Raw genomic sequence first — 64,784 nt, 5'->3', positions numbered from 1 at the left:
AATCACATTTTAACAAACAGTTCGGATATTGAAAAACAGATTGTGTTTTCAGTAAAGATGTACGAAATTACAGAATTATAAATATTCTTCACATTTTTCAAAAAAGTCTTGAGTTGCAAAAAATGTTTGTGTTTTAATAAAAAAAATATTTTTTTTTTTACAATCTTCAATAATTGTTCAAACAAGGTTTCAAACCCGACGCTGCAGTGGTTCCTTAAACACTAGCGTTGAGTATTTGGCATCGATGCCTATGTGTGTAAGTGGTTAAATGGATGGGTTTACGAGCGGGTGGTTTGCAATTCGATACCTTTGAGGGGTACAAACAGATAGGCTCATTTTAGATGTGAGATATTATCTCACATCCAGATGTGACATAGTCAAACCCTTAAAAATAAGACGAAACACGGAAAGGGCTACAAACAGATAGGGTCATGTTAGATGTGAGATAATACCTCACATCTAAATGTGACATAGTCATGCCCTTATTTATTTGATACTCTATCATACAGTGTAGAAAAAGAATAAATATAGAACAATTAAGGCACCTTATCCTGCGCGGCCTCTTATATAGAGAAGAAAGCGCTGCCATGCATGTATATTGTACCAACACAACAACAAGGCCTAGCCAAGTGCAAAGTACAAAGGAGCAATGGCGAGCACCGCAACAACCGTAGCAATGGCTCTCGTCGTGCTCGCCGCCGTGTCCTCCGACGTCCTTCACGTCGCCGACGCCGACGCCGGCTTGATCGCCAGCACGTGCAAGAAGACCAAGAACCCCGCAACCTGCGTCGCTATGCTGAGCGCCGATCGAAGGAGCGCCATCGCCATCACCGTGCACGGCCTCGCCAACACTGCACTGCTGATCGCAATCGACACTGTCTACAACAACACCGCTGCAATCATCGATCTGTACCAGAACCTAGAGGGCACACCGGAGGGGGGCGCGCTGGCTGTTTGCAACGATGCCTACCTCGAAGCCGACAACGATCTCGAGCTCCAAGCCCGCCTTGCCCTCGACTATCTGAACTATGCCGGCGCGTCGAGGGTCATTTTACTTGCCAAGGGCGCTGGTGATGCATGTGAGAACGCGTTCAAGGCGATAAACAAGAAGTCCCCCCTGACCGACATGGATCGCCAGATGACGGAGCGCTGTGGCGTCACCGCCGACCTCATGGATCTGCTTGCCTCCAAGTGAAGGGAATCAGTCTCGGCTCGTTTCTATGTGCCTTTTGCTGTTAATAAATAATCGGTTGTGTCTGGACATGTTATGGTGATAATGCAATTTAAGAGTTACTTATATAATTATAATACTCCAATGACATTATATGCGGACGACACTATACCTATACTTTTTATGGATCATGATCCAGATAAAGCAAGAAATTTTAAACTGCTTTTATGTGCATTTGAGGAGCTCTCTAGTCTCATCTTTTATGTGCCTCCAAGTGATCTGAATCATTCCCGGCTCGTTTCTCTATGCCCATTGTATCAATAATTATTTCGTTGTGTCGGGACATATTATGGTAACAATGCGGTTTAAGAGTTACATATAGGCTGTTAGGGCAACTCCAACGCGCCGACGCAACAAACACGGATTCTAACCTTTTTTATCTGTTTGGATCGGCCGAACGGACGGGCATGTCCGCCTTTTGGTTTGGTTCGGCCGGTGCTCCCAACGTGGTCGACACGTTTATCGACGTGGTCATAATCTTTATTACTGGTCTGAGCGAAATTTCAGGTAAGAATAAGATGGGTTAATCTACGCCGTAATAACTTGGTCTGGTCTCGCATTTTCTAATTAACGTCAAATTTCTAGAAGTCTCTTATTAGTTTTCAGATAAGAATTGGATGGGTTAATCTACATCATAATAACTTGGTCCCATCAGATGAGCGGCTTGTATTTTCTCAATAACGTGGAAATTTTTAGATTCTCTAATAAATTGCATAGAGATAGAAATAGATATAGATATAGATACAGATATAGATACAGATATAGATACAGATATAGATATAGACAGATTAATTTTCTACGGAATGGATCTCCCTCTCGGAATAATTATGGAACTCATTGAATGTATACAATGAGAGTAGATTTATTTGTTGATTCGCTAAATATTTTGTACGTCTATCACCATGCGGGGTATATGACAACTAGTACTCATAAGTACCTTCATTTATTTGTTTGATTTGTTATTACACTCATTTAGTTAAACGATAAATATACCTTAACTAAGAAATATCTCCCACGGCGTCCACACCTATAGGAAGAGTTGCCATGATGCACCAACACAACATCGTCAAAGCTAGGTTCAAAGTGCAAACAGCAATGGCGAGTCTCACAACACCCGCGGTTATGGTTCTCATCGTGCTCATCGTTGTGTCCTCTATCGTCCTCCCCACAGCCTGATATGTCAATTTTACATAATGAATCTTTATTGATACTAGTACAAATGCCCGTGCGTTGCACCGGGCAAAAAATATCTCAAGGCTTTCCTACTAAAAGAATACTCTGCACCCTTGTACTAAAAAAACACTACACAATAGTGATTGATTCAATCTCTGAAACCTAGCTATCTAAATCTACCTAATTGATCTTGTTTCTTGATTCAATAGTAAGTAGTTGTAGCTTAATTTTCATTCGGTTTCAATGGATTAATTCAAGCATTATTTTCTGCTTAAAATGAAGCTATATGATAGAGGTTTTGTTATTTCTCTTATAAAATAAAAATGAAGCATTACTGTATGTCCTAAGAAACTATTTACTTGCAGCTATAAATTCAAAAATGGGTGCGTTGAAAAAAGAAAACCCCACTAATTCGCGAGGCACATTCGTTAGCACTTCCCAGACTCAACTAAAAGCATCCCCTCTTGTTCAACAGCCCCAGCTCAACAGAGCACTTGCAAATTATAATGAACGGAACCGTGACTTCATGGTCACAAGGCAGCAGCTTCACCACTGCGCCAAGGCTCCCCTTCAAGACTTTACTTTCCCTTTCATACAAAAATGCACTACTGGTTAAACCCCCCTGCTTATCAATCTGCACTTCTGCAGACAGTGTCAGCGATGATATGTTAATCCTATTATGTTGTTGAAACGCAGTCAGTGTGTCATGTTATTGGTACACCTCCTTGTTATGTTACTAAACCATTGTTTGCAATGCAGAACATCCTGAGCTGTACAAAGGTCAAGATTCACAAGCTAATGAAACTGGAGGCAAACCAACAAATAGTAACAATCCAGGTGGTCCACCTGTAGCGCATAGAGAAGCTGCTACCGATGAATTGTTGCTTGAGCGTTTCCGCAAGCGAGAAAAATTCCGTGTCATGCGAAGATAATAATAGCTGGCCGGGTAGGCTGCTGGCTTGGTGCTGTTGCCCTTTAAGCAGAAAACATGTAAGTGGCAACACACGATAGTCCTCCATGTATGTGTTGGGTTATTCAGTGAAAACCCATCACGCTCCCTTGGTTGGTTACTTTGCTTTTGCAGCTCCTGTGACAGAGGAACTATGAAGCTGATTTGAGTGGGTCTGTTACCTTGCATCAATCTGGAGACTTCATACAGTTCGAGGACTTCACGGTGGATGTCAAATTGAAGGAGTCACTCTTATTTTAGGGACTAGCAAAAGGGCCCGTGCGTTGCTACGGGAGAAAAAAACAATACACTCCTAATTTATAAAAAATGGTCTATAATTTGAGACTTCGTAGTTACGGCACAAACATATATGGTTTTACCCTACAAAAGTTCAGTTCAAGATTCCACATGTCTTCTATTTTAACACGGCTTGCATGTAGATTTAATACATATAAAGAAACGGGCAAGTGACCTTCAATTTCATCTTCAATCCTGATTTTGTTGACGTCTTCATCCCCAATCCGGATTAGTATCGGTATGAAAGAAAGACGAATAACGAATTATTTATTAAAATTGCATCCTAAGTAAAAATATATATTAAATGTTTAACATCTAAAATAACATGATATTTAAATTCTACATATTTTTTAATCAAATTCTATATATAACATGTTAAATTTGTAGTTACGGTTTAATATGTACCGCGGTTTACGTTAGAAACATAAGTTTTTTTTTATAAAATAGCAAGACGGATTAAGAATACATATTTCTTTTATTAGTAGAGCCCGTGCGTTGTAACGGAAGCAAACCGTACAAACACGTCATAACCTAATAATCATGATTTAAGACCTTTATTTAAAGTTACTGCATAAATAGAATTTAAAAATTGTTAAATAAGTAAAATAACATCATATTTAGATTGTACGCATCACTATAGATTCAAATTACATTATAAATAGAAATTTAAATATTAAATAGGTAAGAAACATTATATTTTGATTCAACACATTTTTTGAATGAAAGTTCATATGTAATAATTTAAAATTAGAGTTACAGTTTAAAAGATATAATTTTTAAAAGTATTTGTTAATTATAATTAAACCGCGGATTAATTAACAACATGGACTGGCCTCGTTATGAAAAAATGGATTGTACGCTATTGATTAAAACTACATCATAAATATAATTTTGAAATTGTTAAATAGATAAAATAACATTATATTTAGATTGTGCGCATCACTATTGATTAAAATTACATTATAAACACAATTTTAAAAAATTAAATAGATAAACTAACATTATATTCAGATTCTACATATTTTTCTAATAAAATTTCATATATAATAATGTAAAATTGGAGTTATCGTTTAAAAGATATGATTTTTTAAAGTATTTTGCATTTATATTTAAACTACAGATCAATTAATTAAAAACTGTAGGGGTGTTTTCGAAAACATACGGAAAACGATTGTTTCTTTTACTCAAGTATGTACTGCGGGTTTATTTTGTGAAAACTGAAGGAGCTTTCTACAAAAATTCCAAAAACGTTTCGTTTTCTCAGTTAATTATGTACTGCGCGTTGATTTCACGAACTCACAGGGGGTTATCTGTAAACAATACAAAAAACGATTGGTTATTCACTTAAATCAGGATTGCGGGTTGATTTCGGAAAAGGTCAGGGGGTTTTCTGCAAAACAACCACGACGGTTGACAGAAGCACACGGTGCTTTATTATTAGGGAGAGATTTGTGGCTCTCGCAAATTGTTCAACTGCATGTTCATCTCCCTGGAAGAAACTCTGCCCTTGGGCAGCAGCTCCCCGCTCCGCGTCGGGGCGTGGGCCGGCCTTGAGGGAGGGTCATCCCCTTCGCACGTCCGCCCGAGCTCCCCGCTCCTCGTCGCCTCCCTCCTCAAAGCCGACGAGCTCATCGTCGTCCTCGGCCCGCCGGATCCCTCTCCTCTCTCGCCTATCCTTCTCGGGGGGGGGGGGGGGGGCGCTTGCCGGGGGCTTAGGGTGAGGGCGGTGGCGTTTGTGGCGCGGGCGACGGTGGCTCCCCTCTTCTTCTCTTTGTGGCTCGATCTGGATACGAAGGGGGCAGGGAGGTCTGTGGGGTGGGGAAGACGGAGGTAATGGGACATGGTTTGTTTTGTAAAAACCGAAACGTTTTTTCCACTTAATGAAGGACCGCAGGTTGATTATGAAAAAATAGAGGGATGTTTTTGCAAAACTGCCACGACGGATGACCAGAAACCCTATTTGCTTTATTATTAGGGAGAGATTTGTTTTATTATTGTCCACTATTCCATGTTGTTATATAATTCTTATGCCTTTTCTCTCTGAATATGCAAGATACATCATGAAGAGGGAAGTAGAGACCGGAAGGTGGAATGCTGGACCGAGAAACTGAAAAAAAGGCGAAAAAATCAAGTTGCTTCAAATGACCTGAAATTTCATGAAGAATTTTTCTGAAATATATAAGAATTATCGGGCCAAAAATACACATTAGTGGAAAATAGGGCTTCGATGCCGGTTCTAGAGGGCCAAAACTTTTAGTCCCGGTTGTGTTACAAACCGGGACTAACAGTGCTCCACATGGCTGCTGTGGTGCGCGAGGGTAGGAGGACCCTTAGTCCCGGTTGCTAACACCAACCGAGACTAAAAGACAGCCACACGTGAGCAACTACTAGATGCTGGTTTTTTTTGAAAGGAGGGGGTTTAGGGTTTCATATTGTGTTTCACCCTTTTCTTTTTGTGTTTATCCTTCAATTCTTTTACATTTAGGGTTTCATTTTATTTTACATTGTTCGTTCAACTTGACGCTAGGTACTACATATAACAATGAAGGGACCATTAATTACACACCATTGTCATGAACATATATAGAGAGAAGTGACATCTTTTTCTCTACGAATGAACTCTGAAAAGGTTGAAACTTGACATGGTATCATAATTTCACCCACATAGCATGTGCTAAAAAGTTGAGAGGGGTACGTCAAAAACTGGATGCACTTTGTGTACAAACTGGACAATCTCTTTCGAAGTATCAAGTTTTCACATGAAAGCTCGTCTATTACAAAAGGATTTCAATTTTTTGAACATATTTTAACTCCAGACTTTTTATGCGTTCAATATGCACCATTCATATCCACATCATCATTTTTCAACTCTTTTCGGACTTCATTTGCTATTTTTCATGCATTTAATGATTTTTTTGAGCTAAATGACCCTGAAATTGAAAGACACTATAAATGAACTCTGAAAAGGCTAAAACTTGGCATGGTATCATAATTTCACCCACATAGCATATGCTAAAAAGTTGAGAGGGTTATGAAATAAACTAGATGCAGTTCGTGTACAAACTGGACAATCTCTTTCGAAGTATCAGAGTTTCGCATGAAAACTCATCTATTACAAAGGAATTTCATTTTTTTGAAAAGTAATTGCAGTGATATTGTAGATCAAACCTTGGATAATCTTATTACTTATTATGCCGTAACCATGGACAATATTCACCGTTTAACAGGATGCTTGGGCCAGCCTTCACTTTGAAGTGACCAAACTAATACAAGCTCATCATCACATTAAAACAAAAGTACAGTAGTGATCAAATGTTATCACTGAAAAAATAAATACATAAAGTTCATACATATAGTTCTCACAGAACAACATATACAACTCTCTTGAGCATCTAATTAAAACATACATTGAAACTAAGATACAACTATGTAAAACATTTAAATGCAACAACAAATGCGATCAAAATCACAACTAAGGTAATAATTGATCCAACATCATAATGATACCAAGCCTCATTATGAATGACATATTTTCTAATCTAAGAGAAAACTAAGAGAAAACTACCTTTACTTGCCCTTTTGGAACTTGTTCTTATAGGCGTATGCCTTTTGCTCTATGCAATGCATGTGCTACCTTTCAAAGATGTATGACTGATATATTCTCTGACTTTCATGAAAAGATTGTTGAGGTTTTCATTGATGACTTCTGTGTTTATGGGACTTCTTTTGATGATTGCTTGAGCAACCTTGATCGAGTGTTGCAGGGATGTGAAGAAACTAATCTTGTCTTGAATAGGGAGAAGTGCCACTTTATGGTGAACAAAGGTATAGTTCTTGGACATATAATCTCCGAACGAGCATTTTTGGATTACATGAATACTTTCTAAACTCTGAAATTTGAAGATGTACTCTAATTAGTGTCTTCAAAGGAGCCTCTAATTATTATCTACTCTAATGTCAATAGAATATTTGAAGATCAAGTGGTTTAATCATTTAATTAGGTTAACTAATGGTCGGATGTTTCTGCTTATTGTAGAATTTGTTATATTTTTTCCTATTAGCCTGTCATTTCCTTTCAATATATAATACATAAATTAGTCATTCAACTTGTTGTAATTTAGATAATTTGGTCATTGGTTCATGTCTGTTGATTATCATGGTGTACTCCATGATTTCCAAGTTATTTAGTTCTGGGATATCACATTGGTGATAGAATCAACACATTCATGTTTTCCATGGAAACAATGAGGAGTCAATTTTGCTAAAAGAGTGTTAGCCACCCCCCCCCCCCCCCAAAAAAAACCATCCAAGAGCTTATGTTACTTCTAAACAATTTTTCCTTAGACTTCTCCTAGAAATTGCATTGCCATATCATCTTTCCTTGAGATAAACCAGGGTATCACCATATACACGACAACGTATAGTTTTGACCTTCGAGAAGTTACCTCATCTTCTTCATATCCTCCAAATCATTCTTCCCTCCGATTTACTTTGTACGGGGAAAATATATTTTGTCTCAGCACAATTATCCAAGTTAGGTTTTGTCCCCGTCAGCTTTGAAACAATAACGACTTGACCCTTAGTTTTCAAATCGGATAAACGTGGTCCCGCAATCATACACAAAGTGGTTAATATTGCATAATATTCACTGCATATATATATATATATATATATATATCTATATATATAGATTTGATATTCCATTTTTTAGAAAAGGAGGTTCAAACCCCGACCTGTGCATCAATCGATGCATGCAACCAACTTTATTAATTATTTCACAAAGGCCTCATAAAAATATATATCAAACCATCCGAAGCCACCATTCACACCTACAGACTCGATAATGTGGAATGCTCTCACTCTCCATATCTAAAACCGGTGTTGTCGCCAATCCATCCACATAAGGTATCGAGACCAACAACCGGTGCAGCAGACCTAAAGCACACACCACATGCACACATTAGAGGCCGCCATCATCATCGGTCCACTGACCCATCTTCAGGAGAGAATTCCGTATCATCTTTGCTAGTCCGAACATCCGTCGAAGCCACCACGGTGCCAAATAGCGCCACCGCCCTGCGCTCATCCGTCCAGGCGCGAAGATTCTAGAAATACTGTCGTGCGTAGAACGTGCCAACCAGACATGACTCAGCGTAGCACCTGTCGGTCAGGCATGACTTGACAGCTCCACCAAATCTCTGGGCAAGGCAAACCCGCTCCAAATCCTGCGTGTGTCAGCGCTACTCCACAAACGATGCTCTCAAGAGAGAAACGGCACCGTAGTACCGCCATCGTCCGATCTGGAAGGCCAGATCTTAGGGTTTTTCCTGAAGCAGTGCCCACCACGAGCAACCGTCAAGGACCCACACAGTGCCCACCACCACTCAACCCTCAAGGCGACGCCTTCAGGAAGGTCACGGCGTCAAGGACGCCACCGTTCTCCATCGAAGTTAGGGTTTTCACCCGAGAGGCGGTGAGGTAGAAAGTGGAGGAGCAGACGTAGACCGACGTCTCCAAAAAGAACAACGACACCCTTGAGCGTCGTCATCGGTGCGGCCGGCCAGGGCCGACCAAGGGGTTTCCCCCAATATGAATCTCCTACACCAGCTTCATCCGCGGCCACGCCGACACCGCCAGAAACCCGCAGGAGAGAAGCACATTGATCAGGGGCCAGAGGACAGTGACCGGATCAGCCGCCGCCGACCACCAGAACAGCCACGCAGGCCCTGGTCCGTCGAAGACGGCTCCACTAGCCGTGACCCCTGCAGCGATCCACGACGGCCGCCACCACCCCCCGCGCCGCCCACAAATCCTAATCTGCCAGATTGGGACGCCACCGTGCTAGATCTACAAGGCACGCCGTCGCAACGCTCCCTGGTCACCACGCAGCCTCCACAGTCGCGCCACCCAACCGCGCCCTCGGCTTGGCTGCGCACGGCGCCGTCAGCGCCCCACGCCAGCACTGCATCCTGTCCAGGCCGCCACACCCCGCGTTGCGCGCCCCGGTCAAGGAGGAAGAAGGCCCCTCCACCGGCCAACCAGGATGGGCTTTGCCCTTGGCGGTGCTTGCCGGCGGCGGGAGGAGAGTCGAGGACGGAGGGAGGTAGGGAGGCGCCTCGGATCCACCCGATTCGCCCGTGGCGGCGACGCGGTATGTTGGAAATTTGTTGATGAAAAGTCACAGAAAACTGCACAGCACCTGTTCCTATTTCTCCCAAGATTGTAGCCACTCGCTTGTACCTTCACCTTAGTCAATTTACCAGAGTTCAGATTTGATATTCCATGGCTGGCCGTTTATAACTACTTCCTCTGTCATAAAATAAATGACTCAACTTTATACTAATTTTAATATAAAGTTTTTTTTTGCATTAAAAGTTTAATACAAAGTTAATACAAAGTTGAGTCATTTATTTTGGGATGACAAAAATACTATATTTGCTACAATTAATAGAAGTATATTCAATATTTATTTATTTATTGTGAGAGCACATTTATTAATCTATCTACCGGATTTTGTTACAAACAAAAATCCATTCCAACATAAAGAAAAATATTAACGTGGAAATTCAAAACTTGGTGGAATTATCGAGTGCATTTATTTTCTGCTACAGTACATTGTACATTTATTTGTTGTAGTAATTAATGGAAGTATATTCAATATTATATTTATTGTAGTAATTAATGGAAGTATATTCAATATTTATTTATTAATCTATCTAACGGATATTGTTACTCAATATTATATTTGGTATATATGCTATAATTAATGGAAGTATATTCAATACAAGTATTATATTTATTCTGGTAATTAATGGAAGCATATTCAATATTATATTTATTGTAGTAATTAATGGAAGTATATTCAATTTTATTTTGTTAATCTATCTACCGGATTTTGTTACTCAATATTATATTTGGTATATATGCTATAATTAATGGAAGTATATTCAATATTTATATATTGTAGTACATCAAAAATCCATTCCAACATAAAGAAAAATATTAGCATGGAAATTCAAAAATCGGCGGAAGTATCGAGTGCATATATTTGTTGCTACATTACAGATTTAATAACTGGATCAATGTTTGATGCTTTGATTTGCTATTAGTACTGCATTTGATGCATCGAAAGAAATAAATATACCATGATTAAGGCGCATCATATGGAGTATATCTTTTCTTCTCTTGTGCGTACCTACCTTACATATAGAAGGAAGAGTTGTGTGGAATGCACCAAGAGAACAACGCCTAGCTAGGAGCAAACTGCAAACTCTACAATGGCAAGAGCAGGAACATCCGTAGCTATTCTTCTTATTGTGCTCGCAGGGGTGTCCTCCGGCCTCCCTGCCGCCTACGCCAACACCAACATGGCCGCCCGGATGTGCGTCAAGACCAGGAACCCCACGCTGTGCATGGTGGTTCTGAAGGTGAACCCAAAGAGCGCCTACGCTTCCACGGAGCAAGAAGTCGGCAGCGTCGCGCTGCAGATCGCGAGCGACACCGCTGAGTACAACGTCGGGGTCATCGTCAACCTGAACAAGGGCAACCTAGGCACACCCGAGGGAGGCGCGCTGGCGCAGTGCCTCTGGGCCTATCAGGATGCCGACAACAACCTCAAGCACAACGCCCGCATCGGTTTCGACCGCGGGGACTACGTCGGTACGATGGCTCTCGTGTCGGCCGCCGAGGTCGTCGGGGATTTGTGCGAGAATGCGTTCAAGACGATGGGCAAGATTTCCCCTTTGTCAATGATAGATCGCCAGATGGTTGAGCGATGTGGCGTCGCTTACGAACTCATTACCCTGCTTAACCACGAGTGATAGAGCCTACAAAAATATTGGCTCGTATATGTGCAGGCTCCCCTCAATAATTATTTAGTTGTTCGTGTAGCAACATATTTTGGCACTGATGCAATTCTGAATTGTTGAGCTTAACAACAAACAAAAAACCAATCTTAGTACCAAGTAGAGTAGAAAACTTGGGCGTACCCTATTTTCTGTTAGAAATGATCTTTGAGAAATGGATGCAACACCGGGGGGAGGCAACAGAAAAGCTGCTCTGGGTCAACGACCTTTTTCTGTGATTTTACGGCTATGAGCGTCGACGGCAAGCTTTTTTGTTGCATCCGTTGGTGACTGCGCACTGGGAGACCAACTGGAGTCTGTGATGCAATCTCGACGACCACGGGCGGGACCCGCCGGAGCTCGTCGACCATGGCCCCGACGACGGCGAGTCACGGGAGGGGGAGGAGGCGATGCTTTGCGCGTGAGAGCTTGGGGAGACATACGAGAGGAAGACGACCTCAGATGGATTAATCGAAAGGATGCACGTGTTAACACATGATGTACCACTACGTGTTGTAACTACACTCCATGTATATAGCATCCACTACTCCCATGCCCTGGCATGCGTGCCACCTAGATAGGGCCATGTAACAAACTCATGTGTATATAAGAGAGAGGTGAGGAAGGATCAATACATAAGAGATAATTCTCCTTCCTACTTGGTATCAGACACCAACCCAATGACCGATCCCGCCGCCGCCGCTTCCCAGGGCACCAGCTCTACCCCCTCGCCGGCGCTCTCCTCCAGTTCGGCCAACAGCGACGGCCTCACTGCCGCCGCCGCCTCCCCCTTCATCTTCGGCACCGCCCCTTCGTCTCACAGCGGCGCCTCACCACCCTCCCACTTTGCGCCCCTCTTCTCCTCTCCCCCCGCCTCCATGCCGTCCTCCTTACCACCGGCTCCGCGTCATCCCATCTTCCTCGACAGCATTCAAAACCACATCAAGTTCCTCCTAAACCCCGACGACCATAACTACCACAAATGGAAGTCGTTCTTTCGGCCCAAATTTGGGCTAGCGCGCCGGCGTGTATCAGTCCCCAAGAATATTTGTGGCCATTTGGTTGCCTTCTATGGCCATCCACCCACTTGTTGCAGTCACTCAAATCGCATCACGGTAGTTGGATCCAAGTAGTCCCTCTTTTTTTAACATGTAGTACTAGATAATTTTCCGTGCATTGCAATGAGATATAAATATTCTAGTACCTTAACCCGTGATTTACCTATATTCATGTTAATATGATTGTATAAGCGGGGCAAAAGCCTTTTTTGGTAAATACATGTTTAATCATATTGTTCGATGATTTATCTGCCTAAATAAAATTTAGGATTTTGTTTGGTAAGAATTAATTGTCTTACACAAAAAATAGTAAGTCAACAAAAGATGGGACAGTTAAGACATTGAAAAAACAAGGGATAAAAGGGAAAATATTAAACGGAGAGAGCGAGGGAAAAAGTAACTAAGTTTGGACGAAGCCCTCTGCCTAACATTTTTTATAAAGGGCGTTTTTATTATCTTAAAATGTAGCATCAAGCGGATACGAAGGATTATGAGTAACAACGGACTCTGCATAACTTCGATGGATACAGCCAAACACGTAAAGTCTCACAAAAAGAAAAGAAAAAACCGATAAATGGGTGATAGTAGACTCATATAGATCGTCATTATGCCTATGTCGAAAGGGATGGTGGACCGATCCAGAGATTATGCTGTCACCCATATTGGGTAAAAAACCTCCATAACCACCTACTCCAAACGCGTACACACCGGCTTGAACAGCGATTGGTACTTCGCTCGTTGTAGCCTAGACCACGTATTGAACTGTGTAAAATTCCTCAGCTTCAGGGACGATTTTAGGGGAGGGGGGGGGCTAGATCCCCCTAACAAATTGATTTTTCTATTATAATAATTGTTGTTGTAGCTAAATTTTTTTTTTTACTTTATATGAACTTTACCCTCTCCATGAACAAACTTGCTCCCCTATGCTTGCATGTTGGCTTCGTCCCTTCTCAGCTTCGAGCAATCAAGCCCACCTCCGTCGACACAACCGTCTGTGGGCTGCTCCTCGGAGGACTCACTGACCACGAGACGGAACCGGCCGGACATGCCGTGCGGCGCAGCCTCCCAGCTCGCTTGGCCACCCAACTCGGGCGCCCGCGCGCGCGTGCCTCATAGAGCAACCCGAGGTAGACGACGACGAGTTCTTCTTCTTCCACGCGACGGCTATTGGGCCAGCACGGGGCGTACGTAGCTGACGGGCTAGCATGCATGCATCCACATCCATCGTGGAGGGCTTGGCTAAATGAATTAGTACCGCATCTCGTAGGGAGACGACGCAGGAGCAATGGATAACCCCCCGGCAAAGGTGGGTCAGCAATCTCATATCAAACCTCATGTTGGTTGATTGTAAGCGATCTTCATGCCAAGCATCGTTGTGGATTCTATTCTCTTCCGTGGCGGTTCAGCTTGAACATATCTGTCAAGCTCACGCCTCTTGGCATGCGTACACTCCGACATGGAGTGATTAGCTTTTTTTTTTCTTTTCTTTTGATTTATCAGTTCGTCCACATTAGTCGATATGCATAGAATTCTACAAATTCCTCTTCATGTGGAGTCCGTTGAAGATTTTATGGACAAATAGCTCCCATGCCATATATTTCCCCACTATTCGTTGGAAAACGACGGCATTCGATGAAATAGCTCAGAGACGACCATTGGACGGCCCAAATAGCCACGGCTCGATACGACCCTTTTAAGCCCTCAAACGGAAGGAAACTGTTAATAAATTTGGATAACGTGAGCTGGGCTATTTGAACGCGGGATCCATCGGTCACCCATTGCTACGCGAGACCCATCAGTCGCCCGTTGGTGCGTGCCACCTCAGATTGGGACCCACCACTTATCGACGTCAACCTTATCGATTTTATAAGAGGCGGACTGCCCCCGCTCCCGTGCTCGTGCCCTGCCCCCGACATAACCGTTGCCTCCCTTCCCATGTTCTTCCGCGCACCTTATTCTTCATCTTTTCCGGCAACGGTCCGCAACAGCGGCGGTGAGGGATGTCCAGCTCCGCTTCTGGCTCCCAGAAGTCCTGGTCGCGTTATGGAGAAGTCCCCATGACTAGATGCCCGGACTGCCCTCGCCTAGATCTATTGAAGCGCTTGACATGTGTGCGCTCGACGAGGGGCAATATCGGTCGGGAATTTGTCAAATGCGAGAGCGCCCGACATCGTGGGAACGATGGGAAGGTAGGGTTTGTCCTGATTTGTCTCGATTTGGCATGATTTTGATTTTGCAGTATGGATTTGGGAATTAGAGTTTCCGTTCCCTTTTTAGGATTCGTAGGAATGTGGCCATTTGAGTGGATGGATAAGTACATTCGCGATCGAGGGTTTCAAGTTGAAGTGTTGCCCCCAATTCAGGAGCTTCCAGTTCAGGCGGCTCCCATCTCGTCTGCTGTGGAGGAGGAGATGTCAAACGGGCACAGAGCCGATCGTCCGTTGGACGATTTTTTGGCGAAGAGGGAGTTGCAGAAATTGAACAAGCAGTTGAGCCAGATTGTGGAATTGAAAAAACAGTAAAACATGATGGCCGGAGCATTTTATCTTTATGTGTTTTTATTTGGTGTCATTGCTTATTTGGGGTTTATTTCTCATACGGATTAGGAATTTCGATTTAGGAGTTGTTTGTAAGATGAACTATGTTATGAATTTGAATAAATTAGCTGTGAATGTTTCCAGTCGAAATCAAAAGCATATAAATTCAGGTGGAAATTAGCTCTGAATTGAGTTAACACCTTGAACAGATTCAATTAGCCGCTTCCGAAAAAGAAAAACCGACAAATTCATGGGCCCGTTGTTGGGTCAAGCCGTGATTACTCAATTAAATTAAGTGAAGGAAAAGAAAGAATTTCGTGTTGGAGAAAAGGTGGGAAAGGTTGGCTAAGTGGATGGGACGCGTTCGATCATAGCAAAAGTTGCTTGACACGTTATTGTTGGCTAAATCATTATTAGACATGTTGGAATGTTGGCAAAATGTTTTATGATGTGTTCGACCGAAAAAATGGGTTGAATGAAATATTGAGGGCTAAATATTATGATGTATCGTGTTGGCTAAATAAAATATAGATGTGTTGGCTTAAAAAATAACATGTTAAGTTAAAAAAAATGTCTACTTGGCTCAAACATAGATGTGTCGTTTTAGGGCATGTACAATAGTGCTATCTTAGGAGTGCCAAATATGATAAATCATGAAGTGGAGGAGAGAGAACTCGAAAAAAAGGTTTTGCCTTCTCTTATTTAAGAGAAGACAAGAGGTAATCTCTTAGCACAATATGTCTCACCATGTTTTGAAGAATAGCTAATTATAGAAGATAAGACTAAGAGATGACCCATTATAGACTTTTTTGTCATCTTTAAATTACATGCAAGTTTTAAAATAAGCTATCTTATCAACCATTGTACATGCTCTTATTTGCTATGGGGGCGCCGGCATCGACTAACCACCGTCGCCCAACATACCTATCCTATCAGTATCTACGTGCTGTATCCCCCCCCCCCTCTCCTGCTGCCACCGGAGCGACAATGTTAGAGAAGGAGAGCCCACAACCATGCTAGCGGCGGACGAGGAAGACTTTTCCGCCCACTTTCGCCTTTGTGTTGGAGAGAGGACCCGTCGCCTACAAACCGAATCTGAGGCCGTATTTTTATTTAGATGTCGCAATGGCTTCAGTGTTGAGATGCTCACACTGAATTTGGCAAAAAAATAAAGATGCTCTCATTCTTAACATGAAATTTTTTTGGGGGATCAACATTTTGTAGGAATGTGTTTGGAAAAGACTAGCATTATTTTAGAAAATATTAAAGGGAAAATCTAATTGGTAGCGTGTGCATGATTGTGTTGCCGTGCAGTGGGAGGACAATGTGCGATTTCCTTTTGATGTTTGAAATTTAAAATGTTTTATCTATAAAATCGTTAATTCAATCGATGATCCGTTTTCATCATTGGTTTTCTCGCGACGAGTTCTTTGAAGCTAGATCTCATGTCGATATGTTTCGTCAACTTTTTTTTTGTTCATACTTGCCACATTGTTTGACCCACTTGCCATATTATTAACCACTTACTTGCCTCAAAAAAATAAATTGATTGTCACTTTTTAATGTTGTTTCGTACAAAAGCCTTGTAACAGATTTCATTATACATGATATAAAAGCATGTCATTTGAGTAGAATTTAACTGACAGATACAACAAAATATTACCACAACTACGTTTCAGAACAATCAAATGTCCTTTTATTATGGCACAACATAACAATTGAGGATAGAATTCAACAGACAAATACAACAAACATCGTGACAACTATTTTTTTTACAATGACTGACAAGTTGTATGAGACAATATGATAACGAGGTAGGATTAAAATGACAAGCACAAAAAATATATGTGACAACTATGATTTTATAAGCACTTACAAGCTTTATGAGACCACATGACAACTTAGTAGAATAAAAATGACAAGCACATCAAAACATTTTGGGGACTGCATTTATAAGCATCGACAATCTTTGCACGAAATGACATAAAAAAATATGGCAATTAAGTTATTTTTATTGGGCAATTAAGTGGTTAATAATATAGCAAGTGAGTGGAACAATGTGGCAATTACGGAAGGAAAAAAAGTTTATCGAAACATGTCGACATGAGATCTAGTTTCGAAGATCTTGTCGCGACAAAGCCAACGGTGAAAATAGATCATTGATTGAATTAACAGTTTTAAAGACAATACTTTTTGAATTTCAAGCATTGGATAGAACTTTACATGATGCATATACATGCGAGCCGCCGTATGGGAGCACAGGCATGCGGCGCCGCTGCATCGTTGAACCCAAGATTAAATATATTTTGAACACTATGCGTATACATATAAAGAAAGATCTGTCTAGGGCACATCTAACTCTAGATGTGCTCCACTTATTACACATCTAAGAGCAACTCCAACGCAGTGACCCAAACAAAAACTGATTGTTCGTTTCCATGGCCTGTCCGCCTAGCGGACATGGGGCGGATACGGCGGGCACCCAACGCGCAAACACAAAAGCGGACAGAGCGGACAACAACTAGACTAGGCGCTCCGCCTTCTCCGTGCCGTCCGGCACCTCCTCGCGCCGCCCTCCTCCTCCCTCACGCCGTCATCCCTTCCACTCACTGAGGTCCGGGATCCGAGCGTCGAAAGATCCGCCCTGCCGCGCCTCCGCTAAAGTTGTCTTCTTGCCAGCGTCACTTGCTCTGCACCAGCCAGCGGTTTGTCCGTTATCGTCTCTGACGTGGAGCCGGGAAGAAGGAGGATGTGGGGGCGCCCGGCCAAAGCGACAAGGAGGGCCTGGAGTGAGCACGGCGGCGGCGGCCTGCGCAGGGGGGCTCGCCGATGAGCGCGGCGACGAAGATCCCCCTGGCGAGCACGGCGGTGGCATGCGCAGGGGGGCTCGCCGATGAGCGCGACGACGGAGATCCCCTGGCGAGCACGGCGGCGGCCTGCGCAGGGGGCTCGCCGATGAGCGCGGCGGCCGCCTGCGCATGTGGCCTCGCTCCTCCTCGCGGCCGTTGTGAAGGTAGACGCCAGCTTGAGTGCAGTCACTGATAAGTGGGACCAGGGGCGGACACGAGCAGACGACGGCAGTCGACGAGAGCGCCCGGTTCTGTCCACTTCATACACATTTGTTCTCATATTTGCTCCAAATTTAGGTCAAGACGGACAAACGGACATCAGGCGAACACGCGCGTCCGTTTGGGTCATCCCGTTGGTCAACTTTTGTGTCCGGATGACCCAAACGGTCAAAATAGATCGCTGCCTTGGGGTTGCTCTAAATGACCCACTCAAACTAGAAAAAGAAGGTGGGAAGACAAAAAGAAAATGCTTGCACGAATCTTAACGTAAAATTAATGACATAAAACTTAGATGTGTAATAATTATAGCACATCTAGATGTGATTTAGAAAACTGTAGAAAATAAAATGCAGTGGGACCAAAATCCATACGCTTGGAAAATTAGTGGTGGGAAATGTGGCACCGCAAAATTTAAATGTGTAATAATTATAGCACATCTAGAGGTGCTTTAGCAAAACTGTAGAAAATAGAATGCAGTGGGACCAAAATCCATACGTTTGAAAAACCAGTGGTGGGAAAATATGGTTTGCGCCTCTGGCATGTGGCATCGCATGCCGGGCCTCCACTTGGCCGCTCCCACCGTCTTCCTCTCCTCTCTGCTCTCCTACACCATTCCCCACACGGCCGGCCGCACCTCTCTCTCTCTCTGACCAATCAATCCGGGCTTGGGAGCTGCCGATCTCGACGACGACGACGACGACGACAACATGCCGGACATGACGGACGACATCGCGGAGGGGATATCGTTCCAGGCGTTTGAGGACGACTGCCGCCTGCTCGGCAGCCTCCTCCACGACGTCCTCCTCCAGGAGCTCGGCCCCGGATTCGTCCACCTTTTCGAACGCATCCACATCCTCGCGCAGGCAAGTTCGATCGCATGCACGCACGCTGCTACGCCGGCCAAATCGATCAAATGCATATGCTGAGACTGAAATTTGGGTTGGATGGCCGATCGGCCGGACTGCATGATTCAGAGCGCGGTGACGATGCGCGGCGCGGGGATGGTGGACACGGCGGCGGTCGTGGAGCGGCAGCTGGAGGCGGAGCTGTCGGCCATGTCGCTCGAGGACTCGCTCTGCCTCGCCCGCGCCTTCTCCCACCACCTCAACCTCATGAGCATCGCCGAGAGGCACCACAGGTGCGTACGCATGCGCGTCCAATACATGCACCAGCACGTCAGCACACATGGCTCCTCTTAATTTAAATCTGATACTAGATAAGAGTCGATTTGCCAAAATAGTACCCGTACTAATTATTCTCTCCTTACAGAAATATAAGAGCGTTTTAGTGATCTAAACGCTGTTATATTTTTTTACAGAGAGAGTAAAACTTAATTGCCAAAATAGTCCTTTCAGGAAGAAACGGACAGAAGAGAGATGTGTTCTACGGTATGATAATTATGGAACATGTAAGATATTGTGAAAGTGTTAAACCCTTTGATCGGGCCGCATTGGTATTTATACAAGAGATGCCTTGGCTTACAAGATGAGATCGACCGTGATACGATCGGTTACAGAGAGTTTCGACAGAGGGAGAAAGAGAGAGAGACAACAGAAGTAGAGATAGAGAAGATTACAAGTTCGAAGTACTTTTCTATATCTATACAACATACTCTAACACTTCCCCTCAATCTAAACCTCTAAGAAACTTTGCCAAGGTTGAGATTATACTTAAACTCATCCAACCTTCTCATAGTGAGAGGATTTGTGAAGCCATAAGTAAGTTGATATTCTGTAGGTATAATCGAATATCAAGGAGCTTTCGGGCTACTCTTTCCCTTACAAAATGGAAATCAACCTCAATGTGCTTTGTGCATGCATGGATAACCAGATTAGCCGAGAGATAGGTTGCACCAATATTATCACATCATAACCTCGCAGCTTGTGGGCTCTTAATTCCAAGCTCATGAAATAGTGTTTGTATCCACATGACTTCAGCTGTCGCATTTGCCAAAGCTTTATATTCAGCGTGAGTGCTTGACCGTGAAACTGTAGCCTGTTTTCTTACACTCCATGACACAAGATTTGTTTCCAGAAACACATCAAAACCACCTGTAGACCGTCTGTCATCAGCGCACCCTGCCGAGTATGCATCTGAATATGCAGTGACAAGTAAAGAGGAGGACTTGGTAATTTGAAGTCCAAGCCCATCTGTAAACTTGAGATATATACCTCAAAATTCTTTTAACTGCAGTCCAATGAGTAGTAGTAGGTGCATGTAGATATTGACATACCTTGTTCACCGAATAAGAAATGTCAGGACGGGGTCAAATATTGTAAGGCACCTACAACACTTCTGTAATTTGTTGCATCTGCCGGTCCAAGAGGTTCTCCACACTCAACTGTAAGCTTCTCTGAAGTTGAAATTGGTGTACCTACTGGCTTGCAACTTTCCAACCCACTCTTCTTAGAATCTCAGTAGTATATTTATTTTGTGTGAGAAGTATGCCATCTTTAATTTTCTTGACCTCTGTGCCAAGAAAATAGTGAAGATCACCCAAGTCTTTGAGAGCAAACTCCAACTTTAAATTCTTAAGCAGGCAAGTAGTGGCATCTGAACTTGAACTAGCAACAATTATATCATCAACTTAGGCAAGGACAAACATAGTGATATTTCCTTTACTGTGAAAGAATAAAGAGGTATCTGCCTTGGATGGGGTAAACCCAAGCTATTGTAATTGTATGCTTAATCTGGAATACCAAGCTCTTGGTGCCTGTTTCAAACCATACAATGCTTTATCCAACTTGCAAACATAGTGTGGTGTCTGTGATCCTCATATCCAGGTGGCTGCTGCATGAACACTACTTCCTCAAGAACACCATGAAGAAACGCGTTCTGAACATCTAGCTGTCATAGACTCCATCCTCTCGAGATAGCAATAGACAATACAAGTCGAACTGTGGCTGATTTAACAACATGACTAAAAGCGTCTTCATAATCAATTCCAAATCTCTGTTTAAAACCTTTAGCAACCAATCTAGCCGTGTATCTATCTATACTTCCATCAGCCTTCTTCTTTATCTTATAGACCCACTTACAGTCAATAACATTGTTGCCATGTGTAGGTGGTACTAAATGGCAGGTCTTGTTTTTCATGAGGGCATTATATTCACTGTCCATAGATTCCCTCCAATCTTTGTTAGCAAGAGCATCATGCAAATTACTTGGTTCACAAGTAGTGGCAAAGAAAGCACGCCTAGTTCTATCATACCTTATTGTGCCATCGGTGCATTTATTTTCCTTGACAACACCTGACTAAGACCTGGTATGCCTGCACGGAAGAACTTGAACTGGACCTATAAGAACATCTTGCTGAAGAACTTTTGTAGATATGAGGACAGAAGGACCCGATGTAGAAGGTTCTTCTGAAACTGTTGTAGAAGATTTTGCCTGACTATAAGCAGACTTTTGCACAGAACCATCCAGCAATCCAATCGACGGAATCCGTCTCGCATTCGCCGTGTCACCTTCACGCACATGCATCACAACGACTATCCCTGAACTGGTGGAATCTGCCGCCAAGCCACGTGTGGCTAAATGCGGGGAGGGAAGATCCTCCTGGGATCTCGTGCATGTGGAAGCATCAGGGTTGATGCGCTGATCTTCTTTGGATCTCATGTCGTCAGCCGAATCAGCCTGGGACCACGCGCCACCTTTGTCTGATTCTGCACACATAAAATGACGACCTGAAGCTGCACATGTATCAACAAAGTTACTGGTTTTGATGGAATTTCCCACATGATCAAGTTTGCTTAATTCGCCCCCGTGATCAGGAAGAAGGACATAGTCCGGGAGAAGTGCTATTTCAGCACGAAGAAGGGCTCCTGCATTGGGACGAAGCTTTGCAAACGGAAAGAGAGTTTCATCAAAAACAACATCTCGAGAAATATAGATGCGTCTGGTTGCAATTTCTAGACATTTGTATCCCTTGTGAAGATTACTGTATCCAAGGAAAACACATTGAGTGGAGCGAAACTCAAGCTTGTGAGAATTGTATGGACGTAAGTTGGGATAACAAGCACACCCATTTTTTTAGGGATGCATAATCTGGTTTTTGACGATAGAGACGCTCTAAGGGAGTAGAATTGCCAATAACTTTACTCGGAAGACGATTGATAAGGTATGTGGCAGTAATAAAAGCTTCATCCCAATATTTGAGAGGCATGGAGGCATGAGCTAAAAGGGAAAGGACAACTTCTACAATGTGGCGATGTTTGCGCTGGGCAGAGCCATTCTGTTGATGCGCATGGGGACAAGAGACATGATGTTCAATGCTAATGCTGCGGAAAAAGGAATGTAGTTTCTCATATTCCCCTCCCCAGTCACTTTAGAACGAGAGAAATTTTCTATTAAAATGTCTCTCAACAAGCTTTTGAAATTCTTGAAACGCAGAGAACACTTCAGATTTATACTTAAGGAAATAAATCCAGGTGAACATGTTGTAATAATCAATGAAGCTAACATAGTATTTCTTTCTTCCAAAGTAATCTCGGGCATGACCCCATACAGCACTAAAAATAAGCTCTAAAGGAGCATGAGACACACTACTTGACTTGGGATAAGGTAGTTGGTGACTCTTGGCACATTGGCAAGCTTCAAAAACAGACTCACTAAGAGAACTATGTGACAATGGAAGATTGCCTTTGCCTTTATTCACTACTTGTTTGATAATAATCGATGAAGGATGTCCTAAGCGTTGATGCCACCGTGCCAAAGATGGCTTGATGGCGGAGTAGACCCGATGATTATTGCGACTAAGTGCTCCGGATGTGATTGGTAGAGCCCTCCGATGCATCTAACGAGGGTGACTTTCAAAGAAAAAATTGTTATCAGTGGCTAAATGAGACAGATGGAAGATTCTTGTCGGCTTGAGAACATGAAGGACATCTTTGAGAATAATATCACGTTTAGTAGTAGGGGAATTAATGGAAGATTGACCAATGTGAGAAATAATCATACCTCCACCGCTTGCGGTATGAACTTGATCATTCCTGAGGTACTTCTCTCGGAGAGCAAGTTGCTCAAGTTCACTGGTTACGTGATCGGTGGCACCGGAATCAACGTACCAAACACCATCGCCTCCTTGATCACGCATGGCAGCAGCAACATGGCGTGGATCAGGAACGTAGTCCTCATCATAGCGATGCCAGCAGTCCATCACTTCATGGACGCCTTTCTTGCACACTTGGTAGTGAGGCCGGCCACTAGAAGAAGAAGCACGATGGCTATTGTTGTTGTTGAAGCCGCCACCACCGCTGGTGTTGCCGGATGAACCACCGTAGCCGCCGCCAGCAGAGCGACCACCACCGCCTTGAGAGTCGCCACAACTGCGACCACTGCCGCTTGTTGCCCACGCCCACGACCACGACCATGATAGGCAGAGTTGGTAAATGATTGATGGAGAATATTGTTGTGGAGGAGTGGTGAGGCGGACATCAAAACTCAGAAGCTGACTGTAGAGCTCCTGAACCGTGACGGGCTCCACCCGAGCCACGAGCGTCGACACGACCGGATTATATTCCAGATCGAGGCCGTCGAGGATTTTGGATGTGATCTCGATGTTAGAGAGGACGGCGCCGGTACAAGCAACTTCATCTGTGAGAGTTTTAATTTTTCCAAGATACCCAACCATAGTCATGGTACCCTTTTGCAGATTTGTGAGCTCAATACGAGTATTGATCACCTGAGGTTAACTTTGAGCAGCAAGCATGGTGTGGATGGTGTGCCACACCTCGGCCGACGTCTGGAGCATGACGACCTCGACAAGGATATCGCGGAAAACAGACCCCATGAGATACCCTTGGAGTTGTTGTTGCTGTGCATATCAGAGGGATCGGACGAAATTGGTGACTTGCTCTTCTTTCCCGTCCTTGGTGATAGTGAGAGTCGCCGGTGGTGTCGGGCTCGTCACATCGAGGTGGTGCTCCATCTGTGCACCCTTGATCTGGGGTAGCACGATGGCCTTCCACAGGAGGAAGTTGCCCCTCGTGAGCTTCTCTTGAGGCGGCGGTCCGAGAGAGGTGGTGGTGGCTGTGGAGGAGGAGGCAAAGGTGGATGATGTGGTGGTGGAGAGCAAGCCCATGGTGCTGGGAGTCATGGCGGCGCCAGACATCTTCTCGGCCACGGAAGGTAGCTAGATGCGATCTCTTTCAATCTATCGAGGAAGAGGCTCTGTTACCATGTAAAATATTGTGGAAGCGTTAAACCCTTTGCTCAGGCCGTACTGGTATTTGTACAAGAGATGCCTTGGCTTACAAGATGACATCGACAGAGGGAGAGAGAGAGAGAGACGGCAGAAGTAGACATATAAAAGATTACAAGTTTGAACTACTTTCCTATCTCTATACAACATATTCTAACAGAACATACTACTCTCTGTTTTCTTGAAATCAAAAAGGCAAACCGAGCGCCCATTTTTTCTATTTTCTTTTTCGGTTGTCAAGACTCAATGCAAATGCTTGTGCTTATAAATTATAATCGGACAGTAGCATTTGCTGCGCATTGGATGGGCTTCAGATGCATGTCCCAAACTCATGCTATAGTTTGGAATTCGGCGGAACTATATGTACGCTGATTTCTTTTCTGATAATCTGGAATAACATCTAGATCTGCTACCTAGTTTGCACCCCAAGCATCTACAGTGAAATTAGGATCCTGTTTTTGTGCTGAACTGATCGATCTGTTGCATACAAAAAATAATTTTACCATATGTACATAGGGTCCGCAAATCACGCAGTGAAGTGCATCTGTCGAAATCATGTCACGATATATTCGACAAGTTGATTCAAGGTGGTGTTCCTCCAGAAGAACTTTATAATACTGTCTGCAAACAGGTTATTTTTTCTTAATAATGAAGAGCACAATTTTTCTGGTATGGTGATCCGACCAAGCTTAGCTGATGCTTGATATTTTCTTTACCCACTGTGCAGGGGGTTGAGATCGTTCTGACCGCACATCCGACTCAAATAAACCGGCGAACCTTGCAATACAAGCACCTTAGAATAGCCGTGAGTTAGTCTGTGATTTCTGCCTTCGATCTCACTGTTTCTTGTGTTCTAACTTCTAATGACTGATGGGACTGTGCTGCAGCATCTTTTGGAGTTCAACGGACGGCATGATCTTAACTATGAGGATAGGGAGATGCTAATAGAAGACCTGGTATGCTTGAGAGGTTTTGATACATTTTTTTCCTCATTGAATACTCTGTTTTGCTGATCTGAGGTTTTGATACATTTTTTTTCGTTGAATACTCTGTTTTCCTGATTTGTTCTCAGTTCCTTCTGACTCTCATTACGATGCAGGTAAGGGAAATCACAGCATTATGGCAGACAGATGAGCTGAGACGCCATAAACCTACACCAGTTGATGAAGCTAGGGCTGGTAAAAAATCAAGGCTTCTGGCCTCTTGCAGGTTTGTCCACGATACTGTAAACGATTTCAAAATAATTTCTTGACTCTGGCAGGCCTTCATATTGTGGAACAATCTCTCTGGAAATCGATACCACGTTATCTTCGCCGTGTCAGCAATGCTCTAAAGAAGGTTGCGACAACAATTACTGTGATATTGATGTATTTAACTTCTGTTTCACTCCCCGGAGCAATTTTAAATTTTCCCTTTTAACACGATGCATATAGCATACTGGAAAGCCTCTTCCACTAACCTGCACACCAATCAAATTTGGTTCATGGATGGGCGGCGACCGAGACGGGAATCCTAATGTCACATCAAAGGTAAGCTTACGGGCTTGATGATGCTTAGTATTACACTAGTCTTTCTTGTGTGTACATGATCGATGTTTTTCGTTTTTTCTTCCTTATTATAGAGGGATTATATTTGATTGAAACAATTGTCATTTCTATGCGCAGGTGACTCGGGATGTTTCCTTGATGGCCCGGTGGATGGCAATTGATCTGTACATCCGACAACTAGACAGTCTCAGCTTTGAGTTATCCATCAAGAAATGTAGCGATAAGCTTGCAACCTTAGCCAATGAAATCTTGCTCAAAGGTTAATTGGTTTCATGATTATCCACCCAAGTTCTCCAATCTTAGTTAATGAGTAAAGCCTAAAAACTAGAAGTTGCGTTGGTATGGCCAAATTATGGCACTGCCGGAAATGCCTAGTTAGTTTGAAGACCACATCTCCTTGGTGTAATAACAATATGTATATGGCTTTAACCAATATCACCTGTAGTGCACATATTTCAGATAATATTGTTGATTTATGTTGATAATTCTACTGGATTATCAGACTCAGAGTCGACATCTGAAGAGAAGAAGGCCAGCCCTTGGACCAAAACAGGACCAGAAAAGAACTTAAAACTGCAGCCCGGCTTGGGGCTGCCTGCTCAACTTCCTTCTGGTGCTGATCTTCCATCATTGGCAGGTAGAATCTCTGTTGCCATCCTAACTTTATGTGCTGCTGCATCATATACAATCATTTCACTTAAGTTTCACAATTTTTGATCCATAATAACAACTGCATTTGTTGCCTACATGGTGGCTTCAGGCTAACTGATGTATTACTTTGTATGGTCTCTGTGAATAATTAATAAAATGGTTGTATGCATCGTCTAGATGCAGAGGCCGGGGGTATATCCTCCTTTTCTAAAAAATAATAAAAAAATAATAACAACTGCATTTCTTGTTCCAAAAATCATGTAGAATTTGCAGTGGCAGTTGTTAGGTCATGTCTTGGTCTATTCTTCACCCTATTCTAATCTAAGACTTGTATCTGATGCAGAATGCAATGATAGCGAATCTCAATTCAGAATGGTAAAACTTCCATGGAACCCAAAACATCAGGTTTGAACTATTACACTTTTACGATGTCTTATATCATAGCTCATGGGACATCCACTACTAGAATCGCCACTATTGTCGAGTACCAAAGAAACTCGGCAGAGCTCATATTAAACTCGGCGACATTTTTCTCTAAGTGCCAATCTCGACGCAACGCACTCGGCTCGATGGCCCCCAAAAATCATTAATACTGCCGATTTGTTTCTATCGCGAACTTGCTGAACGTAAGCAAAAATGTTTGCCGAGTTCTTGCTAGAGCAAACTCGACGGGATGGGTCGTTAACGGAAGTGTCACATGGCCCAACTATTTGCTGAGTTTTGGCACAGAAAAGTCGGCAAAGTTTGGCCAATAGAAGTAATCCACGTGCCTGGGCTGGAATTGTAATTTAAAAATATGAAAAACTAAAAATGTTTACCGAGTTAACGTTAGATGAAACTCAGCAAAAAAAGTCTGCCGTCATGGCTCCGTCGCGTGCCGCAACGCCTGGTCCACATGTCAGACTTTGTCGAGTTCCTTTCGTTGGAAACTCGATGAACTTGATGTTTTGTCGAGTCTTTTTATTCGCCGAGTCGTTTTTCATCAGAACTTGGCAAAGCCAGAGCTCTGCCGAGTTACTTAACATTGTTGGTTTCAATTTTGGATCACGCTCGATAGACATAAGTTTGTCGAGTTTCCGATAGAATAAACTTGGTGAAGTATTGGAACTCGGGACAAAACACCACTCTAGTAGTGAGCATTGTGGTGTAATCTGTATAAACATGTACATTGGCTACTGGTACTATGAAATGTGATGAAAACATCGGTTTTGCTAGAACTCATCTAGCTGAGTTTTAGTTATGTCTCATTGACCTTTTATAGTCATTGAATGATATACTTTAGGATGCGAGTGTATTGATTTGGCTGTATCTGTTTTTGTTTTCCATGTAAATGAAGCCAAATTATATCTCATCTAGATGAGTTCTAGACACTCCCAATTAAAACCATAAACACCGTGGACTATACTCGCATGGTCTCGCCTCGATTCAATAATATCAAGATGTATGAAACCAGCACACGCAGGGGATCCAAATACCTCTCGGTTAATAATGGTATCATTTTCTTGCCTCTTTTCAGGGGATCCAAATTCCAACAGAAAGAAGTGAGGACAGTCACAGTCCAGTGCAGTCTCCTGGTCGTCGTCCAGGATCATCACATATGAGTCGAACTCCAAGTGGTAGTCAACTAAGGAAAATGTTGTTCACAGAATCTAAGATAGGCCGGTCAAGCTTCCGCAAGCTTCTAGAGCCAAGCCTATCAGATAAACCAGGAATTACGCCATACAGGATTGTCCTTGGTAATGTAAAAGAAAAGGTTAGAGGCAAAATTATTTTGTTGAACTTCTTCCAAGCATAAGTTAATTTCGCATTATTTGAGTATCAAATTGGTGTTGTAATGCTAGATTTCCAGTAGTATTAAATTCAGCCCAATCCCAAAAAAAATATCAATCGGTGGAGATAGGTAGAACATAATTTAGTAGGTTAAAAATTGCTACTAGGTAGAGAGATACTTCCTATGTCATCTCATCTCTAACATGGATTCAATCTGACTCATAGCTTGTTACAAACACACCTTTCTGCATGGTTTATGTTGATAGCACTTTGAAACTTGCCTGATTGAAAATCTGACACGAGAGATGCCCGCCAGCTCCTGATCTTTTTTTTCGATAAAGGACATTTCATTGACTTGATATATCAAGGTGATACAACCACATCAAAAGAATGTCCGGTCTATGCATAGCAAGATGCACACAACCAACAAGTCCAACAGACCCACAAATAAACATCATTTTACAGTAAAAATAAATCAATCCAGCATAGGGTGCGTCATTTCCTATCCGGAGATTACACCGTCATCCATGAAGGGAGAAAACCTCTCTGGTCGTATGCTCCATCCGTGTAGACGCCATCATAAAAAGTTCTCTGTTCTCCAGATTCTGTAGGATAGATCAGGTATGGAGCCATTGCTTACATGCATGAATAACCTGCACAACAGATGAAATACATTTATTGTTAAAAACCACATCATTCCTGCTAAGCCATAATGCCCAACATAAGGTAGCTGCCCCCATACAAATATGTGCAAAAAATTGTTTAGCAATACCCGCAACCAGTTGCCGAACATGTTACGTGGACTGTGTGGGGGTATAGATTTGAAGCTACTTGAACTATGGCGCAGACCGAGTAAATTTGCACTAAAAAAAGAAGTGTTTGATGGACTCCTCGTATTGGCAAAAGACACATGTCTTACTACCCTACCAATTACGTCTAGTCAGGTTGACCCCTTTCTTTAGAAAGCAGAGAAAAATCTTTACTCTTAGAGGAATTTTGAGCTTTCACAATTTCTTGTTATCAACCAAAACGTCACAGTGAATCATTGCATCGTACAAAGACTTGAGTGAAAACCAGAGAAATTTTTTCACTCTTAGAGTAATTTTGAGCTTCCACAGTTTCTTGTTATCAACGGGAACGTCACAGTGAATCATTACATCGTATAAAGACTTGAGTGAAAACCTGCCGTTTTGATGCAATTTCCATCGAAACTTATTCGGTTCGCTTGACAGTTGAACGACCTCTAGATGAAGAAGTAATTCATTCCATGCTACCAAACGAGGTCCTAAAAGGTCCCTGTGGAAAGAAATATCAGGGTTTTCTTGTCCTAAAACTTGTTTGACCGTGACGAATTTATGTTGAACGATCCTGTACAAGCTAGGGTATTCAACAATTTGAATCTCAATCAGAACCAGCAGTGCTATGTGTAAACGTGTCAAACACTAATCTTTACAGTATTCAATGTTCATCTTAACTGCCCAAAAGGAGGCAAAGCCCCGGCTGCTGCCCTTATCGTATATTTCTGTTTTCAGATGATGAAGACACGAAGACGGATTGAGCTTCTTCTTGAGGATCTACCATGTGACTCTGATCCTACAGAATATTATGAAACACCAGATCAACTTTTAGAGCCTTTGATCTTGTGCTACGAATCACTGGTAAGTCTTCATTACTAACTACTGTAAGATTTTTTTTTTTGAGTTTGGCACTGTACAGTTTTGGTATGGAAACCTGTATTGGGCATGAGAACAACCCTCAATATTGTATGACCATCCAGTATATAGAGAAAAATATGCAAATCTTTATTTCTGTATAAACATAGACACTGTACAAATAACAGAATCTGTTGAATCGTTTATCACATGATTTCCTTTTTGTACTGAGTAGTACATGCTCTTCAATAATTTTTTGAAGCAATCATGTGGATCTAGCATTCTTGCCGATGGCCGGTTAGCAGATCTTATACGAAGGGTTGCAACCTTTGGTATGGTGCTAATGAAGCTCGACGTCCGTCAGGTATATCTAGTACAAACGATTGCTACTGCTGCTTGTGTTTTCTCAGATCTAATTGTGTCTAGTGTCTACTACCGAAGAGCACAGGTAAGATTCATCCATGAATGAAACCGCACATTTATCGCTGCAGGAATCAGGCCGGCACACAGAAGCGCTCGACGCCATTACATCTTACTTGGATCTTGGTGTTTATAGTGAGTGGGATGAGGAAAAGAAGCTGGATTTCTTGACTAAGGAGCTGAAAGGCAAGCGCCCTCTAGTTCCCCCATACATAGAGGTAATTTGTTGCATACATAAATCAAAAATTCACATATAAATAAAGGGAACAAAAGATATCCTTTGCCTAGTTGAGAAGATTTACATCTGTGTCTTTTTCTTTTCCCTTCCCGTCTTTTAGGTTAACGCTGATGTGAAAGAAGTTCTCGACACCTTCCGCGTCGCTGCAGAACTCGGGAGCGACTCACTTGGAGCATATGTGATTTCAATGGCCTCTAATGTATGACGAGACACCACTTCTGTTATCAGCTAATGATGCAACCTTGAATATTCCGTTACCTGATGATATCTTGTATACAATTTAAGATTTCTGACTGAATCTTGCCTGAACTTTACCTAGTGGAGTCATATGTAGCCCTCATGTGATATCCCAGATCACAAACTTTATTTGGTTGGCACGAGTTGTGATTTGCAGGTGCTTGTACTTCCTTGCAGGCCAGTGATGTCCTCGCTGTCGAGTTGTTGCAAAAGGACGCAAGACTAACAGTTAGTGGGGATCTCGGAAGGGAATGTCCCGGTGGAACGTAAGCATGATTATCTATATGCATATAAGTTGTAAATTTCTTATGAATTTCTCGTCATGTTCGGTCCACACAGCTCTATGATCAAATCAACTGATGAACCTGAAAGCATCTATATATATAATGAAGGATCAATTTGAAAGTAAACCTAGAACCCGAAACATCTGAAATCAGCTGACTACAGCCTACGTACCAAATGGCTACACTACATTAGCAGAGGCTAGTTGAATGAAAAGAGTAAATATCTAATTAAGCTGAAGTTAATCTGGGAAGTAGAACACTGTCTGGATCGTGCAGCTGTGACCATGTCCATACCTGCTTTTAATTTGGCACTGATCATGTCTAGAGTAGCGACATTGGCTTAAATCGATGTGGTGGGTGGACATGCAGGTTAAGGGTTGTTCCATTGTTCGAGACGGTGAAGGATCTGCGAGAAGCCGGCTCGGCGATCAGGAAGCTGCTGGCCATTGACTGGTACAGGGAGCATATCATCAAGAACCACAACGGCCACCAAGAGGTAGAATTTTTTTCCGATAAAGGATGAATTTTTTTTTCTTTTATCATTCTTACGACATGTTATATAGTACTCCCTCCGTCTCAAAATAAGTGTCTTAAGCTTAGTACAATTTTGTACTAGAGCTAGTACAAAGTTGAGACAGTTATTTTGGGACGGAGGATACGTACGTCAGTTAACTAAAACAGTACTTTGTCTGAGTTAACGTTACAGGTGATGGTGGGCTACTCTGATTCTGGCAAGGACGCGGGGCGCTTCACGGCGGCGTGGGAGCTGTACAAGGCCCAGGAGGACGTGGTGGCGGCGTGCAACGAGCACGGCATCAAGGTGACGCTCTTCCACGGCCGTGGCGGGAGCATCGGCCGTGGCGGCGGGCCGACATACCTTGCCATCCAGTCGCAGCCCCCTGGGTCGGTGATGGGGACGCTACGGTCGACGGAGCAGGGCGAGATGGTGCAGGCCAAGTTCGGGCTGCCGCAGACGGCGGTGCGCCAGCTGGAGATCTACACCACGGCGGTGCTCCTAGCGACGCTGCGGCCACCGCAGCCACCGCGGGACCCCAACTGGCGGCGCGTCATGGAGGAGATCTCCCGGGCAAGCTGCGCACACTACAGGCGCACCGTGTACGACGACCCGGCCTTCGTCACCTACTTCCAGGAGGCCACGCCGCAGGCGGAACTGGGCTACCTCAACATCGGAAGCCGCCCCGCCAAGCGCAAGGCGGCCATCACCGCCGCCGGCGGCATCGCCAGCCTCCGCGCCATCCCGTGGGTTTTCGCGTGGACGCAGACACGGCTGGCGCTGCCGGCGTGGTTGGGCGTGGGCACGGGGCTCCAGGACGCGCGCGACAAGGGCCGCACCGAGGACCTCCGGGCCATGTACGAGGAGTGGCCCTTCTTTCGGTCCACTCTCGACCTCATCGAGATGGTGGTGGCCAAGGCCGACGCGCCCATGGCTAAGCACTACGACGACGTGCTGGTGCCGTCGCCGGACCGGCGTGCGCTCGGGGAGGAGCTGCGGAGGGAGCTGGCCAAGGCGGAGAGCTGCGTGCTGGCCGTCAGCGGGCACACCAAGCTATCGGCCAACAACCGGAGCCTGCGGCGGCTGATCGAGAGCCGACTGCCGTACCTCAACCCCATGAACATGCTGCAGGTGGAGGTGCTGCGCCGGCTGCGCCGAGACGACGACAACACCAAGCTCCGCGACGTGCTGCTCATCACCATCAATGGCATCGCCGCAGGGATGCGCAACACCGGTTGATCAATTTTCTTTTACCTTCCCTTCTTATTATGGAAACTCTGTACTTCAGCCGGCGGATCGGATGTAGGCATCTGCCGCCTCGTCCGTACGACACGTGTTATATACGGACTCATCTACTTATGATTTGTGCAACTTACCACTTGTTGTAGTTCACGCACCGCAACAGCTTTTATGTTGCAGGATCTGAATTTGGATCCCTTAGAGCAGTAGCCTCTTGGCGGTGGCAGGCGGCGCCGCCGGCCGTCCCCTGCCTCCATCCTCCCCAACCCCCGCGCCACCAGCCGCTCGACCCGACGCCGGCGACCTTCCGCAGCCGCGCCGCCGCCCCCGATGCCGGGGCCCTCCCCTCCCCCACCCTCTCGCGCCGCCAGCCGTGCCGCCGCCCCCGATGCCGGGGCCCTCCCCTCCCCCATCCTCTCACGCCGCCAGCCGCTCGGCCCCGACGCCGGTCGCCGCCAGCCGCATCATGAACATTGCAAAAATTTCTGCAACCTAACCTTTGTTGCAAAAATTCCTGAAACATGACCTTTGTTACAAAAAATTCTTCAGCAAAAGTACCTATGTTGCAGAAAGACGAAGATTTTTTTTTCCTGCAACAAGCAAATTGTTTCTAAAACTCGGCCGTTGTTTCAGGAATTAACGGATCCAAAGTTTATTTCTTACAACAAAGCGAAAGTGTCTGCAACTCAACCGTCGTTTCAGGAATTATGGGGTGCCAGGCCGGAGCGGATCGGACGGGTGCGCGTAGATCGGACGGCCCTCCAGGTGGGAGATGTTTACTAAAACATCCGTCGGTGGATGCGTAGCAACCCCTTCTTTTATATATATTTGATTGTAGTTTACAAAGTTTGACTTCACAGAATGTATTTACATGTGCTCCCGGGTGAATAGGATTTCTCTTCCCTCTTCCCCAAGAAGCTACTCTCCCACATGACTAGGGTTTCTCTTCCCCCGTTGGGTACCGCTGCTCCATCATGCGTCAGATGGCATTTGGGCCGTGGAGATGTGGAGGACCCTCGCCCCTCGCTAGCATCCGGTATCCCGCTTTTGTTCTTGTTTCGTTCAACGTCTTTGTTGGGGCAGTGTGATGGCACCGACACCTCTAGTATGAATAAAGTTTTCCACATCCAATCGCGTCTCGATGAAGCATGTAGCGTTGTTAGAGGTCGTGTAATGGCATGTCACCATTGGATTTTGTGGGATTCGGTTAGTGTTGGTCTTTTGTAGACATGTTTGGATCTAATCTCTTGTTGTGTGCTTCAGTTTTGATCCTTGTGATCTACGTTTGTTTCTCTATATCAACAACGGTTGTTCTGCTGCATGACTACTTCTTGACTATTTATTACAACAAGGTTTGCCCAGCCCTCTATTTCCATGAATCTTGTTGTAATTTTGTTTAATTTGGTTTTCTTTATAGTGGCATGACACATGAGAAATACATGCAAAGTTTCTAAAAACGATTGTGCTAACGTCCAGTCGACTGAACTGGACGTTAAACAACAGATCCACATACCTGGGTTAATCACTTCTTCCTAACTAATCACTTGTCTAATTTCACCTTTTCTAATTCTAACTACTCGACTAATTGCGTTGATGGCACCGGAAGAGCATGCAGCCCGCGTTCATTCTCATGCATGTATGTACATTAATGACAAAATAGAGGATGTCAGCAAAATATTCTTTTTATTTTAAAACTTTAAAATACTTTGTAGCTTAAACCATCGCTGCAATGAAAAAATTGTTTTTAAATAAAAGACTCATCGCGATTAGACTTTCAAAACTAGATCCCATGTTGGCATGTTTCAACGACTACTCTTTTAGGCAAAAAGTTACCATGTGTGTACTACACAAATTATCATGCGAGTTGGGATAAGTTATCATGTTGACTACACATAATTTACGGGAGCATAAAATGATTCCTCCAAAATTCTATTACACATGCACATGCATGCATGCGCTAGAGGGGGAAATTTGATGGTGAGTGATGCATATATTACCATGCTATTTGCATAGAAGTAACCGGGGTATGTTTCAACAACAATTTATTCGGGTCTAAGTTTACCGCCGTGTTTGTACCTAAGTTAACAGGCCCGTAACGTGCGAGTTACCATGCTTTTCACGCAAAAGTTACCAGGGGGCTGGGGTGTTATATTTCACCAACAGTCCTCCCCCACCCATCAACATCGTCGCCAGGGTTACCAGGACCGGGGTACATAAGTTATCAGGTTTGCGATGTGTGAGTTATCATGCTATTCACACAAATAGTTCTCGGATAATATTTCAGCAACAGCCCCCCCCCCCCCCCCGCCAACTCATCACCACCGTCGCCAAGGTTACCAGGATTGTGGTACATAAGTTATCAGGTGTGTGACGTGTGAGTTATCTTGCTATTCACATAAAAAGTTACCGGGAGTATATTTCATCAACCAACCCCACCCGGTCACCAAATTTATCAAGACCGGGGTACATTAGTTATCAGGTCTACGATCTGTGATTTACCGTGATATTCACAGAAAAGTTATCGGGGGTATAATTTATCGGGTCTCCGATGTGTGAGTTACCATGCTATTCACACAAAATTTACCGGAAGATACTTGATCACCCCCCCCCCCCACACACACACACACACAGAACAGAGTTATCAGAACCGGGGTACGTAAATTATCTTGTTTATGATGTATGAGTTATCAAGGTGTTTATATGTAAACTATCAAGACAGCGATGCATTATGACCATGTTATTCACACAACATTATTGGGAGATGTTTCAGAAAAAACCAGGTCAAAATAATCACGGTGTTTGTATGTGGGTTATCAACAATAGATCTTGTTTCCAAGATCTCGTTGCGATGATTTTTTGTTGTTGTGAAAACAGATTTTTAATTAGAACGACGATTTGAGGTACATATCAATTTTGAATTTTTCAAATTGAAAAAAATAAGGATTTCGAAGCCAACCCGAGAGTGTCCCGTATATCCAAAAGACCATTGGCGGGACTCCAGCTATCATCGGAACCATCATGACTTGCTCCTCGCCGCCGCCACGTCCATCCTCGGCAGTCGCCGGTCCATCCCCGACCGCCACCAGTCCGTCCTGGCCGCCGTCGCCCCGTCCGTCCTAGTGGTCGCGTGGCTTGCCTGTCTTTGTGAGATTCGACGATCGAAGCTACTTAGCTAGCTCCTGGATGGATTCCACGATGAGAGCTAGCTAGCTTCATGATGGATTCCGTGGCCGAGGCTAACTATCTAGCTACCTAGCTCCTGGATGGATTCTGCGACGGATGAGCTAGCTAGCTTCTGGATGGATTCTGCGACGGATGAGCAAGCTAACTCTTGGATGGATTCTGCGACGGGCGCTTCATGTGATATGTTATGGACACCGGTGGCTTTATATTTGGCTGTTCCATGTGCTCCCACCAATTTTATTGGAGCGAATTTAATCGATCATGGCGAGAGGAAGAAGAAGATGTTGGAAAAAATAAGTGAATATTCGATTTTACAGTTTCATGTTTTAAGCGGTCTGTTCGGTCGTTGCAGCTCAAACAGATCCCTAAAACGCGTTTTCCGTGAACTCAGTTTCGCGTTTTAAGGGGACTATTAAAGATGCTCTAGTGTGAGTAAAAAGGATAAAAAATTGTATGTTTAAAAAAATGGATGTTACATGTGTCGGAGAGTAATTCTTGTCCCACGGATATCAAAGGCACCCATTCTCCATGAACATAAACACGAGTGTAAAATGGGAAAACTCATAGGGCAACTAAAGGATCAAAAGAAAACCTATGGTGCTAATGATCCACACGAAGTTGATGAAGCAACAAGCCACTTGCATAATTGCCGCCTCTACCTCTCTTTTTCAATGGATACTCTACTGTATCTAGCAATTGTGCAAAAAAAGTTAACAAACTAGTACACCGAGCACTCCCTTGAAGAAAAGAAAAAACAACAACCCTTCTCTTTTATTTGTGTACTTTTATCCCAAAAAAGCACGTGTGATCAGGCAATTTGGGCTATCTGAAACAAGTCATAATGCATAGTGACAGATGGTTGGGTCGATGTGAAGGAGATTAGCTGTTGGATTGCATGCATGGAGAGCGAAAGATGCTGAGATTAGCATCGATCACAGTCTTGTCTAGGGAGGCCAGGGTCAACACACATGGAAAGTGAAGCGAAGTGACACATGCACATGAGCTGAGCTGGCGGTGCTTAATTTGTGCTGGTGGCTAATGAGCAGTTACGCTTAATTAGCTGCCTACTCCCTCCATCCCATAATATAACATCTTATTACATCTAATTTGCTCGTCAAATGATTGCTAGCTCTTGAGCACACCAGTACAAATCAATAAAATTATGAAATGGTCAAAAGTCACCGCACTGTCACTAGTGACATTTGCATGCCACGTCACTCGGAAAGATCTCTATTGTCGGTGGCTTGAGTAAAGATTGGAAAAAAAAGATGCAGATTTGCATTCTTCTATTATTGACTAGTGTCACCTACACTAACATCTTTTTCTATTATTGACTAGTGTCACCTACATGTTTAATTAGCACTAGCACACTAGCAGTATTAATTTAACTAACTCAGTAGGTTATAGTCGATTGAATCGAGGTTAATTAGTCATGGCGACGAGCTAGTCGAGTGCTATTTATTCAGTCTACTATGAGTGGTCTGCCAAGACCCGATAAGAGCCCGTGCATGCGGTCGTAACAGGACACAAGTATTTTATAGACAATCATTGTGATCTATCTGTTATTTTGTTTTCAATGTGATTACGTATTAAAAATGGACTTTAGCGGTAAATTGATGGAAAAAATCGGCAAACCAAAAGTGGAGACAGGATGAGGAGGGAGGACGAAGAAACATAAAACATAACCTTGCATTATTTTTAAGTTTTTTTTTAAAAAAAAGGAGTGTTATCTCCGGCCTCTGCATGATGCATACGGCCTCTTTATTAAAATAAGCAAACGGATCTCGGTTCAACATATAAGAAACATAAAACATAACCTGAAAATTTACACACATGTGTGTTACGCCTTCACTTATACCTGTATTTTTTTCAGAATTTTTTGAAATGTAAAAATATGAATTTTCATGAAATTTGAATTTCAAATTTAAAAGCCTCCATAGAGCTCGGCCACCAAAAGCAATTTCCGCCAACATAGCAGTATAGAAGTAAAAAAGCATTATTTTTAAGTAGATGGGTGTTTTCATTATGGCTAACGTTTTTTCTTATTTTTGCGATAATTTTCATAGTATATTATAGAATAAGCTGAACAAGCCATATTTTCGTAGGACAGAGCGCGCAAGCATCACCACATGCACACACTTGAATAGCACCGACTAAAGACTGGAGTTTCAGAGTTTCAAGGCGATGAGGTCACCAATTATCCTTCTAAGCATCCGACCGCACATACGTTAGTTGTGAGTGCATCATCCAGACAGCCTATGTGCGAGGGTTCTAAAATTCAGATACTACCCCAACGGCAAGCTCTTGGACACCGTATTTTGCCTCGGATGCGTCTCCCGTGTGGAGAGCCATTGAGTTTGGGCTGGACCTCTTAAAGAAGGGCCCTATTTGTAGAGTGGGAAACGGAAAGAACATACAAATACAAAGGGGCCAGTGGATCCCAAGAAAAGAGGGACTGAAGACGGCCCCGTTCATTCGAAGGTCGCGGCTCCGTTGGTCAGCCAGCTCATGCATCCTGATTCAAGGGAGTGGAATGTGGAATGAATTAGGAAACTCTTCTATCCCTTCGATGCCGATGAAATTTGCAATTTGAATATCCCAGTTTCGGATGTGGACGACCGCATTGCATGGCACTATGAGAATGATGGAGTCTTTTCTATAAGACGAGCTTATAAACTTGCTGCAAACAACCTTCCTCAATTGACCCACAATCCGTCGAGACCAAATGACAGGAGCATCTCTGGAAGGCGAAAGTACCTGGTGAGATGCAAATTTTCGGTTGGCGGGTACCTACTAATACCCTTGCCACAAAGAAAAACAAGTGCAAAAGAACAATTGAACTGCATGCCACGTGCAATATTTGCAGGAGTGCATTGAAGATGAACATCATGCGGTCGTTATGCACACTAAAAGCAGGGCACTTAGAGCTGTCATGCGTGAGGTGTGGAAATTGCCCGCAGAAAACAAATTTTGGTATACAGGAGATGATTGACTCCAAACTATGCTGGACACAGAGAGCGAGGAGGGCCGGGCCAAAATCCCGATGATCCTCTAGCGGAGCCGAAGGCTATTGCCGAAGTGTTTAATGGTCAGGTAGTACTTGAGATGGACAATCAAGCCATTGCAAATGAACTAGCGTCTCAGAGCTCAATGTGATCCCATCAATATGGCCTAATCATGGACATAAAGAAGACCATGGCAGGCCTCTCTGAATATAGTATTCAATGTGTCAAGCGAAGGAGCAATCGGCTCGCTCACGGCCTTGCTGCTTTATCTAGGAGCTCGGGAGAGCAGGTGCTGATCGCAAATGTTCCAAGTAGTGTCCTATCTCTGATGTTATCTGAATGTAGTGCCCCTCCTGAGTATAGCTTGTCTGCTCTAGATCTCAAAAAAAATCTCCTTGTAGATGTAAGTTTGTTGAAAGTATTAAATAGAGTAATTTCTTCAAAAGCCAGTTTGTTTCGAGAAGGCAAGCATTTGGATGTAACTAACTCTCACTGAAATTTCTAGAAACTTCTCGCGACTAACTGAAACCACAAGGAACCTTCAATAAAACCTTCAGAAGTGACACTGCTAGGAAAAAGCCTATTAGTAGCGCAGGTTGAACAACTAATAGTAGCGTGAAAGCCCAAGCTACTATTAGGGCGCTATAACTAACTGGTAGTAGTAGCACGGGTACATCCCACGCTACTAGTACATGTGTTCGGGCTAACTATCTGTAGCTTGTGCCTCTGACCCGCGCTACTACTATTAATTTCGAAACCAAAAAATATCTCGATCTCGTGCATGATGTCAATGGTGTCAATGGTTCGATCCAGCGACGATAGTGGTCACCAGAGGCGCGGACGACAGTGTCAGGATCCTCTTTGCGGCGAAGGCAGAGAGCTCCTGGTTGGCCATGTCAATGACATGCGCATGCATGGGCACGGGAGGTGAGTAAAACCAGAGGGAGAGAGACACAGAGACGGAAAAAGAGAAACGAGGGAGAGAGGAAGGAGCTGGACGGTGTATCGGGGCTGGTCGCCGGTGGTGAGGTGCTCCATCGTGGTGGCATGGAGGCTCGAGAGGAGACCGGCGAGCTCCTGGACACCAACGACGTGAGGCGGTGGCATCGTTGGGCGCCATGGAGGAGGATGTATTCTTGGGCTGGAGCACCATGGGAGATCCTATGAAGAGAGGGGGAGAGTGACGAGAGAGAGAGAGAGAGAGGAGGGATTCGGCTGAGGGTATGGGAACTTCACGGCTGTTAACCTACCTTGTACTTAGTAGTAGCGCTGATTTATACCCCTTCCTACTACTATATATCAACTTAATAGTAGCACGGGTTTATACCTCCAACCCCCCTTACTATTATGGTATGTCGTGCGGGCATGGTAGAGACCATTTAGGACCTATTCTCACCCCTACCTTCATAAATTTTTAGACGGAAGCGAGCCCGAACGAAATAGTTATGGGAAGCTGAAATCAACAAAGCTGGAGTGGGATCTACTTCATTTTTCTGAAACGAGGCATTCCCAGCTCCACAATTTTCAGAATCTGGAGTTCGAGTTATTTACGGCCATAATGCCACCGCCCAAAAAAAATAAAAATTTACCAGCTCCTGTCGATTGAACCCGCACCCACCCGCTCGCTCACATCTCCCCTCCCTCTCTTCTTATCCTTTCAGCCCTCACCGCCGCCGTTCCAGCCTTCATGGCCGGCTGCTCATGTCGCTGTCCAGATTCTCTACTCCGGCTACAGATCCGACCGTCCCAGGTTGTTTCCTGTCGGATCCCATCGTCGGCGCCGCCACTCACGCGGGGTGAAAGGAGCTGGGACCCCATGGCTCGGAGGAGCTTTTCTTTTTTTTAGAAAAGAAGGCATCGCTCCGGCCTCTGTATCGAGAGATGCATATGGCTCGGAGGAGCTAGGCCCGGGAGAGAGGGGCAGAGCAAGGAGCATCCCCAAGCCCAAACCACTAGCTGAGCTCACTCGCTTCTTTTCTTCCCTATGGCTCGTGTCATGTCTCCTGTTGTTCGATGCCATCCCCTTCTAGCTGGTCCAAGGTGGCAACAAGCAGGCCTTGAGCGCCCTAGTTGGGCTGCCAGGTCATCCTAGTGCTCGGACAAGCTACATGTGTCCAGAACAATTTACTGGTCGCTCGGAGAAGCAAGAAGTTACATTAGAAGTTGGCAACAAGAAGTTTTGAAGAAGCTAGGAAGTGTCAGAACATGCCCTTACACTGTACGGGAATTGCCGTCAGGCGCTAACAGACGACAAAGGCCCTTATATAGACGACAAAGCTTGACGGCATACTATGAATGTGCAAAGAGAACTTTGTCGTCAGCTTTTTATTGGGAAGACGACAAAGGCTTTGTCGTCAACCAAACTTCGGCTTTGCCGTCAGCCATTCTATTAACAGACGGTAAAGGGAGCATCTTTGCCGTCAGCCAACTTTGTCTTTGTCGTTAGCCGTTCTATTAACAAACAGAAAAGGGATCATCGTTGTCGTCTGCCATTCTACTAACAGACGGCAACATGAGTATCATTAACGTCATGCACACTACACTATAGACGACAAAGATTTTTTTTAGTTTAAAAAAATACGTTAGGCACATGAACATCAAAACACACGGAGCAAAATTCTATTACAACATTCTCGATAGATCAATTTACAAAATTATGTTACAAAATTTACACCTCCATCAATGGGGCACATGAACATCAAAACAGACGATGGCGCGAGGCAGCTCCGTCAACAGCTGCATGAGCCTTTGTATCCGCTCGGCGGCGCTGCTCCCTGTGGCGGCCGTGAGGCGAGCAGCGGTGGTGGTCGGTTAGGTGCAGGCCAACGAGGTGAGGGGCAAGACGGGCGACAGGCGTTTGCTGGTTTGCGAGGTCGATGCCCAGGCAAGGTGAGAGGCACGACGGGGGCGGGGTAGTAGCCGACAAGGTGAAGCCCCATCCGATGGTGGGGGCGGCCGATGGGGCGGCAGCGTCGACGGCCGGTAGTAGGGGTTGTTGGCGGGGCGAGCAGCGCCAGCAGCCAGTGTTGGGGGCGGCTAGTTGGGTAGCAGCGCCGACGAACGGTGGTGGGGTGGCCGGTGGGGTGCCAGCGCTGGCGGCCCGTGGTGGGGCCGACCGGTGGGGCGAGCAGCGCTAGCGATGGGGGCAGTCGGTGGCGCGAGCTGCGCGGCGGCAGGTGCATCGACCAACGACGGACTCCTAGGTTCCTATGTCGGGAACAGAGAGGGGTCGAGCGGGAGGATAAGGGACTAGCTAGTGGTGGGGGTGGGTGGGCGTGTGGGGCAGGGCACGTGGTGGCTGGTGGGTGTGGAGTATGTGATGCAGATCGTGGGGATGTGTGAAGTACATGTGGGAGTCAGTCGTTCTTTGCCGTCAGCACGTGTCAGCAAAATTGATCTTTGCCGTCTAGCCGACAAAATGCTAATGGCAAATCTTCAGTTTCATGTAGTATTAGTAGCGTAGGTTTATACCCCTCGCTACTACTATCAACTTAGTAGTAGCGCGGGTCAATATAATGCGCTAGTAGTAAGTAGCAGTAACGCGGGTCAATATAGCACACTACTAGTAAGTAGCACTAGCGCGGGGCGATATAGCGTGCTACTAGCAAGCTGCTACCTGCAAGCTTTTCCCTAGTAGTGTAATCAGTTGTTTTCTTGTTTTGTTGGTACTTCCTCTGTTTTTGTGCATTAGGCATCTTAAAAGATGCACTCACACAAATTAGGGTAGAAGAAGAAATGGAATCACGGATGAAGTCAATCACACTATTTCTTTCTCAATTGAAAACGTGCTATTAATTAGGAGATTTCTTCAAATTCAAAAAGCGTGCCGCAAAAACTGCATGCATTGGTCATTCAGTTAATAGATAAGGTCTGATTAATATGCATACAACTAATACTACTATAATGTGCCTTGTTTCGGGATTATTTGATTTTTGCAAGATGCCTAATGCACCGATGAAGGGAGTACTATAGCATGATCAGGTAATACTATTAATTAACATAGTATTAATACGAGACAAGTCTTACATGGTTGGCAAACAAAAGAAGTTTAAAAGGAAACATGCATGTCACAAACTCCTGTTGTTCATGACATGGGTTTATATCCCTCGCTACTACTATCAACTTATTAGTAGCGCGGATCAATATAGCACGCTACTAGTAAGTAGCAGTAGCGTGGGTCAATATAACACGCGGGTCAATATAATGTGTTACTAGTAAGTAGCAGTAGCGCAGGTCAATATAGTGCGCTACTAGTAAGCGGCTATCTATAAGTTTTTTCCTAACACGGTGAGCAGTTTTTTTTCTTTTGTTTTGTTGGTACTATAGCATGATCAGGTAATCTGTCACATGCATAATATTATTAATTAACATAGTATTAATATATAAAAAAATCATGCATGGTTGGCAACAAAGCAAGAAAAGTTGAAAAGGAAACATGCATGTCACAAACTCACAATGCATGGTGGCTCGTTATTAGCTTTGCATTGGGAGGACAGGTGGTTGGGTCGACGCGGAAGGGATTAGCTGTTGGATTGCATGCATGGAAAGCTAAATATGCCGAGATTAGCTTCGAGTACAGTCACATGAGACATTTTTTAGGGATGCCAAGGTCAATAGGAAATACAAATACACTGTGTGAAGTGACCCATGCATGTGCACATGAGCTCAGCTGGCACTGCCGACACTGTGCCGCTGGCAAATTATTTTTGCTGAAATTTGTGTACCACCATTCAATTATTGAGCTAGTACTACCATAAACAGTTTTGAGTACTACTAATTACTCTTTTGCACGCACTCTACAAGCCTATATACTACGCAAGTATGAAATGGTCAAAACCACTACACTGTCCACACGTCACTAGTGACATTTGCATGCCAATTCACATAATTTGCTTTCTGCTACCTTCATTACAGAATATAAGATGTTTTGATAGCTAGGTTAGTTTACCTACCAAAACGTCATATATTTTAAAACGGAGATAGTATTAACTTGACCGACGGTAACATATACTGTCTCTGTAAGCTAATACTCTCCCCGTCTCAAAATTCTTGTCTTAGATTTGTCTAGATATGAATGCATCTTGTTACGTTTTAGTATTCAGATACATCCATTTCTAAACAAACCTAAGACAATAATTTTAGGACGGAGGGAGTATATAAGATCTTTTAGATCATTATTTTAGTATATGCTCCCACGAGGTCAGTGAAGGTTATTGTACTTTCTCTTATGCATATATATATTAATTGTCGTTGATTTGATATGATTTCTATTTTAATATAGCTTACCATCCTCTCGTCGTATAACTTTGTATCCCTGTGTGCTTAACTACTACTAGTACTGTCATCACTCTTAATTTAACTAGCTTCAGTCAAAGCCGTTCAATCGAATCAAAGTTAAAATGGGTAGTTACGGCGACGAGCTAGTCTACTCTTATTTATTCAATCTGCTACGAGTCGTTTACGACGAGAGGATTGGGTGACCTCTGAGTCAACTTTAAGAAACCTTGACCAAAATTTTGAAGCCACATAATGTAAGTTTACATGGATGTTCAACAGCGACGGACAGATTAAGCATTTGAATCCAACGCACAACTTTCCTGATTCACACATAAATTAAAACCTCATATATTTGTGAACGAAGAAAGTATGTTGTGGAAGTCCATATTAATAAAAATGTTATAAATCTAAACTTATTTGGATTTAGGGTAATTCAGAAATCATTTGATCAATGTTATAATATTTGAAGATTTGTATGTATAGAAAAATCATGCGCCTTACATATAACAAAAATGATAATGATTACGTCGTCGAATTCTAATATCAAGTCATACCGTGCCAGACACAACGAATCCCCGAGAGTGTCGATAAGATGCAGGACCAAACCGGACAATATTTTGTCAAACCGTGACCTTGGCAATGATACATCACAACATAGTTGTTACGAGAATTTTTCCTAATTGTGAAACGATTTTACTCACACACGTAAAGTTGCCTAGCGCCTTTTGTTCTTTAATTTTTGTTGAGGGGTGTTGAGACTTGAGAGAGAAGCGGGAGAAATGGCAACTAAACCAGGAGTTGACTCATTGATTGAAGAACCAAAGGTGAGGTACAAATATGGTAATTACAGGACGGTAATTAATGTCGATTGCGCCACAAACAACAAACAACCGATAATTGAGCTAGACTATAATGTCGATTGATGGAACCGGCAACCATGGTAAGCATGGATTATTTGGATTAAATTAATCCCAAGTTCCTTCATTCCTAAATATAAAATCTTTTAGAGATTTTAATAAAAAAAGATACACAGAACGAAATAAGTGAATTTATGCTCTAAAATACGTTTATATACATCCATATGTGGTCTATATTAAAATATATGAAAGGTCTTATATTATATCTAGAAACAGAGGAGTAACCATTTTTTCACTTTCATGGTGAGATAAGATTTTCCTTGTCGCCTTAGCAAGACATAGAATTTCTCACGCTCACACCGTCAACATTTACTAGTATCTACATGCACCTTAAGGTCCATAAAAGAAATAAAATGAAAAATATTGCGGGTCAAATATTTCGAAGCCGAATGTGCACTCTAGTTGATCAAATAAACAATCTCACTCGAATAGAAGATTTCTGGTTTCGGACAGTGAAAAATGTAGAGCGTGGTAGCTTGGCATCAAAGGGAAGTAAGATGGTGATCGAGGATCAAGGTAACACCTTGTGATGACCAAAGCATCACAAGGTGTAAAAGAGAAACCGCGTCGCAGAATAGAATTAGTAGAAAGGTGAGTGGATGAATGAATGAAAATGGAAAGAAGCAGGAAAGAAAAGGGGGCCGGGCTAGAAAGTCGTGCTTTTCCACTCCACCTCCTCCAGCTCCAGCTCCGGTCAGAGTCAGTCCCGCCAGTAGCAGAAGCAGTAGGGTGGAGTGGAGTCCAGCACTGGACCGGAGAGAGGTTTCTACAGAGCCATCATCGTCGTCATCATCAGTGGGGGATCACGGGCGGGGCGGTCACGGGAGGAGGAGGAGGAGGGGAATCTCTTTTGGTTTACTACTCCAGTCCAGTCCAGTGGTTCTTTCCGCGGCCCGCCTTCAATGCCGCCACCGCTAGCTTTACTGCTGGATCTGACCTGATCTCATCTCATCTCATCTGAGAGCCACCGTCTTCCTCCTCTCGGTTCTTCTTCTTCTTCTTCTTCTTCTTCTTCTTCTTCTTCTTCCTCCTCCTGTGGAATTCGGTGCGAATCCGTGGCGAAAAGGTGGGGATCTTGGCTCCAGAGTGTTCCTTCCGTTTCTTCAGGTGAGATTTTCCCGTCCCACACACAGGACGAGAAATCTGCCTCGTTTCTGCACGGATTCCGCGGCCGGATTTCCTTTCTTTCTTTCTCCCCGGATTCGGTGCATGGAACCACTTCCCCCCTCCGTCCCCAGCAACAAGAAGATATCTGCTGCTGCTCTGCTAGCCTGAGCCTGAGGCCCCAATGGCGTCCTCGCCGTCCCCCTCGCCGGGGACCACCAAGGCCTCCCCCGCGGCCGCCTCCCCAGCACCGGTCAAGCTGCCCAATGCCACCCCGGCCGACCCGCCGGCGGCCCCGCCCGTGACCTCCGCGGCCGTGCCGCCGCCGACGCCCCCTTCCCCGTCGCCGCCCCCGGCACCCACAACCGTGTCGCCGCCTCCGGTCCCTGTCGCCTCTCCGCCGCCCACCCCGCCAGTAACATTGCCGCCGCCTGCTGCGGTGCCCCCGCCGCCCGCCCCTGCTGCTGATCCTCCCAAGCAGTCGCCTTTGCGGCCCCCTGTGGCCGCAGCGTCGCCGCCCCCGCCGACCCCGAGCAGTTCGCCGCCGCCGCCGGATCGCTCGACCACGCCGCCGGTGGCGCGGTCGCCACCGCCGCGGCACCCGGGGTCGCCGCCAGGCACGCCACCCGCGACTGAGCCGCATGCGCCGCCGCCTTCTGTCAGCCCCATCATCAAACCTCCCACCAGCCCCTCCCCGGCCTCTGGAGATCCCACAGTCCCTACCGCTCCCAGCAGCCCCTCGCCGCCTTCCTTGACGACGCCGTCGACACCAGACTCCGGTCCTCCATCTACACCTAGTGATCCAACAGCCCCACCAACACCAATGGCTGTCATCCCAGGTTTGGACACGCCATGGAGCCCCTCTGGGCAGGACAGCAGCCCCTCGCCGAGCAGCAGCGCTGGATTGTCTGATGGCGCAAAGGTGGGGATCGGCGTCGTGGTGGCGATCCTCGTGCTTAGTTTGTTCGGTGCCGGGTGCTGGTACAAGAAGAAACGGAGGAGGATGACCGGTTACCATGCCGGGTTTGTCATGCCTTCACCCTCACCATCTGCTTCTCCACAAGTGCTACTAGGTAATTTGGTACACCACACTTGCTGCGCATTTGGGTATTTTTCTCTCTACCAAGTGCATTATTCCTGTGCAATCAGCTCATTACACTAACCCAATTTTTGTTCAGGACACTCAGAGAAAACTAAAACCAACTACAGCGCCGGGAGTCCTGAGTTCAAAGATACAATGTCGGAGTACAGCATGGGCAACTGTCGCTTCTTCACCTACGAGGAGATGCACAACATCACAAACGGTTTCTCCGATCAAAACCTGCTAGGGGAAGGCGGCTTCGGGTCAGTCTACAAGGGTTGCCTGCCCGAAGGGAGAGAGGTTGCCATTAAGAAGCTGAAAGACGGCAGCGGGCAGGGGGAGCGCGAGTTCCAGGCCGAGGTCGAGATCATCAGTCGCGTGCATCACCGCCACCTGGTTTCTCTTGTGGGGTATTGCATCTCGGGCGACCAGCGATTGCTTGTCTACGATTTTGTGCCCAACGACACGCTGCACTATCATCTCCATGGTATGGTATTAACCTCTGATGCTGGCACACCATTTCAGCTGTTCTGTACTCCGACTGAACAATTGTTGTATTGATCTGCCATTATAGGGCGTGGAGTGCCCGTTCTGGATTGGCCAGCCAGGGTTAAAATTTCTGCTGGATCGGCTCGAGGGATAGCATATCTTCATGAAGATTGTAATGCTCATTCTTACTCGTTTACTTCCATCGCCCTGATTTTTTGCGCCTGCTTTGTTCTCATCACACTTGAGTTTTCCCTTTGGCAGGTCATCCCCGAATAATCCACCGAGATATAAAATCCTCTAATATTCTGGTGGATAATAACTTCGAGGCACAGGTAACAATATGTGCCGTCTACATAACTCAGAAAATCCACTATATAATGTGATTGTTGTTATTGAAGTAGTTACTCTTCATGTGTTAGGTTGCTGATTTTGGTCTTGCAAGGCTAGCCATGGATTTTGCCACGCATGTAACTACACGGGTGATGGGAACTTTTGGGTAAGTAAATCAAACTGACCTGTACAGCTGTACTAGATAAGAATAGTTCAGATTTGCTCATGTTCTGAGGATTGTTCTTTTATTCAGGTACATGGCTCCAGAGTATGCATCGAGTGGCAAGCTGACTGAGAAATCAGACGTGTTCTCCTTTGGTGTTGTCCTCCTAGAGCTCATTACAGGACGAAAGCCTGTCGATGCATCGAACCCATTGGGTGATGAGAGCCTTGTCGAGTGGGTAAGCTTTATTACTAATCGCGGAGCTTGATTGATGAGGATTTCATTTTCACCCCTGTTGAAACAACGCAAAAGTGGCCGCATGATAGCCCTGATTCATTCACTAGTGATTCAATCTTAATTGGAAAATCTGCTGCATTACCAATATATTCGTCGACAATGTGATGATCACATCTTGAGTTCCAATTATTTGCCATGATTATTCATTTTGGTAAGGTGTGTAGCCTGCCAGTGCCCAGTGGTGTGGAAAAGCATGCTAATATACCATTTGAAGTTGTGAGCCAGCCAACTGAAAACAGCTTCTGCCATAATCCTGTTACAACTGGTTGAAAAGATATATAGATCCTCTGTAATAACCGACATTTCCTGACATGAGAGTTATCTGCAGGCTAGGCCACTGCTCACGCAAGCGCTCGAGACCGGCAATGTAGGGGAGCTGTTGGACCCCAGGCTGGACAAAAACTTCAACGAGGTCGAGATGTTCCATATGATCGAAGCGGCAGCAGCCTGCATACGACACTCGGCACCCAGGAGGCCCCGGATGAGCCAGGTACGAGGACATGGATGAAATCGCACGTGTCACGTCATCTTTTCAGAACAACAATTACAGTACATCCGACTGGATTGTACCGGAAGTTAAAAACATTCTTATCACCGGCACGTCTGCTCTCATCAGGTGGTTCGGGCCCTCGACAGCTTGGCGGACGTCGACCTGACCAACGGGGTGCAGCCGGGGATGAGCGAGATGTTCAACGCCCCCAGCACGGCGGAGATCAGGCTGTTCCAGCGGATGGCGTTCGGCAGCCAGGACTTCACGACCGGCTTCACCCAGTCTAGCAGCTGGAACAGCAGCCGTCAGGGCGGAGACGCCGATGCCGCCTCTGGCGGGCCGAGGCGGTCGCAACCGTAGTAATGTGATTAGCCTCTAGGGTGGGGCATTATTGCTCCTTGGTTCATTTCATGCAATTCTTTGGGTGGATCGTCCGTCTTCTCTTTTCTTTTCTGGGAGGTTGTCGTCTCGACTGACTGACAGAAGAATGTATATTGCGTGTTGGGGTCCATGGATTCGACGAACCGAAACTTACTAACTTGTTGGAGGCGAATTTTGCGCTCGGCCTGGTTGCGGCTAAAGTTGGTACAAAGTTGAGTCACTTATAGTAGATTCGTTCTAGTTATAGGTAGAGCAGACAGGTTTGTGGGCATGGCATGAGCACTGAGATGGGTGGAGGCATTGCACATGAGAGAACGTGGGTGGGGGGAAGGGAATATATACATATCTGTCATGCCCACTTCAATTTGCCTCCTCCTTTTGTCCTCTTGAGAACATGCAAAAAAGCTTTGCGCATATTTACTTTATTTTATTTTTTCTCTCTTGTAGGGATCTGTCATGTTTCACTAGTACTCCCCCTACTTTGTTTCTAAATATAAGACTTTTTAGAGATTTGATTTGTTTCTAAATATAAGACCTTTTAGAGATTTGAAAATGGGGACTATGTACGGATGTATATAGGCTTAATTCTACAATGTGCATTCACTTATTTCGCTCCATAGATAATTGAGAGTGAAATCTTTAAAACGTTTTATGTTTAGAAACGAAGGAAGTATGGTAGTATCTAAAAAGCACTCGCTATTAAGAAAATTAACTGTTGCTAAGTTATTACCGGTGCAAAATGCAAAACTGTTATTGAGGATAGTCGTCGGCCGAGAAAATAACGACATGGAGAATCAAGGATCAAGTGCCTACATTAATTTATTTTCTACTTCTTTTATATTAGTTTATAAAAGCATTTAGATTATTATTTTAGTCATCTAAACACTTTTATATTAATTTACGGAGGGAGTAGAAGACTAGACTAGAAACTTTGCACACGTTTTTGTTTTGTTGAAGAAAATTCAAGCAAGGGAGGTCGTGTCCAAGTCCGGTGTCGGTGCCCTTTACTTTACAGATGGAGTGGAATGGGTTGAGTTGTGGCGCAGCCAAATTTGACCTTGTATCCCATGATGAGATGAGATGAGATGAAGTTGATCAACACACACGCACGCACACGAATACACGATGACAGACACACAAACGCGCATTTGCCATTTAGTTCCTCTTGTCATGTGGATGGTGGCCCATGCGCATGACCACTACAGTAGAGTAGATTCCACCACCAACTTCCCGGTTGAGTCGGTCACTGCCGACACAACAATGGTAAGAAACACTCCTTTCGTTCCAAAATAAATGTTATAAGTTTATAACTAAACTAGTATAAATTTTATACTAAGTGAATCATATTTATTTTTAAACGGAGGAAGTGTCTTATTTTCTTTACTGAAGGAGGACTAGAAACGGTCTCAATGTGTGCATGCCATGCACGGTACTTACTCCGTTCCTGCGTGTCACATGCCATGCATGGCCCGGGCGTTTGGTTGGTGGCGACGACAATAATGTTGCCGGAGTTCCAGCCTCTTCTTGACGGAGGAGCTCGTGGTGTCTTGTGCCTAGCCTAGGTATGATCAGGGGACGGAGTCAGGATTTGAACATGAGGAGGCGAAAACTAAAGTTATTTTTCATTTTTTTTTTAAATTCATCATGTACTTCATCTACTATTGTACATGATTTATTAGTACCATTCTTCTTCCTTAAGTTGTGTATGAAGTCTTCGAGAAAGTAATAACTTGAAAATTTCTTGTTGCACGATATATGGCAGGCGTGGTTATCATTTTTGTGCATTTTCCAAGGCAACATCATTTATTTTCTATAATAATAAGGCAACAACTTCAACAGTTCAAGAAAATTAATAAGCCAACAACTTCAGCAGTTCAAGAAAATTACCTTGATTTGTGGATTATGGACATTCATCGGTACCTCTATAGGCACAAGCTTGAAATGTTAACCACCTCTTGAAATCGCCAAGAAAAGAAATAATTGTTACATTACTGATGTGTATTATATAATGTTATCTTTCTTAAAATAGGAAAATCTTGCTTACTTTATGAAATCAATTGTAAGATTAAGCTTTAGTTTGGCTTCTGCAACCATTTTTGCAGATGTTTGCACAACTGTTCTCTAAAATATGAAATGATAATGTATGGATATTCTCATGTGTGGTTGATAAACATTCTCTAGAACATAAAATCACTGTGCTTCTTTTTCTTGTGAGGAGGGAGTTCTCAAATTTGTTGGCGCTTACTGGCCCCTTTCGTACCTTGTGCTTCTAATTCTACATTGTTTCGCGACTTGTATTGATGCCACATTGTTTTGTTCATCAGTATTGTTATTTGCAATAGGTAGCCCATCATATTTAAACTTCATTAATATATAATGCATTGTTTTATACATAATACCAGTTGACCAAACTAAGATTGTATTATTCATAACAGAAATCCTAAGAGCGACTAGCATGTAGTGGTACCTTCTTCCTGTATCTGATCTTCCGGAGTTTAGCCGTGTTCTGATATGTATCTAGCCTGCGTTTGACACCGGAGAGCCGACTGTAAGTCAACTGATGGTATCGTCGTATTGAACGACTGTCAGTGGGCAGCGACGACAGTAAACACAAACACACGAGCGGGCGATCCGACGGCGGCGGCAATGGAAAAAAGATGTCCTAGGAAAGAACAAGCATATATGCAGATAATTAAGTTTTTTTTTAGGGCTACAACGTGCGCGCATATATGGGCTATTGGGCTTTGACTTCCTTTAGTTTAGTGTAGCCAGTTCAATTAGTAATTTACATATGGGCTAATGATGCAATTAGCTCCTGTCAATTAGCACATACTCCCTACGTCCAAAAATTCTTGTATTAAATTTGTATAGATATGAATGTATTTAGTCATGTTTTAGCATTTAGATGCATTTATTTCTAGACAAACCTAAGACAAGAATTTTGAGACGGAGTATTGCTACACATCGTTGAGGGGAGCGAGCGATTGGCAGGGCTTCCATATTTTGGGTTTTTGTATCCCTTGGATTTGCCCCTTTCTCGTTGGAGACAGTCTCTTGGTCTGCGGTGGCGTTCAGATCTCATGGAACCTTTGCTGGAGACAGTCTCGGAGACTTATCCGTTCGCAATGAAATGAACAACAATTTAGCCCCTGTGAGAGAGGGAAAGTTCAAATTTACTAGGATCACATATCTTTTTCAAATAATAATAATAATAATGACGGACCGACGGATTGCACTATGCTAGACGTTTTCAGTGCTGCTGGTTGATTGATTGATTTTCTGCAAGTTGCACGAAATCGTTCTTAAGCAACTTGCCTAACCCTATCTCAAACAATCATCGACCATCATCATCATCATCTGCACCTTTAGCCTGTTGCATTTACAGGCAGTGATAACTTTCACCCATACTGATAAATCACGGACCGTATCCCGCTATCCTACGTCACATCAGCTACGTAATACAAGTATAACTCTCTCATATACGCACATCACTAAAGAAATACGTATAATGGTGTTTAGAGATCACTAAACAGAGGGAGTATTTCACAAGATTTATTCCTTCATTCCTTGCATCATTCCTTCCTTCCTCTGCACATCTGTTATCCAGTAAAACAAGATCAGACCTTGCGCGACTAGTGCAAGGTCAACTTATTTTACATTGTACGATTGATCGGTCGATCGATGCGTCGTATTTGAATTGATACACCATGCATGGATCAGACCCACTCTACACTTCACACAAGATTACAAAAGAAGAAGAAACATACAACATACTTTACACCTGGGCTTTCGCTACTTTGCTCATGATGACAACTTCACATCACAGCGACGAACGCAGGCGCGATGAAGGCTGCCTGCATCATCATCAAGTCAGATTTGCTAAGGAAGTGGCTCGGAAACAAACTCCATTGTATTCCCAGCTGAAGAAACTAAGTTGTATTGCTAACAGATTAAAAATCAAACAGTTTTTTTCACTTCCAATTGATACGATGATGATGAACAGGGATCCAGTGACTGACCACGCCGTAACTGGCGGAAAGCCAGCCATTGGATATAGGGAAAGTTGTGAAGGATTCCACTTGGTGATGATTATTTTTTAATGCGTCCTTGGCAGGCAGTTTGACCCAGACCGCCAGGTAGTCAGTGTGGTAGAGACCTCAAGATTTTTCCTTTTATGCAAATAAATAAATAATCCGAGGAACACAGGAGGAACTTACATGGACTCTACAACGATGGCTGAAGCTCCGCCCCCGCCGTTGCAAACTCCGGCAACCCCAAACTTCCCATGTTTCTGTCTAAGAATCTGCGGTGGAGCAAAAAAGATACAAGTTTAACAGCATGCAATTGGACACAAAGGAAGAAAGAGTGGCCTGGTACAGCAGCAAGCTTAATATATATACACTTAAAAGCTATTCTTTCTTGGTGGAAGATGGAAGTTCTAGAACTACTCCGGAGCATGTGAGAAACAGCAAAAGAGTGATCTAACAAAGAGCACAAATTCACGACCATCTCCCAGTTTGTATGGGAAGAAAGCATACCCCGAGCAGCGTGACTATAATTCGTGCACCACTGCAACCGATAGGATGGCCCAGAGAAACAGCACCGCCACTTATATTCAGTTTTCCCTGAAATGGTGAAATGTCCGTTAGTATTTTTTAGATTGTTTAGAATTACATATTTTTCTGAAGTAAATAGTTTACTGAAGTTCTCACAGGAGAGATTCCAAGAAGTCTCTGATTCGCCACTGCAACAACCTGCCAATGTCCAGAAGAATATAGCTAAGTCTCACCCTCATGCTTGAGGTCTGATTACTCTTAAAAAATGAAAAGACCATTCACATACCGAGAAAGCCTCATTTATCTCATAATAATCTATTTGCGAGTCTCGGAGACCTGAATTTGATATAGCCTTTGGGATAGCAAGAGCTGGAGTTGTTGTAAATAGCTCAGGTGCCTGAAGTTGTACGGAGTGTCAATACAACAAACTCTTTGTAATGCATAATAACAAGATAAAAGAAAAAATAGACACGAATCATACAGGAAAGGATCGTTGGATGAGAGTAGCCAGGTTCACAGTTTTGAGATAGGGGAAATGTTGAAAGGATAGTGTTGGTACAAGTCTTCCATAATAACAAGAACAATGGGTCGTGATTTCTCAAATGAAATTTGTCTCACCAACAATGATTAATAACAAGGCATGTAAGATTTACCTGAGCAGCATCAGCGTACCCTCTGATCCTTGCAAGAACTTGAAGGCCAAGGCTCTTGGCTTTCTCCCCACTGACTAGCACAACTGCAGCAGCACCGTCGCTGAACATTGGAAGATAAGAATGACACTACAGTTACACTTCCAAGTAAACATTGTTTTACATAATTTATATTAACCATGGACAAAGCCTAAAATTCGAGCTACGAAATAACATAGCTTCAGTACACTCTTAAGATGATACATTACTACTGAAGATATACGTACAAAATAGGTTGGCTGCATGCTACATACCAAAGGTAATCTGATTGTGTAAAAATAAAGCTACAATGCTACACTAAGAAGTACCGTAATTCTGAATGAAATCGTCGAGTTTAGAGGTATTAAACAGAGGCACTTCGATCACAGAGATCAATATCTACTAGCTTAAATTCAAATGATTTACTCAAGGTTCTGATATCATACTGGACTCTGGCTGCATATTAATTACTCTACAAGGTTTCCGTCGAAGAAACTAGTCAGAGTACGGAAACACCAAACCTTATACTAGAAGAATTGCCGGCAGTTACAGAGCCATTCTTCTTAAAAGCCGGTCCAAGTTTCTTGAGCTTCACTGGATCATACTGTGCAGATGGAGCACAAGAGGAAAAATGTCAAAACCAGAAGGAGAAGAATAAAATGGGTATGATGATGGTTACTATTGCAACAATGAAAACTGAACCATGTCGGTTTTCAATAAAAATGAAAACATCCATAATAAATGGCATCAAAGAAATTCCTTCCTTAAGACAGCCAATAGATTCACTAGATTGCACGACTACCTTTGCAAGACTCTCATCCTTGTCAACAACAACTGGTGGCCTGCCTCTACCAGAAGGAATTTCAACCTGGTGAACAATAGATGTTTGAAATTGGTACCTAAGGGACAATATTCTTTTATACAGAAGAAGAGTTTTGGGGCCCTCAAATAACACACATACCGGAATAATTTCCCAATCAAACGCGCCGCTGTCCCGAGCTGCTATTCCATGCTCGTTGCTCTGGACGGCATAAGCATCCTAGATGAAAGAGCAAGTTCGCTCAGATAAGTAGAATGTGCAGTTGTAGTTGTATGAAGGAGTCTGAATTTCATAAGGATCGGTCAGAAGTGCTGGCAACCTGCTCCTCCCTTGTAATGGAGTGCTGATCTGCACAGAGCTCAGCGCACATCCCCATATGGAAATCATTGTACACATCCCACAACCCGTCCTTGAGCATCCCGTCGACCAGGACGTCATGCCCAAACCGCGAACCTCGTCTGCGGTTTATCTCCACATGAGGTCACACTGTAAGCAATTAAGCTACTACAAGGTAGGACTCTGGCTCCATTGAAAGCTATAATTAAGCTACTACAAGATAGTAACCTTGCCGTTGCAGCATATTTGGGGGCGTTGGACATGCTCTCCATGCCGCCGGCCACCACGACGTCGTTGATCCCCAGCTGAATCGACTGCACCGCAAGCATGACAGCTGCAAGGAGAAGGCAAACAACATAAGTTTTTAATCACCACCAAGACGTTGCAGGTGAGGAGATGAAAACTTTGGGTACCCTTCATCCCTGAGGAGCAGACTTTGTTGACGGTGGTGCAGGGGACGGTGTTGGGCAGGCCGGCGCCGAGCGCGGCCTGCCTGGCGGGGGCCTGGCCGAGGTTGGCGCTGAGGACGTTGCCCATGAAGACCTCCTGCACCAGCGCCGGGTCGACGCTGGCTCGCCGGAGCGCACCTGATCAATCAGTCGGATGTAAGAGTGCTCGGATCCAGCGACCGATTTGATAACTAACTAGTGGTGCGGGAGCAAGAAAGAAGGGAAATTTCGTTACCCTGGATGGCGACGGAGCCGAGCTTGGTGGCCGGGAGGGAGGAGAGGGAGCCGAGCAGGGCGCCGATGGGGGTGCGGGCGACGCCGACGACGCACACGTCCCTGGGATCCAGGCCGCCGTCGGGGGCGCTGCTGGCGCTCGGGGGCGGCGCCATGGCGTGGTGGTGGACTGTCTTGGCTGTTGGCTCCTGCCCCTCTGTGTGCTCGCCGCCGGCGGGTGGATTGATTTGGCCGGAGAGAGAGGGAGAGACGGGGACGGCAGCGGCCAGAGGGACGGTTAGAATGGGGGATGTCGTGCCGTTAGAGGACAACGGAATGCCGTTCCGGGCTTGGACTCTACCACATCAGGTGGGCCTACTTTCCGGCCCGGCCCGGCCCGGCCCAGCATACACACACGAACAACCAGACTTCCTTTCCTTCCTAAAAAAAAACAGACTTCCTTTCCCTCCACAGCCGAAAAATAAAAGCCGAGAAATGATCTACAGTATTATCTATCACTTGGAGTTGGTGATGAGCAGGTCGATGGCGACGCCGCACCGCTCCGTCGTCTGACGGTCCATGTCGGTCAGAGGAGACTTCCTGTGGACCTCCTTGAACGCGTTCTCGCATGCGTCGCCCACGCCCTTAACAACGGACACGACATCCGACGCATATGCATAGTCCCCGCGGTTGAAGCTGGGGCGGGCGTCGATCTCGAGTTGGCCTGCAGCAATGTCATGTACCATGACACATACATCCCACATGGACCCCTCGGGCATGCCCCGATATTTATCGCCTAGGTTCTTTATGACCTCGGCGTTCTTCTTAATGGTGTCAGTGACGATTTTCCAAAGCGGTGCTGGCCAGGTCATGCTCGGTGAAGAATTGGCCGCTCTCTGGGTCGGCGCTTAGCACGGCTACACACAATGCAGCGTTACTTGTCTTCTTGCATGTGCGGGTGATGAAGTCGATGTCGGCGTGGGAGCTGGGGAGGCAATAGGACAAGGAGGCAAGCACGATGAGAACCATAGCTAAGGATGTTGTAACTCGCTCGCCATCTGTAGTTTGCACTTTATATATATCTAGGTGTTGTTGTATTGATGTAATACATGGCGACTCTACATATCTATATATATACGCCCCATTGGAAATAATCCTTATGACATGATCCCCTTTAATGATGGTCTATCTTTCTTTCTCTGCGAACCGTAATCACATATCAAAAGAGTAGTACTACTAGCAAATCAAATAGTGATTCAGTTATTAAATGTACAATGCCTCTAATTGAGAATAAGCGTAAATTAATATATCTTCTTCATGAGAGGAAGGTAAATGTTGATACAAAAATTATACCAAGATCAACTAATAATTGTGCTCAAGTAAATATAGTGATGTATATACATGGAGTATATATTTTTATATATATGGACAACATGCAAGAAAATCCTTATGGTATGGTCTGCCTTAATCAAAATATATTTAGTTCTTTTGCTACACAGAGTGTAATAAGAAATCAGAAATAAATGAAGGATCGATTGAGTACTCTAACTCTCTTGAATTCATCAGTGAATAAATGCAGACATTGTTTTGCAAATAAATAAATAAATGTACTCTCATTGTGCTTTCCACGAGTCGGAATTTTGTTCCAAGAATGTAATAAATGGAGCCAGTCAGCAATTCCCCGTTTCCATAACATTATAGCATTTTTGATACTAATGTAGTATAAAAAACGCTCTTATATTATGATATTATGGGACAGAGGGAGTAATAAGGTAACAACTAAAACTATATACATCTTTTACTAGTGAAAGTTGATATGAAAACTGTATCTGGACATGGCAGTCCTACCCCACCACCTAAATTTTATCGGAGAGAGAGAGTGAGACACGAGGACGACAACGACCCGAGAAGAATGACGAGAAGAGAGAGGCTATAATTGTGGTGCCGTTGGGCTCTACTACCAGATAAGGTGGGCTTGCCTTCTGGGCCAGCCCAACATACGCACATGCACAACCAGCATTTATTCTCCTGCGCTACAAGAAGAAAAAGGCAACAGTTTTTTTCTTGACATGCACAACTTGATCTATTATTGATGAAGAGGAGCGGATAAGCCGAGGTTTGATATTATTGATGAGAGGAGTGAACAAGCAGATAAGATGGGCTATTATCGATCACTTGCCGATGAGCAGTCCGATGAGGTCGCCGGCGACGCCGCACCGCTCCGTCGTCTCGCGATCCATGTTGGCCACGGGAGACTTTTTATGGATCCCCTTGAACGCGTTCTCACATGCATTGCCCGCGCCCTTCGCCTCGGACACGATCTTCGACGTCTCTGCATAGTCCCCACCGTTGAAGCTGGGGCGGGCGTCGATCATGAGTTCGGTCGCCGCAATGACATGTGCCTTAACACATACATTCCACGCAGGTCCCACTGGTGTGCCCTGGTACTTACCGCCTAGGTCATAGATGACCGCGGCGTTCTTCTTGGCGGTGTTGGTGGCGATTTGCAAAGCGATGCTGGCAAGGTCATGCTCGGTGGACACTTGGCCGCTCTTTGGGTCAGCGCTTAGCATGGCCACACACAATGCAGCATTAGTGGTCTTCCTGCATGTGCGGGCGATGAAGTCGATGTCGCTATGGGCGGCAGGGAGGCCATAGGACACGACGGCGAGCACAACGAGAACCATAGCTAAGGATGTTGTCATGCTCGCCATTCTAGTTTGTACTTCGTATGTCGTTGATGTGTTTGGTGTAAAACATGGCGCCTCTACATATGTATACACGCCCATGGAAGAAAATCCTTATGATATGATCCGCCTTAATGATGGTCTATTTATTCTTTTTGCTAACCGTAATCATATATCAAATGAGTGGTACTACTAGCAAATCAAATAGTGATTCAGTTATTAAATGAACAAAAACATATATGTTGATACAATTACATAAATGAGCAAAAACATAGTTATTAAATGAACAAAAACATAAATCAAATAGTGTTACTAAGTGTAAATTAATATACCTTCTTTGTGAGTGGAAAAATAGATGTTGATACAAAAAATTATACCATAATCAATTAATAAATGTGATCAAAACATAGAGATGTAGTGACATGGAGTATATACTTTTATAAATACTGGCAAAAGGGTCCGTGCATTGCAATGAAAAATAAAATCTCCAATAGTGATGACCACATCTTATCGTACATACATGTTTATCGTTTGGGCTCTCTTTTCTGTGCAATACAATTGTTTCTTGTTCCATCGTTCAATCCTTCGTAAATAGTCAGACCATAAGTCATGGAATTTATGCAGAGTTATCTAATTGGGCGGAGGCACCGGTTGAATTGAACATTATATGCAGATAGAACTTTATGATGCGACTACAAGCTTTTTGGTAACATAAATATGCACTCCCTCCGTCCAGTGAAAAATATGCATATTGAAAATTTAGGACAAATTATGAAGCGAAATGAAAAATGCATTGAAAAGGTGCAAATCATCATCTATCTCCTTTCTAATTACCCAACCCCCAATAGGCTGAATGCATATAGAAATTAAGGAGACCATATATAGAATGCTATTGGTTTTGATTACTGTACGATGAAAGAGAAACATTTTTTCTACTTTAAAGTGCATTGGAAAGATAGAAGTACACTCTTTTATAGATAAATTTTAAAGTCAAATGTATGCTCTTCATCGAACAAAGGGAGTATGCTCAATAGTGCAACAGTGGCATACCCAGATTATCTGAAATTTCGAATATGGTTCTCCTTGTCAAAGTGAATTCTTGAATTTAAATTATAACTTTTGTATAAAGAAACAACTATTCTCTTTGTCTACCAAATGTGTGCCAACTACTCCCTTCGTCTTAAAATAAGGGTCTTAACCTTAATACAACTTTGTATTAAAACTATCAACCTTAGAACAACTTTGTATAAAGTTAAGATACTTATTTTAAAACGAAGGGAGTAGTTTAGTAACCTCAAAGGCTCTGCCAACTATCTAAGCTACTCCATGTCCATAGTAAAGACGAAATGGTAAAATAATTTATTTCATTTAATCTAATTGCATTATAATCTAAGTCAAAGAATCATGCAAAAAAAAATCAAGCAGATGCAAATACTTTCCTTTAAAGAATAATTTGGTTGCCTTGCTGCTGCGCATGTCAACACGACTTTAGCCATCAAACTCTTGTGTACGTCATGTAAATGCGCATGTACTTTAATTAGTTATAAGCTTCCATAAGAAACTAAGGCCTGTTTGGTTCATAAGTCTTAGGACTTTTTTTTAGTCCCATCTTATAAGTCCTAAGTCCCTAAAAAGTTCCTACATATTTGGTTCATAGGACTTAACATGGACTAAAATACCATATTACAACTATAAGTCCCTATAAGACTCTTCTTGAAAGTCTTATTTCGTAAGTCCCAAATATCCACTTTAAGTCCCTATAAGTTCCTCATGTTTGGTTTAGATGAGACTTAAAGGGACTTATAAGTTCTAAGACCCTAATAAGTCCCTGTAACCAAACACCCCCTAAACCCATTGATTTCTTTGTCTGTGTACCTCGCCCATGGCCATGGCTCTCTCAGGCCAGGGGTGGTTGCCCCAGCGTGGCCTTTGGTCATCGACGGCGGTTGACCTTAGTATTTTTTTCAGCTTCGTTTGCGGCAGCTCTAATGGCTAGTTCTTTTGATGGTTTTTTTAGCTTCTACAGTAAGTTAGATAGGGATAGCTTACTTCATCTTATTTTGAAAACCAGAAAAAAGAATTGACCCTAACTCACCACTCGTTATTCCAGCTTATTCCAAACATAAACGCACTGCACGACCAACATGTACTTCGACGTATGCCCTCTTCAAGATGTTTATGAAAATTCAAAGAACCGAAGGCAAGCAAGATACATGATTGTGTGCTTACGAAGCCGGACATAAACGCGCTGCACAACCAACACGCACTTCGACCTATGCCCCCCTTCAAGATGTTTATGAAAACTCAACGAGCCGAAGGCGAGCAAGAGCATCGCGCCATAGGCGCCACGTGCTTGCGAAGCCGGACATAAACGCGGTGCACGACCAACACTCTGCACGACCAAAACACACTTCGACCTATGTCCCCTTCAAGATGTTTATGAAAACTCAACGAGCCGAAGTCAAGGAAGAGCATCGCGTCGTAGGCGCCGTGAGATGTTATAGATAATTCATTTTTCTTAGTTGAAAGTTAACATTTAATTGTGTTGATAGCCCCCATCTGTAATAACATTAGAAATCTTCATTTACGAGAAATATAATTAATGGGGAAAAAGAAAACCAGAAACATGATAAACTTCACATGTTGTGCTTTTTTTTTTTGCTTGTTTTCTGTCTGGTATGGAGTGGAAAGGAAAAAACGAAAAACACAACTACCACGAGGGGCGAATTGCAAAAGACACAGAACCAGAAACCTGAAAGGGAAAACCAGACACTCCACGCGCCAGTTGTTTTCCGCTCACGGGATTGCTCCGTGCGTTCACTTGTCGTGCATGGAGCGCTCCCGAAACGTTCCCTTGTATCGTTTCGAAGGAGCGCTCGCTGACTAGTTACTCTTTTGAACTGTTCATTTAAATCATACACGGGGGAATACATGGGCTTATACACGTCAGGTTGTGGATCTCGAAGATGACAGGCGGGAGGGATACCACGCTCACCTGTGCTCGCGCACAGAAGAAGACTTTATTCTGAAGCTGAAGTTTACCATTCAGCAATATGCATTCTCCATTTTTGAGCTTGACGGGATGGATTCATATCTGCCCGGGAGACACGATGGGGAGGGCCTGCCTTGTTCTTGGTAGCCCAGGTTTGGTGATTCTTCAAATCCTGGTAAGTCGGATCTTTAGCTAATTTTATTAATTAACTATGGAAACACAAAGTTTGCAATGTGCCATTGAGGTCAAGTTCATCAATATCAAGTGATTTCCTTAAATCCAAAGTCAGTTTTCTCACCCGGTAGACATTGCTGGTACAAATGTCAGGTGTAAAAAATTTAGCATATTTTTATGCGAAATTTGTTTTCAGCACTAACATGATATATTTGAAATTTTGAATGAATGTTTTTTTTTAAAGAAAGGGGGTTTCCTCCGCCCCATTTTATTAAATGAAATGAAACAGAAACATGCAGCGTACGAGTAAGCACGATCCAAGGCTATGTCACCAACCGAGAGATCAAAAGACCTCCTAAACCGCAAGCATACAAGTGTGGAGAGCTCAGGTTCTCTTATCTACCACTTTTTTATTTGTTACACACCTTGATTTATTCTTATGTGCACTAAACTATTTCACGATCCTTTTTAAGTTTTGAATGGATGAAGTTTCTGAGACCTAGGTGAAACCGGGATATGAAATGATTGAACGTGATATATAAGATCAAACTTGGGGATGTCCAAGGCACACTAAGTAAATAATTCAAGAAATTTCAATTACTTTAACATTCATCACACATTTAAAAATGTTCATGCAGCTAAAAAAACAACAGAACTTTTCAAAATGTTGATGAAACTAAAAAAAGTTCTTGAAATTTAAAGAAATCATACGTTTAAAAGAGTTTTTGTTATATGTTAATACATTGTAAAAAAAGTTGAATAATTCAAAACAACTGTTTATACTACTAAATAAAATATTCACGCATTTCATGAAATGAGTCTATGATATTTTTTAAAAATATTTATACAATGTAAAAAATTGTTCGCAGAGTTAATAAAAAGGTGCGTGCCATTTAAAACAAGGTTCAACGTGTATTTAACAAATGTTTAACATGTATTAGAAAAAATATTAAAAAACGTGTCAAAATAATCTTTATTTATGAACAAATATAAAAATATACCATTTTTTTGTTCAAATGTATACAAAAAATTTACAACGTGTATTGGAAAAGTAGTCATGTGTAGAAAAAAAGAAAAGAAAAATAAAATCAATGAAAAACACAGTAAATCCGATAAAGAACATGTAGAAGCTCCTAAAACCAACAATAGAAGCTTCCTAAAACCGCCCTGTTTGGTCGGCTCATGTAGCAAACACCTACTATGAAACGGAGTATCCTCTCTGGTCAAAATCACTAGATAAGAAGTACTCTTTGCAAAGGTCACTCCTACCTCTCTAGGTTGCGACATGTCATGGCACTTGTCGCAATATTGAAAGTTTCCCCTTTTTCATATATTCATTTATTCCAAACGTTTTATCTTTTAAACCGCGCGTCCAAATCTTGAACCGTTTTCATCATTGGATTACTCGCGATGAGATCTTTAAATCTAGATTCATGTTGATTGATTTTGATATACCTTTTTTTCTTGAAAAACCCTGGATGAAAAAGCCAAACCCGGAGCACTGTTTTTTCTATTTTTGAAGAGGCACAATGCCTCCTAGTGGCGGAGCCAGGATTTTCGACATGGGTATGCGACGTAAAGATTTTTTTTCTTCACAACAATATAAAGCATAAAAAAAGTTCATAATAATAACAATGAAACTTTAAATTATTCTTTGTAGCAACAATGTCTCCAATAATTTAGTTACATGGCAACAACAAGGAGAATAATAAATTGACTCTACGATCACACCCTTTTAGAGGCAAGAAATGATTGTTCATAATTCATAAATTTATATGCATTCTTTCTCTTGCACTTCTTTACAAGTTTTATAGTGAGACAATGTAAACATCACCCAAAGTTGACTGGGTACAACAATAGATTAATCAAAACAAATTAGGGAATGAAGACAATCCTCTCTTCTTCTTTTTTTTTGCAAAATTCTTTTCTTAAGTAATAATCAGAGAAATAAAGATTAAACACTCTTAGACTGGCAAAAAATAATCAGACGATGAGATAATTGGGCATGTCGTTGCAGGCGTATCCGCAAATTAACAGGCGCGCATGAGAATGATCGGCGGCGTGGCGGAGATGAAATGATGTGTTTGTTGCTTTAATAAATGTCTGATGCGAGCATGCAGCGCGGCATGCGCTTTGATGCGGCGCAACGGCGATTGAATCAGCGGAATCATGAATTGAAAGCTCGAGGCGTGGTGGTTGGACTGCTCGGCTTCGTCAAATCGGCCACATTAAATGCTCCACAATGAAGCCAGTAGCATTAA

General features: G+C 43.7%; 6 protein-coding genes and 2 pseudogenes across 7 annotated transcripts; 4 read left to right on the top strand and 4 right to left on the bottom strand.

Moving 5' to 3' along the window:
• The first annotated feature begins 587 nt into the window (after window positions 1-587).
• On the top strand, window positions 588-1,324 carry LOC123439108. The gene has a single exon (XM_045115857.1). The coding sequence runs from the start codon at window positions 650-652 to the stop codon at window positions 1,193-1,195; it is 546 nt and encodes a 181-aa protein (XP_044971792.1). The 5' UTR covers window positions 588-649; the 3' UTR covers window positions 1,196-1,324.
• A 9,536-nt stretch (window positions 1,325-10,860) lies between these two features.
• Window positions 10,861-11,555, top strand: LOC123439107 (pectinesterase inhibitor-like). Its single transcript, XM_045115856.1, has one exon. The coding sequence runs from the start codon at window positions 10,928-10,930 to the stop codon at window positions 11,468-11,470; it is 543 nt and encodes a 180-aa protein (XP_044971791.1). The 5' UTR covers window positions 10,861-10,927; the 3' UTR covers window positions 11,471-11,555.
• A 7,256-nt stretch (window positions 11,556-18,811) lies between these two features.
• On the top strand, window positions 18,812-33,049 carry LOC123439106 (phosphoenolpyruvate carboxylase 4). 2 transcript variants are annotated; one of them, XM_045115854.1, is made up of 20 exons: window positions 18,865-19,020; window positions 19,132-19,295; window positions 24,876-24,990; window positions 25,087-25,164; window positions 25,247-25,315; window positions 25,459-25,537; window positions 25,621-25,697; window positions 25,793-25,888; window positions 26,024-26,165; window positions 26,415-26,543; window positions 26,901-26,962; window positions 27,380-27,408; window positions 28,109-28,310; window positions 29,860-29,985; window positions 30,242-30,343; window positions 30,471-30,617; window positions 30,738-30,836; window positions 31,052-31,140; window positions 31,528-31,654; window positions 31,865-33,035. In XM_045115854.1, exons 1-20 carry the CDS (start codon window positions 18,865-18,867, stop codon window positions 32,909-32,911), a joined length of 3,135 nt encoding a protein of 1,044 aa, XP_044971789.1. In that variant the 3' UTR covers window positions 32,912-33,035. The 2 variants fall into 2 exon arrangements, with proteins under 2 accessions (XP_044971788.1, XP_044971789.1); XM_045115853.1 differs by lacking the exon at window positions 27,380-27,408 and having other exon boundaries at window positions 18,812-19,020; window positions 26,409-26,543; window positions 28,074-28,310; window positions 31,865-33,049.
• LOC123445813 lies at window positions 23,591-23,720 on the bottom strand (annotated as a pseudogene).
• A 12,914-nt stretch (window positions 33,050-45,963) lies between the features above and the next one.
• LOC123442360 (proline-rich receptor-like protein kinase PERK8) lies at window positions 45,964-49,848 on the top strand. The gene is made up of 8 exons (XM_045118378.1): window positions 45,964-47,470; window positions 47,576-47,965; window positions 48,053-48,139; window positions 48,229-48,299; window positions 48,387-48,463; window positions 48,551-48,698; window positions 49,086-49,247; window positions 49,374-49,848. Exons 1-8 carry the CDS (start codon window positions 46,582-46,584, stop codon window positions 49,605-49,607), a joined length of 2,058 nt encoding a protein of 685 aa, XP_044974313.1. The 5' UTR covers window positions 45,964-46,581; the 3' UTR covers window positions 49,608-49,848.
• A 3,319-nt stretch (window positions 49,849-53,167) lies between these two features.
• LOC123442359 (acetyl-CoA acetyltransferase, cytosolic 1-like) lies at window positions 53,168-56,988 on the bottom strand. Its single transcript, XM_045118377.1, has 13 exons — window positions 56,693-56,988; window positions 56,422-56,595; window positions 56,237-56,342; window positions 55,992-56,130; window positions 55,814-55,891; window positions 55,655-55,720; window positions 55,374-55,456; window positions 54,838-54,937; window positions 54,471-54,581; window positions 54,341-54,382; window positions 54,167-54,253; window positions 53,846-53,931; window positions 53,168-53,482 (listed from the first exon to the last, which is right to left on the bottom strand). The coding sequence occupies exons 1-13, from the start codon at window positions 56,844-56,846 to the stop codon at window positions 53,449-53,451; spliced, it is 1,260 nt and encodes a 419-aa protein (XP_044974312.1). The 5' UTR covers window positions 56,847-56,988; the 3' UTR covers window positions 53,168-53,448.
• Window positions 56,989-57,078: 90 nt separating this feature from the next.
• On the bottom strand, window positions 57,079-58,233 carry LOC123439071 (annotated as a pseudogene).
• A 293-nt stretch (window positions 58,234-58,526) lies between these two features.
• LOC123439105 lies at window positions 58,527-59,434 on the bottom strand. Its single transcript, XM_045115852.1, has one exon. It carries the CDS (start codon window positions 59,382-59,384, stop codon window positions 58,842-58,844), a length of 543 nt encoding a protein of 180 aa, XP_044971787.1. The 5' UTR covers window positions 59,385-59,434; the 3' UTR covers window positions 58,527-58,841.
• Between the last annotated feature and the right edge of the window lie 5,350 nt (window positions 59,435-64,784).

Source organism: Hordeum vulgare, chromosome 3H (assembly GCF_904849725.1).
Source record: "Hordeum vulgare subsp. vulgare chromosome 3H, MorexV3_pseudomolecules_assembly, whole genome shotgun sequence".
Lineage (NCBI taxonomy): Eukaryota > Viridiplantae > Streptophyta > Magnoliopsida > Poales > Poaceae > Hordeum > Hordeum vulgare.
Note: the sequence above shows the minus strand (reverse complement) of the source record. Positions and strands in the feature narration are given on the sequence as shown.

What these genes read in the sequence shown, in the direction of transcription:
- LOC123439105 (XM_045115852.1), bottom strand. Translation starts at nt 59,384, where the DNA reads ATGGCGAGCATGACAACATCCTTAGCTATGGTTCTCGTTGTGCTCGCC.
- LOC123439108 (XM_045115857.1), top strand. Translation starts at nt 650, where the DNA reads ATGGCGAGCACCGCAACAACCGTAGCAATGGCTCTCGTCGTGCTCGCC.
- LOC123439107 (XM_045115856.1), top strand. Translation starts at nt 10,928, where the DNA reads ATGGCAAGAGCAGGAACATCCGTAGCTATTCTTCTTATTGTGCTCGCA.
- LOC123442359 (XM_045118377.1), bottom strand. Translation starts at nt 56,846, where the DNA reads ATGGCGCCGCCCCCGAGCGCCAGCAGCGCCCCCGACGGCGGCCTGGAT. An exon ending in CTGCTCCTCAGGGATGAAGG is followed by an intron (nt 56,343 to 56,421) that starts GTACCCAAAGTT and finishes TTCTCCTTGCAG; the next exon opens with CTGTCATGCTTGCGGTGCAG. An exon ending in GGTACGCTGATGCTGCTCAG is followed by an intron (nt 54,582 to 54,837) that starts GTAAATCTTACA and finishes GTACAACTTCAG; the next exon opens with GCACCTGAGCTATTTACAAC.
- LOC123442360 (XM_045118378.1), top strand. Translation starts at nt 46,582, where the DNA reads ATGGCGTCCTCGCCGTCCCCCTCGCCGGGGACCACCAAGGCCTCCCCC. An exon ending in GCTGCACTATCATCTCCATG is followed by an intron (nt 47,966 to 48,052) that starts GTATGGTATTAA and finishes CTGCCATTATAG; the next exon opens with GGCGTGGAGTGCCCGTTCTG. An exon ending in GGAGGCCCCGGATGAGCCAG is followed by an intron (nt 49,248 to 49,373) that starts GTACGAGGACAT and finishes TGCTCTCATCAG; the next exon opens with GTGGTTCGGGCCCTCGACAG.
- LOC123439106 (XM_045115853.1), top strand. Translation starts at nt 18,865, where the DNA reads ATGCCGGACATGACGGACGACATCGCGGAGGGGATATCGTTCCAGGCG. An exon ending in TAGTTCCCCCATACATAGAG is followed by an intron (nt 30,618 to 30,737) that starts GTAATTTGTTGC and finishes CCCGTCTTTTAG; the next exon opens with GTTAACGCTGATGTGAAAGA. An exon ending in AGGGAATGTCCCGGTGGAAC is followed by an intron (nt 31,141 to 31,527) that starts GTAAGCATGATT and finishes GTGGACATGCAG; the next exon opens with GTTAAGGGTTGTTCCATTGT.